Source organism: Vanellus vanellus, assembly GCF_965231255.1.
Source record: "Vanellus vanellus genome assembly, chromosome: 15".
In the NCBI taxonomy this organism is placed as follows: Eukaryota; Metazoa; Chordata; class Aves; order Charadriiformes; family Charadriidae; genus Vanellus; species Vanellus vanellus.
In genome coordinates, this window is record NC_138920.1 from 13,210,221 (window position 1) to 13,279,227 (window position 69,007).

At 53.1% G+C, this 69,007-nt stretch overlaps 6 protein-coding genes across 7 annotated transcripts in view; 2 read left to right on the forward strand and 4 right to left on the reverse strand.

The window, feature by feature from the left end:
* Positions 1-825: 825 nt before the first annotated feature.
* CDK5RAP1 (CDK5RAP1 mitochondrial tRNA methylthiotransferase) lies at positions 826-8,807 on the forward strand (the record flags this gene model as incomplete). 2 transcript variants are annotated; one of them, XR_014269735.1, is made up of 14 exons in its annotated part: positions 826-1,033; positions 1,663-1,766; positions 2,244-2,278; positions 2,998-3,098; positions 3,283-3,493; positions 4,323-4,443; positions 4,736-4,966; positions 5,224-5,321; positions 5,435-5,490; positions 5,607-5,737; positions 6,598-6,747; positions 7,183-7,323; positions 7,472-7,620; positions 7,822-8,807. XR_014269735.1 is itself a non-coding variant. In XM_082491166.1 (13 exons), 13 exons carry the CDS (start codon positions 826-828, stop codon positions 7,550-7,552), a joined length of 1,668 nt encoding a protein of 555 aa, XP_082347292.1. In that variant the 3' UTR covers positions 7,553-8,807. The 2 variants fall into 2 exon arrangements, 1 of the variants encoding a protein (XP_082347292.1); XM_082491166.1 differs by having other exon boundaries at positions 7,472-8,807.
* A 16,853-nt stretch (positions 8,808-25,660) lies between these two features.
* LOC309677972 (BPI fold-containing family B member 4-like) lies at positions 25,661-37,816 on the reverse strand (the record flags this gene model as incomplete). Its single annotated transcript, XM_082490883.1, has 15 exons — positions 25,661-25,858; positions 30,125-30,201; positions 30,618-30,681; positions 31,345-31,387; positions 31,533-31,600; positions 31,783-31,953; positions 32,456-32,509; positions 32,723-32,935; positions 33,280-33,371; positions 33,929-33,989; positions 34,565-34,625; positions 35,229-35,372; positions 35,524-35,628; positions 36,156-36,708; positions 37,711-37,816. The coding sequence occupies 15 exons, from the start codon at positions 37,814-37,816 to the stop codon at positions 25,661-25,663; spliced, it is 2,010 nt and encodes a 669-aa protein (XP_082347009.1).
* Positions 37,817-40,263: 2,447 nt separating this feature from the next.
* On the reverse strand, positions 40,264-45,252 carry LOC309677973 (BPI fold-containing family B member 3-like; the record flags this gene model as incomplete). The annotated part of the gene is made up of 13 exons (XM_082490884.1): positions 40,264-40,335; positions 40,586-40,662; positions 40,788-40,851; positions 41,303-41,345; positions 41,698-41,765; positions 42,158-42,328; positions 42,426-42,545; positions 42,652-42,834; positions 43,465-43,544; positions 43,917-43,977; positions 44,464-44,527; positions 44,914-45,036; positions 45,149-45,252. 13 exons carry the CDS (start codon positions 45,250-45,252, stop codon positions 40,264-40,266), a joined length of 1,230 nt encoding a protein of 409 aa, XP_082347010.1.
* Positions 45,253-50,100: 4,848 nt separating this feature from the next.
* LOC309677974 (BPI fold-containing family B member 6-like) lies at positions 50,101-58,493 on the reverse strand (the record flags this gene model as incomplete). Its single annotated transcript, XM_082490885.1, has 16 exons — positions 50,101-50,286; positions 51,393-51,443; positions 51,578-51,654; positions 52,389-52,452; positions 53,127-53,172; positions 53,603-53,670; positions 53,882-54,052; positions 54,374-54,427; positions 54,598-54,774; positions 55,076-55,167; positions 55,525-55,585; positions 56,148-56,211; positions 56,695-56,841; positions 56,958-57,062; positions 57,700-57,799; positions 58,385-58,493. 16 exons carry the CDS (start codon positions 58,491-58,493, stop codon positions 50,101-50,103), a joined length of 1,572 nt encoding a protein of 523 aa, XP_082347011.1.
* Positions 58,494-62,665: 4,172 nt separating this feature from the next.
* Positions 62,666-68,014, forward strand: LOC309677976 (protein TENP-like; the record flags this gene model as incomplete). The annotated part of the gene is made up of 15 exons (XM_082490887.1): positions 62,666-62,774; positions 63,039-63,138; positions 63,479-63,586; positions 63,727-63,864; positions 64,312-64,357; positions 64,648-64,708; positions 64,966-65,057; positions 65,179-65,355; positions 65,723-65,764; positions 65,886-66,050; positions 66,326-66,393; positions 67,031-67,076; positions 67,432-67,495; positions 67,594-67,670; positions 67,946-68,014. The coding sequence occupies 15 exons, from the start codon at positions 62,666-62,668 to the stop codon at positions 68,012-68,014; spliced, it is 1,362 nt and encodes a 453-aa protein (XP_082347013.1).
* Positions 68,015-68,707: 693 nt separating this feature from the next.
* LOC309677977 (BPI fold-containing family B member 4-like) overlaps positions 68,708-69,007 on the reverse strand; it is a gene marked incomplete at its 3' end in the record, with an annotated part of 15,038 nt that continues 14,738 nt past the window's right edge. Inside the window, exon 15 of the mRNA XM_082490888.1 lies at positions 68,708-68,830. Within this exon, the coding sequence (XP_082347014.1) occupies positions 68,708-68,830 (123 nt within the window). The remainder of the gene's footprint in view (positions 68,831-69,007) is intronic.

Consider the following 69,007-nt stretch of genomic DNA (forward strand, 5'->3'; position numbering starts at 1 on the left):
GGGGATGCTGCCCCTCTGCTGCACTCAGGGGAGACCCCCCCTGCAGTGCTGCCTCCAGCTCGGGGGCCCTCGGCACATGGGGGACATAGACCTGGTGGAGCGGGGCCAGAGGAGGCCATGGAGATGCTGCGAGGGCTGGAGCCCCTCTGCTGTGAGGACAGGCTGAGAGAGTTGGGGGTGTTCAGCCTGGAGAAGAGAAGGCTCTGGGGAGACCTTAGAGCCCCTTCCAGTGCCTAAAGGGGCTACAGGAGAGCTGGGGAGGGACTCTGGATCAGGGAGGGGAGCGATATGATGAGGGGGAACGGTTTTAAACTAAAAGAGGGGAGATTACAACTAGATATAAGGAAGAAATTCTTTCCTGTGAGGGTGGTGAGCCCCTGGCCCAGGTTGCCCAGAGAAGCTGTGGCTGCCCCATCCCTGGAGGTCTTCAAGGCCAGGTTGGACCGGGCTCTGAGCAACCTGCTCTAGTTGAAGATGTCCCTGCTCGTTGCAGGGGGGGTTGGGCCAGACGGCCTTTAAAGGTCCGTTCCCGCCCAAACCATTCCATGATTCTATGCTCATATTCCCACCGCTATGTCTCTTTCCCCCGACGGGGCCGTGTGCGGCCGCCTGCGGGTCCCCGACTCCGCCCGGCAGCGGGGCCGGAACGGCGGCGGCGCGGAACGCAGCGCCGAGGGCCGGGAGGCGGCGGGGCCTCTTCGGTGGCGCACGGCGGGGCCTCCCCGTCCCCGCTCGGGCCCTTTCCCGCACAGCGCCCCGCGGCCGTCGCCGTGGCAACGCGGCCTGCTCCCGGCGCCTGGCGCGGCCTCCCTGCGGGACGCCGCCATGCTGCCCTGGGGGCGAACGCTGCGGGCGGCGGGTCTCCTCCGCCCGGCCCCCGGGATCGCCCGCCGAGCGCGCTGCGGACCGGGCGAACGGCCGGTGGGGCGCCGGGCCGCGCTGCCCGCCGGGCCGGACCTGCGGCACTTCCTGAGAGGGGCCGCCGCCGGGGAGCCGCGGTCCGAGCCGGGCTCTGCCCCCGGGACCGGGAGAGGTCTGTGGTGCCGCCGTCCCCCCGCCGTGGGCCGGGGCCGGGCTGTGGCCTTCCAGCCGGGCCAAGGGCAGCCGTGAGGGCTGGCGTGGTCGGTGGTGCCCCGCAGCCGGGGCGGAGGGTCGCTGCAGCGTGCTCGGGGGGAAACGAGTTGTTTGGGTGCTTTTGGGGCCCTGAAGGGGATTTTGATATTAGAAGTTCAGCCCGTTGGCCCCGTGCCCACTAGTGTGTCTGCCCCTGCCATGAAGGGAGGGGAGCGGGTTGCGCTGGGGTCTCTCCGCTGTCGGCCGGGGCCATGGCAGAGCTTTCAGGCTGCGATGCCCTGGGAAGGGGGGCTCTCCTTGCACTAAATGATATGTTTCAGCAATAACACAGCTTCGGCTTCTCTGCAAGCCATGGTCCGGACCTGCCGTGTCAGTGACACGCTCTGATGCACTCGGGTTTTCCCAGAGTCCATCTTAACTTTTGTCTTATCCTTTCTGTATGGGCTGCAAGTGAAGGTCGCTTTTGTGCCGCTTGCCTGAGTCTCCCCAGTGGTGGGACTAAAGGTTCCTTCCTATGGAAAAGGTCATAGAAACAGGTTGTAGATGAAAGCTGAGGCAGGCTTCTGCGTCACACCGCCTTTGTTGCAGTGTACCTGGAGACGTATGGCTGTCAGATGAACGTCAATGACACGGAGATCGCCTGGGCCATCCTGCAGAAGAATGGCTACACGAGGACAAAGGAGCTGGATGAGGTAAGGCACCTTGGCAGCTCTTCTGTGGCACAGGTCTGCCAGGGCATCGCACCACTGCTGTACCTGCGACTCCTAGGTTTTGCCTGCAATGCAATCCTCCAGGATGTTGTGATATTTGCAGTCTAAGCTCTGTGGATTAAAGGAGGCTACTTAACAAGCATTGGTAGAAAGCTGTGGGTTGTTGGTTTTTTTCTTTAAACTGCTGGGTTTCCTCTCAGTTGGAGAGCAATTGGACACAGTGGGATGCTCCTGACTCATCTTTGTCTGAGTTTACTTCTGCCATTTAGTGGAAGACTCTGCTTGTCTTCTGTTAGTTTCCTGCACCTTAGTTTGTTGAAACCCGCTGTGTCCTTCGGCAGATCTTTTTCACTGAGTTAAGTGAGTTTTATAGCCTGCCTCTTTGGGTTACCTGTGGAGGGCATGAGTACTTATTGTTTGGCTTTTACATTTCTTCTTTTTTTGTTGTTTTCAATTTAGGCAGACGTGATTTTCCTTGTCACCTGTTCTGTGAGGTAAGAAAACTTTTGTCACTGCTGGTTTTGGACAGTTTATAAGGAATTACCATTTGAAAACCAAGGCAATAAATGTGTTGTGTGTGGAAAAGAACATGCAGATGTTAAACTACCTGTTTAGTTGAGGGTAGAGCGAGTTGATGCTGCAATGTGCTATGAATTGCTTTTCTATACAGTGAGAAGAAGCTCTTTGGTAGTTTAAACTCTGTGTATATGTCATGGGCTGTTAGAAACCTGCAAAGATTTGTGCTTTAATGATTTTTAATTTTTTTTAATTCCATCTTCTCTTGAACTGACTGGCTCTCTAGTACAGAGTCTGTACTTTAAAAATTTGAGAAATACATTTAGAGGCAATTTGGGTTATAAACATACAGGGAATTTTGCTTGTTTTTTCTCAATGCAGAAAATACCGGATGCTCTTTGTCACTTTCAAGGTAGCTCATATTGGCTGGATAAGGTAGACTGTTCCTCCACAAATGGTTAGTCCCTGAGTTGTTTCTGCAGTGCAGATGCTCCCAAGCGAGCGAAATGGTAGTAGATAAGATAGAGTCAAGACATAATCTACACACCACAAATGGCACTTTCATGTGCCATCAGATCCATCAGGTGGATGATTCCCTGTCTTTAGTTGAATTCTCTCAAAGCACTTGGGCTGCTGCACATTGGGAAACTGTTAAAGCGCAACAATCGGAATAACCGCTGTTCTCCTGACTTCCCAGGGAGAAGGCAGAACAGGCTATCTGGAATCGCCTGCGACACCTCAAGGCGCTGAAAGCCCGGCGGCAGCAGGCTCGCGTACCTCTCCGCATTGGGATTCTAGGTACCTGGCAGGATGTGCAGCAGTGGGTGGGAGACATTTTGCCACATCCCATCGTGCTGCGTTTCCTCTTCCCCTCTGGCAGCATCAAGCCTTTTCTGCAGAGTGAAAGCAGCTAGTGAAGGGGTGTGGAGGTGCAACGGAGGGTGGGCGCTTCCTCACAAACACCCTTCTCGTTTGGCGGCAGGATGCATGGCTGAGAGGCTTAAGGAGGAGATTCTGCACAGGGAGAAGCTAGTCGATATTGTGGCAGGCCCTGATGCCTATCGTGACCTTCCCCGGCTGCTGGCCGTGGCAGAGTCTGGCCAGCAAGCTGCTAATGTCCTGCTATCGCTAGATGAGACTTACGCAGATATTCTGCCTGTCCAGACTAGTGCAGGTGGCACGACAGCATTTGTGTAAGTACGTTTTTTTTCCTGTGCATGTTTCTGTGATTCTGGTTTGGAAATATTGCTGTGCAGAACAGACGTGTCAGTGACAGCAGCTACCCAAGAGATGTAATGCCTGGTTGCTCTCGCTCCCGGCAGCCCAGAGGCATGAGTCTACCAGACTGTGTGTTTGCTGCTTCTTCGCTGTCTGACTGAGCCCTGGAGAGACTGCCCCGTGCTCTGGCTGTCTGCAGGCTTCTCTTATTCTCCTTTGAGAACGTTGATTGTCTAAGCCTGATGCTGCGCCGAGTGATTTCTGTCCCACTGACGTCCTTGCCTTTCTAAAGTATATGCCTCTCTCATCTCCTGCCTTCTGCTATGTCCTGCCCCAGGTTCTCCTATTTAATTCTTCTAATCCTCTATGCATTGTAACTTCTGTTGGTTTAGTTTTGATAAGATTCCCAAACGTGAAATCAGACTGCTCAGTGTGGCCATAGAGTACGGAAGGACAGTATCACCTTCTGTAGGAAGAGGATGCAGAAGGATCTTTCATCACTGCCAGATTGCAGTGCAAGTCTGTGCCTCATTAGTTGCTTTCCAAGTTTCTTGGAAATGTGCGTGAAAAATTAGGAGGTGTTAGCTAGGAGCAAGCAGAAGCCAGCTTTGGCTGGAATGGTGCGTACGGGGAAGCTGCAGAGCTGTGTTCAGAGCTGTGTTCAGAGCTGGTGCTGTGCGGGCTGCAGGCCAAGGGAGTTGGCTGAAGGCAGCAGTGTTGGGCCAGGTCAAAGCAGGGCAGGGTGCAACATGCATGATGCTTCCAATGCAATCATAGTGTGACCTGTACATTACCTCTTGGCAGATCTATCATGCGGGGCTGTGACAACATGTGTAGCTATTGCATTGTGCCCTTCACCCGTGGCCGTGAAAGGAGCCGCCCCATCGCGTCCATCCTGCAGGAAGTGAGGATGCTCTCAGATCAGGTGAGGCAGAGCCTCCTTCCCGCCTGCCCCAAACCGTGGGCGGAAGAATGGTTCTCAGTGAAAGTGTTTTCAGCGATGCCTTCGACCAATGACACCACCTTTGTCTGTGGAGATAAGGTTATCAGAGGGTCCCACCAGTGGCTTTTTGATTCCCCTTGTAGTACTGTGAGACAGACAAAGAAGGGAGGGCTTCCCCTGGAGACCCCTTGAAGTATGAGTAAAACCATGGCTGCCCTTGCAGCTTTGCTATCCTGGCCAGGTTATATTTTTTCTTCTTTGTTTATCTTTGTAGGGAGTGAAAGAGGTGACCCTGTTGGGTCAGAACGTCAACAGCTTTCGAGACGTGTCTGAGGTGCAGTTTCAGTCAGCTGCTGCCCCAGTCCTCAGTCGTGGCTTTAGCACAGTCTACAAAGCTAAACCAGGAGGCTTGCGCTTTGCACATCTTCTAGACCAGGTTTCTAGAATTGATCCAGAAATGAGGATCCGTTTCACCTCTCCACACCCCAAGGATTTTCCTGATGAGGCAAGTGTAAAATGAATACCTGAACCTCTGTTTGTAGGCAGGCAGGCAGCTCTGAACTGATAGATGTGGGCTGTGCTTCCTTCCCAAAGGGAACACAGAATCACAGAGTGGGAACTGCAGCTCCTGGGAGGGGGAATGTTTGTGCTAAAGGTAGCAGGTTTGCAATTTGCTGGCTTTTACCTGGGGAAGACTCTTCCCCTTGGAATCCTGGTAGAGTTGAACTGTCTATGACCTTGTCTCTTGATTGCCCATGACAGGTCCTGCAGCTTATCCAGGAGCGGCACAACATCTGCAAACAGCTTCACCTCCCAGCCCAGAGTGGAAGCACACGAGTCCTGGAGGCCATGCGACGAGGGTGAGTGATGGCCATGTGGAGTCCTGTGCCCTACCTTCTGATTTAGGATGCTCTCTTCTCCTCACCAATGTTGTGGTTTTCTGATTCGCAAATCCACGTGTTGTTCATTGCAGATACACAAGAGAAGCATATCTAGAACTTGTACATCATGTGCGTGAATCCATTCCAGGTAGGGACTCCCTTTAACTTGGTCTGAGCTCAGCGCAGCTGTATCTTACTGTCCTTTCTTGAGTGAAGTGTTCGTCTCTTCCTTGAGGGAAGTGTAAAGCTGCGTCTCTGTTACAGGAGTGAGCTTAAGCAGCGACTTCATTGCTGGCTTCTGTGGAGAGACAGAAGAAGATCACCAGCAGACTTTGTCCTTGTTGCGGGAAGTCCGCTACAACGTAGGATTCCTGTTTGCCTACAGCATGAGACAGGTGAGTGCAGGACCTGATGGAGAAGACTCTTATCTCTAGGTATCTCGACGGGTATCTCACCTAATTCCTGAGTGCTGTTTCTCACAATAAGACACTGAAAAAAAAAAAAAAAGCTGTTGAAAATAATACCTAAAGACTTGGTAGAGTTTTCTCCTTGCGTGCAGCACTTGTAGGGTATGTGGTTCTGCAAGGGCCACGTTTGTGCCTGAAAGGCTTCCAGCTCCCTTGTGTCAGGGTTGATTAGTGATTTGGTGACCTGGTTCTGCAGGTGCTCCAGAGTGGTTGCAATGAAGCAGCCATGTCTGCAGAGACCTGGCTGGAGGTACGTTTTTCTTTGCTGATGAGAAATTGTACGGATGTAGCTGGGCTACTCTGTCAATCGAGTCTGGAGAGAAGTGGTGAATTTTTCCATGAGAAGCATGGATAGTTGGCAAGGTTCCATTAGATTGCTCTCCAAAGTGTAAGATGCTGACGGGGAAGAAGATGGGAGATTGGGAAACAAAAATGCAAAGGAGTATGGATCACCTTTCGGCACACGGGTCTTAAAGTAGTAGAATCCATTGCCTGTCCTTGTGGACAGACAGGCAACCGACACATCTCATATAGGAGATCAGAACTTCTTCAAACAGCCACCGATACACAGCACCCTACATCAAACCTTCTACCAAAAAGGTGATGGAAAAAGAATGTGAGGAGCTCAGGGATGTTGTTGGTGCTGAAAACATTCCTTGAGATTGTAAATACAAGCTGTAACGTGTGGAAAGCTGCTGCTTGAAGAGCAGCCAAGCTCTTTGGGGTCACACAAGGTTCTGATCTCATACTATCTGGTTATTGAGGAGCCACACTTGCTTTGTTCACAGAAAACCCGGGCATATCACCGGCTGCAAGACGATGTGCCTGCAGACATAAAACAGAGGCGGCTGGAGGAGCTCATTGCTGTCTTTCGAGAGGAGGCTGCAAGGGCAAATGAGGCGATGGTGGGCCAGTCTCAGCTGGTGCTGGTGGAGGGGGTGAGTGTTTCTGGAAGAGAGTTGCCCTCCCCTCTTGCTGGTCAAGAGGCTCTTGGGCTGTACACTGCAATCGTCACTTCTGCCTTCCCTTCTCATTTCCCCCACACAATCCTAGGACTCCAAGACCATATCTTCACACTTAAGCAGACAGCCTAATTTTTCCGGAGCACTGAGCTGAGCACAGGGGGATGGCATAGGTTAGAGATGTGTCTCTGGCCCAGCACTGAATTAGTGCGGGCTTTGAAACATTGGCTTTGGTGTGTGGGTGTGAACGCAGCAGCTCTGGCCATAGGACTTCGTTACATGGCATGCTTAACAATGTGGAACATGGATTTTAATACTGGCAATGGTGCTCAATTAAGTCCTGAGGCAGTAAAACCCAGCGGTGAATCAGAGCTATTGCCATGCAGGTAATGTTCCCTGTCCTCCTTTCAGCCCAGCAAGCGCTCTGCCTCAGAGTTGTGTGGGAGGAATGACGGCAACATCAAGGTGATCTTCCCCGATGCTGAGATAGAGGATGCTGCAGGCTGCGAGGCTCCGGTCAGAGCCCAGCCAGGGGACTATGTGTTGGTGAAGGTGACCTGCCTACAATACTTGTTTTATTGGGCTCTTTTTCTTGCACAGTGCTGTTCTCTAGAGCAGCTGCTGCTAGGAGAGCCTAAAATTAGAATGAGTCCTCCTCAGCCTTTCTGTTTCCTGAGGACTGTTGTGCTGTTTCTTTCAGGTAACCTCTGCCAGCTCTCAGACCTTGAAGGGAGTTCTGCTCTGTCGTACCACCCTCTCCCACTCTGCAGCTTGTCACTGAGGTATCCCTGCTGCCAATGGACAAAAGCGGCACATTTTCTCCAGGAAGAAACAAGGAAGCTTGGTCAGGTGGAGATGGGGTAGAATCAGGGAGATATATGTATATTTTTATATATATATATAAATAATAATAATATATATATATTTCTGTTTTGGCAACAAGCTACCACCCATAGATCTGTGCAAGTCTGTTGGCAAAAGGGATGGAAGCTGTGTATGGACTTACCAAACCCGAGTACCGTGTGATCTTGTATTTTCCCTTGCTCTCAGGCTCGGCCCACCCTTGCAGTGCTGATGGTGTGTCCTCTGACTTCGATCCCGTCCTCTACTGCAGCCCGGCCTGAGAAATGTGTGCCTGCAGGGCAGGTCATTCCTGCTAGCTCAGTTGGATTTAGGAGCTGCAAAAACTGGTAGTGCCTAGAAAATACAGCTCCAGTAACTGCTGGAGAACGGAGGGAGTGCCAAAGGGCATTTTTTGAGTTCTTTACTCAAAGAACAGGAGAAGCTTGTGATGAATTCTTTCCAAGTGTTGGTAACTTCCCTATTTGCAAAGTCCTTGGAAAAGACAAGGAAGAACCTGCACTGTGCCTGTATGATGGAATATGGCACCAAACTGGAATATAAAATGACGTTAACGTGCATGAGTGATGCTTAATCTGTTGTATCTGAGGCCGAGAGAATGCAACCTCACTTCTGCACTGAGGATACTCAGATCTAGGTTAGAGGGGAAGGATTTCCCTGTCTCCAGGCCTAAGGGGATGCATGGTAAGGACTGGCTGCCAGCTGAGGGTTATCTCTAGCTTGTTAAAACCTTAGGTGCAGCTTTGTAATCCAAACATCTGTGGATGTCCTTTGCTTTGCTTACTGGAAGAGAGAAATGACCGTACCAATTTAAATGGCCAAGAACTTCTTTAAGTGCATCTTACGGTTCCTTGTTTTTATCAGCCTGTGGCTAACCCTGGCCACGCTGTGTTATATTCTGGGCTGATCTGCTAAATTCAAACAAATACCTGTAACCTGCACGTGTAAGTAAACTCTCTCTTATGAGATGTGAGAAAGAATTATCCCTTTTAATATAGATAATCATGTTATTAAAAGAAATCATTGTAAAAGGCTCTCTCCGGTGACAAATTTTGAAGGAACAGCTGATCAACTCTTAATAGAGCAATGACTACATGAATTTGCAGAATTTTTAAATAAGCATGAAAGGGTTGGCTAGAAAGGCTTCCCTCCTGCTCAGCTCTTTCTGGGATATAATTGTTTCTCTTTGAAAACAGCAATGGTTCACTGAATACTTATCAGACCTTAGTTTAAGAAACAAATACATTCTGCTTATTATCTCAGAGCTGATTCCCTTCTCATAGAAGTGAATCTGCACAATCAGCAGTAGTCACTCTGGGTGCTAACAAATACACAGTGCCGTTCTGCAGCCCTGCCCCCAAATGGGAAAGTGTCTTAGGCCCAAATTCACAAACCATATCTTAGACCTCTGCTGCCTGGTGAGTGTAAGCCTTTGGCTTTTAAGGAAGAGGCAGTGAGAAGCTGTTTGGTTTGAAAAACCAAAGGAAGAGGCAGGATGTATAAGCAGCATCCCTCAAAAGTGACAGGCACTGAAGCCAACATTGTGCTTGCTAATTAAAACAACTGGGTAAGTGGCCCAGTTTTAACCGCCCTGCAGCGTCTCTTTCAGCATATTTTTCCCATGCATCTTGAAACCGTGGCCCAAGCCAGCACCCCCTTAAAAGGGCTGGTACCCACCTTTCACTGCTCGCTTTTACCTTCTCCCCAAAAGCACTTATTCCACATGAGAAATGCAGACCGTAGTGGGCCCTCCCTGCTCCATCCAGCTTTGAGGCCAGCTGTGGTCGTTTTACAATCATTATTTTAAGAGCAAGAGACTAATGAGGAGGAGAGTTGGGTTTTACATTTTGATGAGAAGGTGATAATGCTTGCTACACAGACTCCCCAAGGAGCCATAGCGCTTACCATTTGCCTCGCCTCCTTAGTTTTTATAGGCCTCAGGAACGAGGGCTGAGGTTTTAAGGCAGCGAAGCATCCATTAGGAAGTGCTTACAGTGACCTTGGAGGCTGAGTTCATCATTTGGCAGTGCCTGAAAGCAGGAACGTTTTTTTCTCAGGGGCTAGAGGTGGGATGCGGTTTCTGTATCACTTGGCAGAAGTTTTTCTCCCTGAATTTGTCTGTTGGGAAAGCTGAACTGTCTCGCGTTCATTCTGCTTTGTGCACATTCTTGTACACTTTTTCTCCCAGTCTGAGCAGGGACGAGAGTCCTGAACTCCATGGGATTTTTAAATCTCCCACACTGATTTATACCTGCACCTTCTACAATTGGAAGCTGAAAAGTGTTGCAGTATTTCGGTGTACCTCAGTGATGGAAGGGATTTGGTTTGCTGGGATTGCTGCTGTAAGACAGCTCTGGGTCCAAACCAAAATACTGGTTAATGTAAACATGCGCTGTATCTCTGCTCTGTAGAGAAACACGGATCCAGGAATCAGTAGCCAGACTTGGTAGAAACATCACTGTCTGGGATTTGTTACCAGCAAAGAGGTCTGCTAGGCTTTTATTGTCCAGAGCATAGTGTTTAAAAGCCTTAATTTCAACCAATTTTGTATGTGTCTTCATAAGAAACATTTTATAACGCAGCTCAGTCCTCACCTCTGTGTCCCAAACTCTCAGAACAAGTTCTGGTACGATCCTGAGGAGCCCCAGGAGAAAGCAGCCCTGTTATAATTTGAAAGCTGGATCCTACTCGTTCTTTTGGAAAACAGCTGCAGTCAGTCACTGCCAGGCTCTGCTTGCTTCTGGGCACAGGAGATGTTCCTCAGAGACAAAACACTAGTGGTGGGATGCTGGGTGGTATTTTGTTTTAGGGATGGCTCAAGAGTCTTCCTCAGGTCAGACCCACAGCTCGAAATCCCCCCTCACTGTGCAGCGCAAGTGTTGTTCTGTGCGCTCAGCCTTCCTGTTTCCACTCGCTTCGGATGGAAACTGCTGGCAATAACAACACCAGACCAGAAGTCGCCAGCCTAAGGAAGCAGAAAAAGAAAACAAAAAGAAAAAAAAAAAGCATGTCAGAGTGATGGAAGTAATTATTCACGTGGTTTGGGGGTTATCTGCTTGCTCTTTCTGTTCTCTTCGTTTGTACGGTTCCAGGTTTATATTCCCAGTATTGGGCAGAGTGGATTTTCCAAGTCAAGGACACCAACGACCTCTTAACCCTGCCCTCAACCATTCCCACAAAATGTTGTGTTCCAGGACACACCCTGGAAAAGGTACGGGAAAAGTCACAGCAGTGATCTGTGTTCAGCTCCTTTGCTCAGACAGATTCTTTAGGTAAGAGCCAGGGGATTAACAGGATGTATGTGAAATGCAGAGCATCAGCATAAAATGCCTTCAGCGAGGAGCCTGAGAGCCACTCTTGGTACATGCAAAACTGGACCAGGCTCATTAGGAGAGTGTGGCCAAGGTGGTGAACCCTCACTTGCCATCTGCAGGGCCGGGTGGCGAGGGTGCTGCAGGAGAAGGTGACACTCCGTCAGCAAACAAACCTGCTAGAAAAACAGATTAAACTCCACTCGCTCAGAACACAGGCAGGAGCCTCCAGCCTGTGTGAGCCTGGGGGGACTTCAGTCAGATGCATAAACATGACACGAAACAGCCTTCGGGATGCTCCTGCAGACGGGCATGTGCTGTGGCACCTCCTGGGAGCTCTCTGGAGCCGGGTCACCGCTGTAGCTGCGCCAGTGAAGCCCCTGGACCTGGGCACCCCAGCACATCATTGCAGCTCCAACCTGCTCCACTGTAACTCGTATGGAGTGATAAAAACTGGGATTTAGTGCTGCCAAGAACAGGTCTGTGCTGCCCTCCGTGCCCAGGCCAGCTGGCTGCAGCGACAGCAACATCAGGTACAGAATGGCGCTGCCGGGCTCTGCAGCCCCTGCGTGTAACTATAGCCACTTGATTTGTTTTAATGTACTTTCTGGTTAAAGTGGAATCTCATTCTGAGTGCAACCTCTGCTGCCAGAGCAAAGCAGCTCCGGGGAGCCGTTCTCCTCCTGGACTCCCCGACCCCCTTGAGTCCCCCTCCCAGCAGGATGGGGCCGAGCGTGTAGGTAAGTGTCAGATAGACCTTAATGTCACACAGCAGCTCACAGCAACATTAATGGCAGCGCCAGCACTCTGCCCGGTCACACAGCCTCTTGTAGCGGTGAGGAGGCACGTTACTCCATCCAGCCTGTCCCACTGCTGCGAAGCATCAGGATTTGTGCGGGGTCCTGTCTCCCGCGCTGGGTGGGCTGAGCTGTGCAGGAGAACATGCTGGGCTGCGGTGACATTGGCATCCTGAGGGCTCAGCCAGTCCTTTCGGCTTTGAGCAGAGCCCTGCCCAGCCTCGCCTCTCCAACAGCTCCCTCCTTCCCAGGCAATTGTCCCGTGGTCCCTCTGGAGAACACAACCCTTTTTTTGCCTCTGCCCAGCCAGTCCTGCCCCAGTTACACCCATGGGCAAACACCTAACGAGGCATTTGGCAGATCAGTTTTCCGAGCACAGACCTAAAGTGCTGGGATGACATTTACTTTCCAGCACTGGCCGTGCCCCGAGGCATCTCCTGCCACCGGGATTTCATAACACACAACCCGCATGCTTTTTTTGCCTGCTTGCAGGGTGTGTTGAGTGAGGCTGGACATCACCACAAGCACAGAAGTAGCTTCATCTGGTAGAAAGGCCGCTGTTAGAGAGAACAAGAACCTGTTTGTTCTCTTGGACCCCCATCACACAGCCCTAAGGAGAGAACCTGTTTGTCCTCAGGTCTTGGCTGTGCTTACGGAGAGGAGGGACAGACTGCAGCAGGCGCTCTGAGCCAGTGTTGATCAGTCATCACTGCCATTTATTGGCCTAAGGACAATCTCAAAATAGGTGCCCATCGTCGCCTACGCTCCCCCTCCCCAGCCTTGCTCTCTTCTCCACGACTCGCCAAGCAGCTAAGGCAGAGCAGTTGGGCCAGAGCTGGCTGTGGTGTGTCACGTCCTTCCCTGGAAACCCCAGTGGTCTGCAATCTGTTTTCCCTCTGAATATCAATGAAGCTGGAGGGAAAGACTGACGTTTTCCCTGATGGCAGCTTATAAGCACAGTTTGCTTGAGGTCAGCCGAAGACCTCCGCTCGGCTGAGGCAGTGGCAGGTGACGAGATGCATTGCCTCTGAGCGACGTGCCAAGCAGCCCGCCGGGCTGTGCCGGGGCTGAAACGCTTTCCTTCCCTTTTCTCGTGGGTTTTCACTTTAGCAGACAGGCTTCACGCACTTGCCAGCCATTTTCCCCCCAGGCCTCCTCCTCCTCCCTCCACAGCCCTCCTGTGGGCTGGAGGGCCACAGAGGATTCCTTCGGTGGCTTTTCATCACCACTGCTGAAGCTAGCTCTTTGTGTAAAGCTTAGGGATTTAATACAACATAAAGAAATTTTTAAAATGTCTTCCATTTCTAAAACCAGTTATATCTTTTGTTGGCTCCTTTCTGGAACTAGCTGCGGTCGGGTTCCAGCAGGAAGGTTACAACGGCTCCTAGAGGCTCCTCCGCTGCTGCTGGTGAATTCTGCCATGCTGGAAACACAACGGGCTCTCCACCGCAGCAGCGGGCAGCTGCCGGGCCCTGCCCGCCTCCCTCGTGTCCCCCCGCTGATGTCCCCCCAGGCCAGCCCCAAGCTGCTCTGCAGCCCACCCAGTACCCGCCGGCAGCGCCGGGGTCGGCGTTTCCGTCTGTCCGCAGCCCCTCCCCAGAGCAACGCGCCTTCCTGGAGCGATTCTGGGCTGTGAACTGAATGTCAATGACAGAGGTGCTGATGGTTGAATGGCAGCTCCATTTTTTCAGGGTTTTGTGGATTCAGAGTGTATCTCACAAGTCTGTCACAGTAACTGCTGTTCTCTGGGGCTTGGGAGTCCTGTGGCTTCCCCTCCTCCCTTGTGAGCAATTTCTTTCCTTTACTGACAGCTAAATATTGACTTCTCATTCTCCTGAAGATGAGATGTCCTGTCTCATCGGGTTTAAATTAGTTTTATCTTTAGACTTCCCTATTAATAAGCTCTCATCGTGGTGTCATTACTTGATGTCTATTTTCTGATGTTTTTCACTAATGGCTCTATATCTTCCAAGATATTTTTTCAAGTATTTTTTTTTTTTTCCTCCGCTGGCTGAGTTATTTAATAGTCAGGCAGGGATGAGGGGTGTGACGATGGTCAGACGCTGGTCAGAGGCGCACACGGAGTGGCCGAGCCCCGGCTGGGTGCACAGGGGAGGGCGATGGACTGGGGATGGGGACGGCCATGCTCTCCCTCGCTCTGTCGCTCTGCATCCCTCTAATCCCACCTGAGCTCTGCCACGCCGGGTGCTCTCGAGAGCATGAGTCAATAGCGTAATTAAAACACCTCCCGTGAAGTAAAGGTGGTGCAATCCATTTGGACAGCTGTATTGGACACTCTTGGGAAAAACAGAGAATGACTTTTTGTGCCCCCACCCACAGGAGGGTCCCCGTGTTCCCGCTCCGGTGCCAGGGCAACAGCTCCAGCCCTTGGGCAATAGCCCCAGGGCTAGAGGTGCTTCACAGCTCTTATTTCCCGTAGGAATCCTCCTTCCTCCTTAGAAATCTGGTCTGGGTCATGCCCTGGGGACGCGCTGCACGTTCAGGCCATCCTCGGGCAGGGATCCCGCTCCTGGGGCACAGCACTGCTCAGCTTCATCACCGATGGAGCCCTTCCATTGGGGTCTGCCGCACCCCCCAAAATCCTGGATGGCCAGAAACCTTCTGGAGGGACCTCCTGGCCAGGGGACCCTCCGCCTGGTCTGAGGCCCTGGGCTGCTCCTGGCAGGGGGAGCAGGCAGAGCCCCCCCTCACCAGGTAGAGAGCCCAAAACATCCTCAGGTCCTCAGACCTGACCCCCCGCGGTTGCTGCAGCCAGTGAGGCCGGTGCGGTGCCGGGAAGATCCCGCCCTCGCCGGGGGTGTCCAGGCGGTGCGGGAGGCAGGAATGTGGCAGAAGAACCGCATCCCTCAGAGTTGAATATGAGCGCTGCTGCTGCTCTGGGTGGGTTTGGGACATCGGTGACCTTTTGGAAAGCTGGTTTGGAATAAGCAATAGGTCTCCATGCGTGAGTGATCTGAGATCTTTTTGTGCAGTTGAGGGTTTAGGAACTGGAGCTTCGAGTCAGGCACAAGCACGGCTCGGGGATGTGGGGGGAGCTGGAGCAGCAGCAAACCACGGCGACACGGGCCGAGCTGAGCCGCTCCTGACGGGAAATACTGCCTTGTGATCCACGGTTCAGCGTTCGGCCTGGAGATTGTCAGCAATGCTGACGTTGCACCTGGAGAACTCACGAGACCAGAAGGCTTCGGAGCAGCGTTTTGCCTAAAATGTCAGAATTTCAAGGAGCGAAGCAGCCCCGCTTGGGAGAGGGCCGCTCTCCGCTGCAGGCAGCAGGACGGACTCGAGCAGCGCAGCCGCCGGAGTGGGAACACAGCACTGCACGTGGTGATTTGGCTGAGCCCACGTCAGCTGCTGACCTGCGGCGAGGAAATCACAGCGGGGCCGAAGCTGACGCCCCCTTCCCCGGCGGCAGGAGCCGTGTGGAGAATACACGCGGGTGGTACGTTGTGATGTGCCGGCCGCAGCGGGGACGGCGCAGCACTGCGTGGGGCTGGCAGGTTCTCATCCCTGTAAGATGAACTTCATCTAGGAAATTAGAAGCGAAAGGGAATTATTTCACGTTATTCCAAGGAAGCCCATGACCGGGGTCTGAGTCACCTTCCCCAGCGGTGGGGCTGCCGCAGCCGCTGCTGCTGCTGGAAGCACTGGGACAGAGTGCCCTTGCCTGGAGGGATTTTCTCACTGTATCTTCAGCGGTGTCAAAAGCAAAGCCCATCAGTGTAGAAAACACCCAAATCTCCTGAAGATGGGGAAAAAATGCGTTCCCTGGGCTTCATTTCCAGGAGCCGCTTGCACCGTTCGAGGCAGGGTAAGGGTGGGAAGCGGGGCTGGGTCGGCCCCGTGGGGAGAGGATCAATGCAAGAACGAACCTCCTTTCCCTACGTGCGCTTCTCACATTAACGAGGAGGAGAAAAGCGCCCGATTCCTTGAAAGGAAACCCTGGTATGACAACAACCTGATGTACAGCGGCATTTCTAATAGAGCTATCAGGGTGCTTCAGGGACATGGCGTGTCTGCTATCTGCAAAGTCAGGTCACAGAGGAGAATTCGCTTGCCCAGCCCCTGCTGTTGGCTTGCATGCAAAAATTACACAGCAAACTACGACCAACTGCAGAACGGGTAATTTGCAGCAGTGCCTACAGCGCTGGGTTTGGGCTGATTAATATTCAGCGCACTGCTGTGAAAATGAAAAGCCAGACAGAATTGTCCTCCTCCCCTTTCTGCACCCGTGAAGATGCCAAGGGTAACGGCTGAAGCACAGAAACAAAAACAAGATTCTCTTTCGGTCAAGCTGATACAGGGCTTTTGAGCCTAAACAAGATGCTCCATTCTCTTTGCGTTAATTAGCCTCATCTTTTAACCTGTTTCTTCTCTTTTTTTTTTGTTTAATGTTGTCATTCTGTTATTTAATTACAGGAAGTTTAAAGAAGAATAGTAGGATGCTTTCTTTGAAGCTACCAGAACAAAACAGTAGGCAATTCAAAAAAACAGTTTCTCTTTAAAAAAGGGAAATGTTCTGATATTAAAAAAAAAAAAAAAAAAAAGATTCTTCTCAGGATTTCTTGATCAAAATTCCATTTTGAAAAACCTGTTTACTGTTGGTGGGAAAACTTTCCCCATCCCATGCTCAGAAGAAAGCACAGCACAGGTCCACCGGGAGCAAGGGTACCCGCCAGCACAGACCCTCGGGGCACCAGGAAGATGCCCCGGGGCTTGGGGGACAAACCAGACCCCCACAGCTCTCCAGCATCCTCAGTGCTCATCCTCCCCAGCCGCTTCCCCTCACCAAGCGCCTTTCCCTGCCCCGGCCCCGGTGATGGATTTCTCTCCATCTTCCCATGGCTCTTTCCTCCCCTTGTCCCACGGAAAAAGCCTGGGAGATGCTGAGACCTGCCCGTCCTGCTGTCCCACCCGTGTTCAGCCGAGGTAGGGCTGGGTGCTCCTGTACAACAAAGCAGCTTACGAAAGAGGAAAGCAGAGCCTCAGGAAAAGCCGAGCCTGCTGTTTGCCTTCGGGGCTTTGGGTTTGCCTTTACACGGGCCAAAGTAAACCCTCACCCGGTGGTCCCAGTCCTCCTGTTTTCCCGTTGCGCTAACAGAAGCCGGATGAGAGCGGGATGGCGTGGTGTCAGAGCAAACCCCGCGAAGGCAAACACAGCTCGAGGTGCTGCCGAGCAGCAGGAGCTGGCACCGCTCAGAGCTGCGCTCGGACCCGGGGCCGGGCTCCAGCCGAGGGGCTCTGCCGGGTGGCCACCCCACGTCCCTCCTGCCAGCAGCCACCACAAAGGATGGGCCACACGTCCAGTGGGGTGAGAGGAGCCTCTGGGTGCCCCCGACCCCCGCCGTGATGCCCCTGGACACGGGCTGGGGAAATCCTGCACAAAACCACATCCGCGCCCGTGGAGACAGGGCTCGCAGGGGTCTGAGCTGTCCCAGAGTCGCCCACCCTCGCACACCGGAGCCAGGCGGTGCCAGAGGCAGGGACGTCCCCCGTGGCACCATTTTACACTAAAGCTGGTGCATCAAACCAGTGCACAATTCCTGCCTCTTCCTTTATATCAATCCCATTCATCTTCTGCGGCTGCTCTGCAAGGCGCCCGCCCTCCGCAGGGCTCGTGGTGGCCGATGGCCGCCCGCCCCTTACTCTGCAGGAGCGGAGGTGGGAACCGCCCCGATGGCACCACGCCACCTGGAAGGATTTGCTTTTTGGCATTTTGGTTCTAGGATTTCTGAGGAAATCTTTACACCTGTCTTTGCAATTATTCACAGCCAGTGAGCCTGGCTTAGGAATTGGCACTTTTCTCTCGTCCTCCTCCTTCTGTTTCCTTAGGAATTGGAAACCGAACGTGCCCAGCGAGGCGTGACGTATTAGAGAGCGTCGGCCAAGGCGATGCCATCCATCCCTGTCCTTCCCCTCGCAGCTCTGCCGCTGCCACCGAAGGACACCCGTCCTTCTGCTCCTCACCTCTGTGCTGCTGAGCACACGCAGCTCATCATTGCCGTAACGTTCAGTTTCCCGGAGCCTCCAGCGCATCGATGTTCATCGCAGGCGGCGTGAGGGGCAGGAGGGAGGCTCTGGCTGCAGCCCAGCAGTGCATAATGACCACAGGCCAATGGCATCGTTAGCTCTGTGTTTAATTGGCAGGGTGGGGGTGGCATCCTGCCCCCCCATCGAGGTCGGGGTGCTCGGGGCATCGCTCGCTCGCAGGCTGCTGCGGCCAGGTAAAAGGAGCGGGGAGCAGCAGGAGAGGCTGGGCTGGAGTCCCTGGGCATCGGGGCACCTCGGTCACCCCACCGACTTGTGAAAAGATCAGCGGGAAACTCTGAGGTGTTTGGGTGAAATGTTTAGACTCCGGAACGCTCAGCCACGGCAAGCAGGAGCTGCAGGCTAGGCTACAGGAAAACGGTCTTTCCCTAATGAAAATTTTGTTCTTTCATGAAGAAAAAAAGAAAACTGAAAGTTTTTGCCCACAAATCAAATAATTCTACAGTGAACTTGAGCTGAAATACTGCGTTTGGATCAGCTGCACAGGAGCAGCCATCGTTCTCACCGTCTCATAATTCCTCCAGTTGATCCTTTCTTCCCCGGAGTCGCTCCTGCTTGGCAGAGACGTGGTTTCCAGTTCAATACCAAAAAAAAACACTTTCTGTCAAAACCAGTTCAGGTGTGAGGTTTCAGAGCAGCACTAGTGCCGGCTGCGGGGCCGGGGATGTGCCGGCCGGCGGCTCTTTGGCAGCCCTGGATCGGATGGGATCAAGTCGGTTTTTTGGGGACAAGGGGACCGCACAGGGGCCAGGTGTCGGGGGGGGGGACGACAGGGACGGGGATGAGCCACAGCTGAGGAACAGCGGTGTGGGCTGGGATCTGCCCTGGAAATGCTCACCTCGAGCTGGCACCACAGCTCCCAGCTGTGCCTGCTGCTCTTTCTGGGTACCAGCTGCCAGCACCCACCGTCTCCCACTTCCCAACATCTTCGGCCATTCTGCTTCTTTTCACCTCTTTTTTATTTTGAACGCACTTTGTTAGGAATAGGCGATACCCGCAGCTGGGGCAGGCAGTGGCGCGGTGGCACATGTGCTACAGAACACGGCCAGCGCCAGACACGTTCCTGGCTGGAATGACAAACTGCAAAAAGTCAAGCGTAAATGCCAGGGGAGAAGCAGGTCCTGTCCTCTGGCCGAGGCGGTGGGATGTGAGCAGGACCCCTGGCCCTGGGACTGGGGGTACTGGGGAAGACGTCGCCTGCAAACCCACGGCTCACGGGGCCGGGTGTCCCCTGGGACCGGGTGTCCCCTGTGCCCACGCTCACAGGACGGGGCTCTGGGGCAGGAGCAGGAGCAGAGGGACCCGCGATGGGCAGCGGCAGAGGCGGGTGTTGGTGCACCCCCGCAGGGACACCCGGCAGAGCCGGCATGGGCACTGGGAAGTGGCTGATGGCACATGGTGCCGTGCCGGCAGCTCTGGAGGCTGCGGGGCTCGAGGATCTGGCCCTGACCCCAGCAGGTCTTGCTGCACAGCCCACCCCAGGACACATTTTGACGCAGGCAGCGTCTCCTCCTGCGCCTGAGAGCTCGCCGGCCATCGCCGCCCGCTCAGCCCCGGGGTCCCGGCCCCAGCCCGGGGGGGCTGCCCCGGCAGGGTGCCAGGGACGTGTTTGTTCGTGTCAAACAGATCCCAGCTCGCTGGCAACAAGCAGGGAGCAGAAACAGAGAATAAAAGAACCAGCAGCCCAGGGACAAGGGCAGAATAAATCTGCATAAATACAAATGAGGGGAATATCTATTTCTCACGTTGACCACGTTTCTGTAGCTAAACTGCGCGAGAGGCACAGGGTCCGTCGGGGCTGGGCTTGGACTTGGCTCCGGGGCCGCAGCTCATGGTGGTTCCCCACCTTTCCAGCAGACTTACCTGCTAAATATTCTTTGCATGTGAGTTACCCCTGTAGCTGATAGGAGAGATAAATAACAAAACCCTTGCAAATGCAAAAATCCTTCTGCAGTTTGGAAAGAAACCAAATCACGTGCTGAATGCAGATGAAGAAAAATCCTTTTTATTGTAAAGGAGCGACAGAAGTGATGTGAATCCACCTCACCCACAATGCAACACATCCAAATCCACTTGCAGATTACAAGACAAGATAGCATTTACTCTGATCAGTTCAAAGCATAAGTGTTTGGGAACAAATCAGCTAAGTACACGTTTGGATTAGACTGCGAGCCTTTTTTGCCGCCTTTGTAACTGTACGAAATCACTGGAAGCAGCAAAATTTCCTTTTGAAATGGCCAAATAAGCAGCAGAAGGAGAGCAAAGACAAAGCGTTTGCATTTTGTCAGCATTTGTCCCATTTTTTGTCCTCCCTTCAGAGGGATTTGGTGCAGTTAGTGCAAACACACAAAATTCCCGTGGGGCGGTTGCACGGGGGAATCTCTGCCACCAGCCGGGCTGTCTCCCTCCAGCACCAGGAGAGTCTCCTCTGGGCCGAGCAATTACCACAGCCCCGGTCCAGGCGAAACTTGGGCGCGTGTGAGGAAGGGCTGGAGAGAGAGGGCAGTACCTTTGCCAGTGATTGCCATAACGAGTGGCTGATGGCCATGACAGCTGGGAGGGCACACGGGCGTGAGCCAGGGCTCCTGCCTCTGGCTCCGCTGCCGGTAGTGCCGTTGGCACGGCTAAACATCAGCATGGCTAACCGTTGGCACAGCCAACCGTCACCACAGCCAACCGTCACCACAGCTAACCGTCACCACAGCTAACCATCACCACGGCTAACCATCGGCACGGCTAACCACTGACATGGCTAACTGTCACCACAGCTATCGGCACTGCTACCCATCGGCACGGCTAACCCTGGGCTGGACAGAGACACCAAAGTCTGGTAAGGCTGAAATGTAACGCGGAAGAAATACTATATTTTCCTAGTTGGGTTTCTCCATTTTCGTGTCTATTCTATGGGTATTGAGTCATCTTCCTCCCTTCCCTCCTCCTCCTCTTCCTCGGGGCGGAGCGGTGGGAATCGCCCACAGGGGCACCTGAGGGGACACTGGAGTTGAGGTTTTGGGCAGCACAGGAGCTCGGAGCAGCACCCCATGCTCCCCATCACCTCCTGCTGCCAGGCGGCAGTGTTGGCCCTGGTGGGTCCATCTTGCCCAGCCCAGGCACCAACACCGGCACCGGCACCGGCATGTCCGGCGGCAGAGCTCTAAGCCAGGTCCCCAGCCAGCAAATGGTCCTTACCCCACGGTGCTGCCGGTCCCGCGGCTACGGAATGCTGCCAGGATTGACGCCTGTGGCTGGGGGAGAGGGACAGAGGTCAGTGCGCTCCGGCCCCCGACCCCCCTGGCCCCCCCGAGCCCTGGCAGCGCCCACCCACAGGACCGGGCTCGGCGGTACCCGACGTGCCGGCGGCCTGAGAGCCCCCGGCTTTATGGGCAGAGATGATTTAGTGCCCTGAGGAATATGCCTCCAGGGAAGCTGGGACGGCTTCCAACTCTTCCTTCCCTCCTCTATATATTAACTTTGCATGCATATGAAGCTGAAAGCTCTTCCAATCACCTCTGCAAATATTAATTAATCCTCACAGCATCCTGAGGACCATTATTCACTCCTACTAAGTAAATATTATTAAATCCTTTTATGAGAGGTGAAGTGACTTTTCCAGGGCTGTGCAGGGCATAAGTAGGAGCACACAGACTTTCTCTCGTGACCGTACGCCTGGAGCCACCACGCGCGGCAAAGCAGCTGCCGCTCACGGGTAAACCTGCCCGTGCCCGAGCCAGGGCATGTCTCCGAGGACCAGGGACCTCCATCACCCCACAGCACCGCTGCGTCGTGTGGGGTGGAAGTCCTTCATGGGCCCATCCCGAGATGCATCAGCATCCCATGGCTTCTGCTGCACCCTGTGGCCACGGGGACCCACTCCCCGCTCTGGGCCAATACTCCTGTGTCCCCCCTGGGTGTCCCCACTGCTGCGGCTGCTGCCCCTTTCTGGATCACGGGCACGAGTGGGGATCCCCATCGCGGCATCAGAGCTGGACTTACTCTGAAGGAGCCAGTCGATGAAGGCGCTTGGGAATGGGGAATTCTGCAAAAAAAAATAAAGGAGGTATTAAAGCGCATGACTGTGGGTGGGAGGGCAGGCAGCACGGGGTGGGGGCAGGGATGGGACACGGCCATACCTGCAAATCCAGTTCCAAGAAGTGCCCAGATGTCACCGGCAAACTGGAGAGGGCAGAGTGGATTTTCCCCAGGAGCCCAAAGGAGACGACACCTGGGGAGAGGGAGAGGCTGTCAGGGCTGAGCAGAGCCCACTGCCTTGTCCAGGAGCCTGCCGGAGCGCTCTGCCCGCCTGGAGCATCTGGGAGAGACTGGGAGGGCAAAGTCCCTGCCCGGTGACATCCCCAGCACCAGAGGAGGGAAAACCCTCGTCCTTCCTGTGGGTCTCAAACCTCCCGGGTTCGAAGGTTCCCATGAAAGCGACTGCCCTGGAGCTACCTGGGGCACGTCTCATCACGCAGGAGACGTTTTGGGTAAATGAGGACAACGCTGCACGGAATGAAGCAGCAATTGCATCTGTGCGGGACTCGGAGTGGACAGAGCTGGGGAGGGAAAACCCACCGGCTGAGCGGGGCTGCAGACTGGGAGGTGTCCGGGCAGAGCTGTCTCTCTTGGCAGCAGCTCGGGTCTGGCCCCAGTTAGAAAAACAACCGTGAGAACAGCAGGATCGTGATGGTTTTGTGCTGTCTGGCAGCGGGGAGGTGAGCCGGGACTGTGCCACCCACGGCAGCTTTGCTGGCGGAGCTGAGCAGCTCCTGCTCCGAGCAGCTCCATCTCCCACGGCTCCGGCTCTCCCGGGGACACGCGCTGCCTGTGGAGATGGCTAAACACGCAAAACTCCAGTGTCACTCTAAAAATTAGTTTAGAAAAGTTAACAACTTACGGTTGAGGAATTGTAGCTTAATATTGATGATGCTGACCCAAATATTCACTAACGGGCAAAGCTGCAACAGTAACAAGTGGCACAACCTCAGTGAGAATACGGTGGGTGTAGCGACGTGTTTCCCTAACATCGTTTTGAGTTTCACAGACTTTAAATCAAGATGGAACAATCAGCTCCTAGAGCACAGTTTCCTCCACGGAAAAAGAGCAGTGTGAATTGTTCAGCTCCCTTCTCAAAATGGCACAGATTCTGTTGAACAGGATAAAAGATTTTCGAACAGGCACCTTATTTCTAAGTGAGGCTGTCACTTCTGCTTACCGCACCGCCTGGGCACCAGAAGGTGCTTCAGAAAGCGATTGGTTACAAATTATCCCGTAACATTGCATGATGGAATTTGAATTACTTCTAACAAATAAATCCTGACTGTAAGGAAGATCAAGGAAATCTGCGGAATTCACTTATGGGCTGTGGGCGTGCGTCTGTGCATGCACATATATATACGTATGTGTGCGGAAATCTGCTAGATAATTATGGCAAGAGCACTAATTTCAGTTAAAGTGCAGCATCTCACAGCAAAGGACTTTCAGGCACTCACCAGCGCAGGTACTAAAGACCGAAGAGAAGAGTTCAGCAAACTGCTCACCAGATTGGTGAGGACGCTGGAAAGGATAAAAGAAAGCCAAAAATTACCAGGGAACTTGTCAAACCCTGGGGCTCAGCATCCAGACAGATCTGAACTCCTCCGCTGGTCTGCAGCGCCGTGAGCACCGAAGAGGAGCACCAATTGTCTTCTTTTATCGCTGGTGTTAAAAGATGCTGTAAGCCCACAGCTCCCCCAGGCTTTAGCAGGAAATACAGATGCTCAGGACTTTGCTTCTCAAAAAATCTGATCGTTAACCTGTAAACCTGTGCCCAGGTTTGAGACTGAAATTTTGCCCCACTGCAAACTTACAAAGAGCTGACCCACGGCTGGTCCTGACTAGTTATTTTAACTATTTCTCTGTGCACATACCAATATCCCATCCCCTCATACGTTTCTCAACAAAAAATTGGCTTTTCTATGAGAAAATCCTGTGGGCTCCTCGTGGCTGGATAATGGAGCTGCCACTCGCTCTGCATGCTGCCCCAGAGATTTTTGCTGAATTAACCTTCTCTGGGAAGCACTGGGTGGTCTCAAGTCTGGAAACTAGAGCTTGGCTGGGCGGCTCGGGGGCAGGGGAGGGAGAAATCTGCCTCCAGTGAGAAACACGGCCCTACGCTGGAGACCGCGGTGAAGCCCCAGGTCAGCCCAGGGGGTCGGGCTCAGCTCCTGCGTGTGATGGACCTGTCCTTGCAAACCACCTCGGTGCGTGACGCGAGCCCGGGAAGGGGGAACGCTCCCACACTCACCCCGTCCGCAGGTTGACACTGAAGCCGCTGAGCAGGTTGCTGCAATCCTTAATCACTAACTTGAGGTCACCAGGGGTGTCTTGGGTCAGTGTGATGTGTGACGTGATGTTCGTTTCTACTGAGGATCCACTCAGAAAGTGAAAAATCCTGAAAAATAAGGAAGCGGCTTGGAGGATTATGAAGGAGGCCGAAGCAGCACACAAGAGTGGTATCTATGGCTGAGCTGCAAGCTTGGGCTCGGCTGGGACAATCTTTTAGTCTCAGGACTTCCATCAGGCTCGTGGTCCTGTTACCAGATCATTGAAGTCCCAGCGTGCAACAGGCACCGAGGGGTTTCCAGGACAGTTCTGACTTCAGGCGGAGGAAGGACAGGTCAAGATAAAGGAGCATGGAGCCTTCTTGGCACTTTGCTCTCAACAACTTGTCCACAGGAGGATCTCTGCTTCTGCCGGCTGCCACAGACTGAGACCGTGCCTTTGGAGTCAGGACAGCTGGAAATATCCTCAGGGAGAGGCAGCAGCACAGCTACGAGTTTTCCTCACCAGCCCCTTGCTCAGTGTTTAGGGACATTTCTCCAGCACCCAGGAACATCCCATCCTCCCCAGCACCCTCAGACCCCCACGGCCACACTGGTGTCTCACCCACCCTCACTGCTCACCCTGGCAAGCGCAACACCAGCTTCGAGTACAGGTTCAGCACGAGTTCACTCCCGTGAAGAACCTTCCATGACACTCGGACGTTCTCGAGGTTCAGCACCTTCAACCTGGGGGTCGACACAGAAGCAATCCTGCCTTGAGCTGACAGGATCAGCAGGAGCAGACACTGCAGTCCCATCTCTGCCTGTGCATCATTTGACCCGTTACCTATATAGATATTCTCAGTTAAAAGTGAAGGTGGGGAAGGGACAACCCTGGGCCCAAGAAGACCCAACTGCAAAGTGGAGTCAGGTTGCGCAGAGCTGTGTCCCCCTGAGTCTCCAAGGGTAGAGCTTCCTTCACCTCTCAGGGTGTCACATCACTCCCATGGAGAAGACTTTTCCCATCTCTGGCTGGAATTTCCCTTATCACAGCTCCTCATGTGAGCTGCGAGCCCGGGACTGGTGGTTTGTATAACAGGGAGGATCTGGTCCCCTTGAGCATCCCTTTAGGGGAATCCTTCCTCTGGATGTTGTTTGTTACCCTGCAGTGAGCACCACTGCTGTGCTTCTGCTCTGACTTACCAGGCGAAGCGTGTTGACTTGCGAGGGCCTCCTTCACCCAGCAGTCCTTCACCCAGAAGACCATCAAGACCAAGCAGACTTCCATTGCCTAGGAGACCTCCTTTTTCAAGCAGCCCTGTGCCAAGCAGACCTTTGTCTCCAAGAAGACTTTTATTCCCAAGGAGGCCATTGCTGAGGAGGCTGTTGCCAAGGAGACCATTGCCAAGGCCTTCTCCGCCAAGGATGTCTGTGCTGAGCAGACCACTGCTGCCAGGTTGTCCTCCTGCAACAGTCAGACCTCTGTTACTGTTCTGGCTTTCATTGCCTAGAAGCCCTCCTCTCCCAAGCGCACCTATGCCAAGTAGACCTTCCTCACCTAGGAGGCCAAGGACCCCAGATCTGCTGGGTTCATTTCCTGCATCAAGGGAACCTCCACTTTCTTCTCCACTTGGACTTCCTCTGCCAAGGAGGCCGGTACCAAGTAGCCCACCTTCACCGAGCAGGCCTGTGCCAAGCAATCCACTTTTTCTGCTGACGAGACCTTCACTGCCAAGGAGTCCAGTACCAAGCAGACCTGCACCAAGGAAGTCCCAGTTACTAATCAGGTTTCCACTGTTAGAAAGATTTAACAAGAAAGGTTGGTTCAGGTACATTAGGTTGACCTGCTTGTGAGGTCTCACAGGGACCCCTGAGCATCCTTGAGTTGGTTTCCTCACAGAGCCGAGCCTGCCAGGAGGCAGGCCCCTGATGAGCAGACGGACAATCCATGAGCCCAGCGTGGCACAGGACACACCAGGACCGAGGTGGGCGTATGGCCGCCTGTGCCATGACACTCCCCAGGGAAACATGGAAAACTTCTGAGCTCACCATCTTTGGGTTGCGCTGGGCTCAGCCCAAGGACACTGCCCAGGTTGAGGAGGCCCTGGGAGGGGGGCAGGAGGCCCCCAAGGAGGACGAGACACCAGAAAGGCAGCATCGCTGGTCCCAGCACCTGTGGAGAGATCCATATCAGCCCAAGCACCAGCCCCACTGTGCAGGAATTGGCAGCCTGGGCACCGGTCCAGCTCTCCATCCTTCATGTGCGCTGCCTGGCACGGTGGAACAGGTGGCCCCTGAACATGCAGGCTCCGTCCCCCAGCCCACGGGACCAGCCTGGACCCACAGCACCCTCTTCCCACCCAGAAAGGTCAAACTTCTGGTTATCAGGGAGCAACTGGAGCGCAGTGACATGCTGCTCTAGAGTCATTGATGTTTCTGTGCCTGGCTGGGCCACCCCACCGTGGAGCTGGCTGCCTGACATTCCAGGGAAGTTTGGAGGGGAAAATGCCATTTTAAAGAGCAAGAGGGATGGAGATGAGACAGGAGAACCTTGTACCAAGCGAGACAGATGGCTTCCGACCGCTCTGAAATAGCCCTGAAAGAAGAACATTTTAAGGAGCACAGCCGGATAAAAAATGGCACGTGTCAAAGTCGTGTCCTTCTCCTCGTTATGAAGAACACTTTGCGTTATTAAATCCCAAAGCGCAGCCAAAACCAGACTCACTTTTCCGTGGACAGGTTGTTTGTTTTTCTCATCTTGCTCCATTCAGCCTGTGAAAAGAGTCCACTTTCCCTGTATTTGATCTGCCTCTAGCCAAAAGAAAGCACCTTCAAGGACCTCATGTTCCTGCGTGAGCTGGACTTTTTGGGGTTGCAACCAACACTGTGGAGTGTTTGTTTATACACAGAAAAGTGTTTGCAAAGAAATGACAAGGGGCACTGGCTGAAGCACTGACGTCGGTCCCAGTTTAAGGGAGCAACCGCCTGCACAGCCCACGTCCCGGACCGGACACCCCGGCTTCTCTCTTCCGAGAAAAACAATGTATGGGCGGCAGATTTGAGGTTCAGCGGTGAGGAACAACATTATTTAGGTCAGACTGAACAACTTCTTTATCTGTTCCAGATACTTTAAAAAAAAAAAATCCCTCTATGACACTTCTTGGCACAATTAAATTAGACTTTAATTCACTAGACCGTCTTTTACATTTTCCCTTTGATCAGCATGTAATGATGTACAGCTCCTGTAGCTGTGATTATTGAACAGGAGAGAAAGATAGAGGCTTGAGCAGCTTCCATTGAAAATCGTGTCAAATAAAATCAGTGGGATTTGTTGGAGGGTCTCTGCAAAACGTGCACAGCATTGTAAAAGGATGCCAAAATGGTTGTCAGGTCTTTTAGAAGAGCTCTTAGAGAGAATACTTGAGAAAGTAGACAACCATCTCTACGGTTATTAACGATATCTATCTGGTTGCTACCTCCTTGGTCACATGCATTTAAGTGAGCTGAACATCTTGTACATGCAAAATGCATGTATGGCTTTGCAGATAAACGCTTATTTTATACCAGTTGAGATGAGATCTGATGAGCTGAAAACTGTTCTGAATTCTCATCACCAAGATCATGAAAAAAATCCCCGTCATTTCTGCTAGCTTAGTCATTATAACAAACTTAACAACAACAAAAATAAACGTGGAATTTGACAAGCAAGAGCCCTACTAGCTTTAAAAATTAATTTTCATAAATTATTAAGTGTCGCTACAGAAATCAAAGGAAAACATCATTAAAATTCTCGCTTTTAAAGCCGAGTTGCACTTTGCTGTAGGTCGCCTAATGGGAACAGGAGCTCTGTGGCCACGGTACCTTAATGCCACTTACCTGAAGCCCTTTGATGTGGCGGTGCGGCTGCCCGCGGCCTCTCAGCGGCGGTTGGCAGGAGCAGCTCTTATATACCCGAACTGCAGGAACAAGGAAAGTCCAGGGAAGGATGAAGCGGGGATACTTCCTCTTCGCTGGCTGTCAAGTGTGAACCCTGCACCAGCCTGACCCCGAATGCTCTCGCAGCCTTGCTGGACTGTGGCCAGCAGCACCCAGCAAGCCCAGCGGCTCGCCCCCTTCCCCCCGGGTACCCTGCCAACCCGCTCCTCGGGGCTTGTCCCCTTCTGCCCCCTCTGACTTTGAAGACAGCGCACGCTTGGGGCAGCCGCACCGGGTCCGAGAGCCCAACAAGACAGCGACCGGCAGCCCCTGGGTGCGGGGGCAGGGGCTCACATCCCCGGGCAGGGGATGCTCTGGATCAGGTCCCATCCAGCCCAGCGCCACACAGCTCCTTGCACGTGGCCCAGCGTGGCTGGCCATGGCTGTGGCAGGGACATTGGCCGTGGCACAGGTAGCTGTTGCTGCTCACAGCTACTTGGCATCTCTCTCGCTTTGCTCTCCCAAAGCAGCCCGGAGCGAAGCAGGAGGGTGCCAGCACCCAACAGCCCAAATTGCCATGGGACGCGCAGACCCCAAAGCATCCCCTGAGCATCACAGTTCCTATGACACAACCTCAGAGCAGTCAGGGCGAAGGGGGTGCCGCAGGGGGTGGGGGATGCTCCCGAGCCTCTGGCTGAGCAGAAGGTCTCCAGGATGGTTCAGAGCAGCTCTGCTCCAGTGGATGCTCCATCGTATTCATCCGAGCACAAGGGTCTGAGGACAGTGAGAGGTGGGAAATTACCTCCCAACAAGTTCATTATGTACAGAAACAGCACAAGGCTGATTAAGAAAACCGAAGTTATCACAAACTAAAGAGTGTGTGGATTTACAGCACACCGGCTGCACCGTGAACGCTGCCTGTCACCCAGAGGTTCTCAGGAGGTGGCTTGTGCCTCCAAGAAAGATCTTGGCAGTTTAAAGGAGGCTTAAGAGACAACAAATAAAAGAAAAAGGGGGAATAAACACAGAGGGGAAGGGAAAGGGAGCATGAAAGATGACAGAAAAACCTGAGTCTGGGTTTCCAGGTGTTTTTTAGGGTGGATTGGAACTGGACAGAAGCAGGACGCTGCCTCAAAGGCAGTGATATTACAGCCATTCCAGCTATTTCCTTTCACCTCAGGAGCAATTGGTGGCTTTAGAGCCTTAAATTAGCAAAGGCTTCATCGCTTCAACAGGCAGCTGAACCGCGGGAAAGAGTCTGTGCATAAATAAACTGTGCAGTTCATGCAGAGTTCATAGGCATCGATGGGTAAATTACTCCAGTGTCCCCGAGCGCTCCTGGGATAAAGCCCCAATAAAGCCCGGGGCAGGTGATGGCATGAGGGGTCCTCAAGCCAAACTAACAAGAGACCCCACAGCTTTGAGTCCAGTCCCTGAAAAGAAGCCAACGTGTCTGGGTCTAACGCGGCATTTGCCTCCAGAGAGCTCTCTGCCCACCCTGAGCTGGGTGTCGGGTGGGCACCGCCGGGACTGGGCAACGGGGCAGGGGGCTGCAGCCCTCCCACCCACCGCAGCTGGGGTCCCCAGCACAGCGGGGTCTGTCCTGAGCCCCTGGGGTTCACCAGAGCCAGCCACCCTCACACGCTGGAAAACCCTCTGTGGCAGCAGAGACAGCTGGACTTTATTAAACCCGAGCACAAGAACGCACAATACACCCGCATCCGTCTGAGGATACACAAAACAGTCCAAAACAGAATGTTTGGAGGCAAAGACCACCTGTGTTCCTTCTGTTCCAAACAGTGTAGGCGGGATGCAACATTTGCAAGGAAAAGACCAAGCTGCATTTGGCTGTTAGGTACAAAGAGAAATGCAGTGGAGCATCCTTTGGGCAGGCTGGGCTCCCATCCCTCCGGGGGCAGATGGGGACAACTCCCTTCCCAGCTCAGTGTCCCGGGCTCACGCCGACAGCACAATGAGGTCCTGGTGAAGCAAAGAGGTTACTTTCCCCCTCTGAACATCCTCCGCACAAGCGACAGGCACGACCTTCACTCCGGAGCGGAGCTGAGGTGCCAGTGGGGGAAACTCGGGGCACAGTCCGGGCACTTACTTCGATGACATCGACATCCGCATTGGTGAAGTCGATGTTCAGCAGCCTGGGGAGGGGAACCCCTGCTCCCAGCACGCCTGTGGGTCACAAGCCAACCCAGCTCAGCATTGCTGAGCTTCTGCCCTGGTCTCAGTCCCCATCTCCATCCTCCCCATGTACAAACCCCTCCCTCCGCGAGTGCAAAGCTCTCTGAAAAGGCTTTGTGTGGTGGGACTTAGCGCTTCGGTGAAACGTATCGACATTTGCTGCTGCCAGCAAAGCAGCAGGCGGGGGCTGCCCCGCGGAGGGGGCTGCGGGACCCCTGCTTTGTGATGTGCGGGTTCGCCCGCCGGAAGAACGCTGCCGTCTGAAACGAGCCTCCCCCCCATCAGTGCAGGTCGGTCCCACCGGCTCCTATTCTATATGGTGAGGTGAGTTACAGCTGCATAAACTCATCACATCGCGTACAGGCTAGCACGTGCGAGTACGTGGGCAAGGCATGCGAGATCCTTACCGTTCACTGCAGGCAGGAAGGCAACATCGAAAATCTGGCCAACGAGCATCTCCAGGACCGAGACCTACAACACGGAGAGGGATAGCTTAGTGCCACTGCTGGTCCCGGTCCCATGGTCAGCCTGGCCTCACCCTGTCCTGGGGCACGTGGGGATGCTCCACTCACACCAGCTAAACCCAGCATGAACCCTTGGGGCTCCAGCTCCACACCCATCAAATGCAAACTCATGATTTCACAGAAATTGGACTTTAAGCATTCTATGGTCAATTTTTAGTCCCAAAATAATGCTGTGCCACAGGCCCCTTCCCTCTGGCATTAAAGCTGCCTGCAGTAACCACCTCTGGAAACCAAACGTGTTCCATCTGCAGGTATCCTGCGAGAGGAGAGCCCAGGCTTCCTCCTGACTTTTGACATCATCCCCTTCGAGGCACTGGGATAAGCTTCTCCCAGCGCATCCCGAGGGGACGGTATGGGCATGGGCAGGATGTCCTGTGGTTCATCGAGGACCCCAAACCTCTCCCTTTCAGTGAGGATTTTTTCTGAAAATTTCTTATGGATCATCCATGAAAAATAAAACCCGTCTCCAGAGGTGAAAAAAAGGTGCTGTTAAAAATATGACACAACCGTTACACTGTAATTGGCCCTTATTTCTCCTGAGCCAATATCTATCAGCACTTTGCTTTCTGCAATAGATTTCATGTGTTTCTAGGGCTGCTCATGTTCTTACATCAAAACCACCGACAGAAGAAGACACCAAGGAGAGATGAGCCCTGCAGGGGGAAGAAGAGGTGAGTAAAATCCAAGCAGTTCCTCCGATGACCCAGTCCTGTCAATGCCTGCATTGTCATGCAGCCCAGGAGGTGCCACATCCATGGCCATCCCTGGCCACCCCCCAGATGGAGACCAGTGTCCTACTTCTCCAGGCTGACGCCAATCTTGAGCTTGTTGTCCTTGACTGAAAACTGGGCCAAGAGGGAGGTGTCCTGCAGACAGAGAGGTCAGGGCAGGGGTGGCTCCTACAGCCCTTGCCCAGCCTGCAGCCCAGCCGTGCCACATTGGGTGCAGGTCCCATGGAACCTCTTGCCCGCTGTGCGGGGAGGGGGAAACTGCAGGAGGAACTTCTGCAGGGTTGAAGGGTTCTGAAGGGTTGTTCCTTCATACGTACGATATTCAGAAGGCAGAGAGACTTCAGGACATCATCTGGGTGGATCACCATCACCTCTGCTGTAGCTGTGAGCCGGATCACACCTTTATTTTTCTTTAAGGTCACCACTGGTGCTTCAGGGACTGCAATTTTCAGCAGCAATTCATGTGATTCAGGGTATGCCTTGAAAACCTGTCAACATCCAAAACCAGAAAGTCTCTGCTGGCAGGAGCACAAATGGTGCTGTAACCAGGAACCACAGAGCAGGCTGCCCGCTCCGGCAGCATTTGCACAGTGCTGCTCTTGGGGCAGATCCGATCCTGAACTGCTCCAGCCCAACAAGTCTGTATCTCAACTGGCTGAAATGAAGTCAAGCAAGCTGTGAGCTCAGCCCTGTGGATGCCCTGAGCCCCACTGAGAACATCTCATGTCGGCTGGAGGACCACAGACAGCCCCTCATCCAGGCAGATGGAGCAAGGGTCATCTGTCACCCAAGAATGATGTAGAGGACAGGGTGACAAAGTGAGCTCTGGACTGCTGTGGTTTCCAGTTTTGGACCTAAGTCAGAGCTTGTTCAAGTCCATGGGACATCTGGGATGGTGCCTGAGGAGGAAGGGACAAGGAGACCTCCCCTGCCCTGGATGCTGCCTCTCTGACCAGCTTACCTGCAGTGCAAGGGGGAACCAGGACTCACCGCGGGAACAAGGGCTCCAAGGGTCGATGTCGTTAGTGGCGGGAGCTCAGGAAACTGTGACAGAGAAGAGAGAAATGCTGCACATGTGGGGGGGATTACACCTGAGGCTTTCACAATATGGTCTCTCACTGGCATTTTTTACCTAAGATAGCAGAGACTCTGACACATGGTACAGAGGAGCTGGCGCATTGGACAGTGGGACCAGTTTGCATGGCTGACAGCCCCGAGTCCTTCCAAACCTAGGACTAGGCAGTGGTCCCCGCTCACCATGCCGGTGGAGATGTCCAGGTCCAGGGCACCCTCCTTCTGCAGGACAGACAGCACCGAGCTGAGGAAGTTCACAGAGAGACCCAGCTGGGAGGAGCTCGTATCCTCCATCGGTGGCAGCGGCGGCATGGGGACCCGTGGTTGTGTGGGGACAGTTTCTGGCTTTCCCAGAGGATAGTCCACCAGGCCTCCTGCCACTCGCCCGACAACAGTCTGGAGTTACAGGGGAGGGAAGCACAAACCAAAATGTTTGCAATATTTGCCTTTACGGTTAACTTCATGTTCCTTCAGTGTGAAATTGCTGCATGCACGACCACACCAAGTCAGGCCCCGTGACACTTCCTTCTCCAGAAGTTCATGAAATGCAAACCCCACTGCGTTCTCCCATGACGGCGGCAGCAGCAAGAGCAGGGCACCAAGCCGGGACCTCCCCAAGCTTTTCACAGCGACCTCAGAGCCTGCTGCTCAGGTGCATGTGGCCCAAGGAGACCTTCCCAAACCCAAGTGAAATATCCCAACCCTTGTATGTAGATGGAAGGAGAAGATGTAGAACTTACATTCAAGTCTACCTCAAGGAACTGGCTGGTTATCAGGGGAAGGCTGGACACCGTGTACTGGATACTGCCCAGCAAACCCAGGGGCACCAGTGCTGGAGGGAGAGAGAGCAACTCAGCAATTCCCCACTGGGCTTGGGTGCAAATGCCCCCTCCCCTGCCCGCAGACCTTCTTCCAGAAGAGCCCTGGCTCGCAGGTGGACCCAGGGCAGCCACTTGGCCCCGGCTCTGGGTGCTCTGTGCTGAGTGGTAATGCTGCAGGAGATGTCATTTCCCTAACGAGCAGTGCGTGTCACTGCTGCTAATGGAGGGGAGAGCTCCCAGCCCCTGTCGATGGACGGCCTTATGCACCCAGGGGTCCTTCCGTCCGTGCTTAGAGACGGGGAGAGGGGAGATTTGGGGAGGGGAGAACGTCCCTCCGGGCATGCTGGGGCCCTGCTCCCTGGCTGCTCCCTGGGCTCTGGGCAGGGAGCTGCCGGGGGTCCCTGCCCCCGGCGCGGGGCAGACCTGGGGTCCGCAAGGTGAAGTGGGGGGTTTGCTCTTCCCACCTCGGGTGCAGCAGAGGAGGAAGTGTCACAGTCCTCATGCAGCCAGAGCAGTGGTGATGCGAGGGGCATGGCAGGGCAAGGCGTGGGACCCACCCAGTACTTACAGTTCACAAGACCCAGCTGGTCGTTGACAAGTCCCAGGGCGACATCGACCACCGGGCAGAGCTGCAAGAGTCAGGGAGGGACAGTGAGTATCCCACGTCCAGAGCCAGACAAGGACACACGGCCCAGCTCGGCTCTGCCATGCTTTCCCTGGGGACTGGAGCACCGGGTGCATGGCATGGCAGTCCCCACTGGTGACTCCATGGTGCTGCTGAGGCTGCACCAGCTCTGGATCTGGCCCTGGGCGTTTTGCCCTTCGGTGGATAAGCAGGGTTAGGACTGGGTCTCAGGAGCCCACGTAGGATGGCCGGGGAGACCCTGGAGCTTTCAGGAGGGAGGAGAGATTCAGTTAGCCCATAGCACGGTCCAGGGCATCATTAGAAGCTTCCAGGCACTTGGGCAGACCTGCACCAGGCTCGCTGACCTTATGTTTGGAAGAAAGGAGCAGCTTCTCCCAGGCAGATGGAGAAGTGGCACTTGTCCCCCACTAATCCCAAACCACTGGGCGGGCAGGTGGATGCAGCAGCCCCGGGACAGTGGCCGTGCTCCCGCTCTGGGACAGGAGTGATGCCGTGGGGAGCTGCACCACAGCTTTTTGGACTCACTCCTTTCCGGGGTGGAGGTTTCTTCCAACTTACCAGATTAGGAAGAAGTCTGTTGAGGACACTTGCCAGTAAATTATCCACAATTGGGAGCAAGCTGTAGAAAAATAAAGGAGCACCATGAAAAAAAAAAACTGTTGCAAAGTAAATGGGTCTTGTTAAACAATTCCCTGTGAATAGCGCGGAGCGCAGACCTCCCGGAGCAAGGCAATTGCAGCAGCAAAGTGCGTCGTGTATGCTTGGATTTTGCATGAGATAAGTGTAATTTGCATCCCAAAATAGCCAGTGGGAAATTTAGTGCTGCCTTTTATCTACTAGTGTATAGTCATCTTAAATGAGCAGAAACAACCTCAGCCCAAGTAGTTCCTATGACTTACATACCAAGCACTTACGTCTCAGAAGACCCTGTGCAATGTCCCAGCCCTCTGGGACAACATGTCCATTTACTGCAGCTGCGCGAGGGGCACACAGGGACCACCACCACCACCAGCAGCCCTTTGCTCAACCCTGTGACATGGCCAGTGAGTGGCTGTCACTGGCAGGGCTGGCGGCTGCCGGTGTCACAGCCACCAGTGGGACTGAGATGTGCAATGGGAAGTGCCCACGCGCATTTGCCAATCTGTAGATGTGGGCTGGGGGGTGGCAAAACCCAATGGTGAGGTGGCTCATGCTGGCAGACGAGGACACCTCTGTCACTCACCCTCTCAGGAGTCTGACTTTAATGCCACCAAGCAGGGTATCGCATCTTTCTGTCACCAGTTTGGGGTAGCCTTTGCCGTCCATGGTTAGCCTGACCCTTGCTGTGATGTTCACTTCCACCGCGATGTCGAGCAAACCCAGGAGGCTGTTCAAGGGGAAGGGAGTGACCTTCAGAGGAGCAGCCTATTCCCAGCGAACAGGATAAGTGTCCCCCCTCAGAGACACCCCTTCTGGTGGTGCTTCCACCAGGTCTGGGGGGCACAGCTGGCACTGCCATCAGCACCAGCCCAACCTACCACTTGGCATCGAGGGCCACCCGAGTGTAGAGGTTGACATGCACGCCGATGCCAGGCAGGAGCCGCAGGGACACCTTGGGGAGCGTCAGCTCCACGATCCTCAGCCTGCAGGGACGGCGAGGGGGGACACCACAGGTGATGGCTCTGAGCCCAGCACCCCACCACCCGGGCTGTGCCGCTCACACAAAGCCACTGCTCGAGGGGTGGGTGAGTCAGAGGCCATCTAGACAGGAAATAGCAAAAGACATGAAGTTTTCTCGGTTATTCTGCAGTTTGTGCACAGCTTGTGCTTGTGCTTGGTTGGCTTCAAATAAGAATTAAGACAGCTGCAAACAAATGAGCACTGGTTTCTAAATGGTGTCACCGACTGCCCAGGGCCAACGCATGGTTTGGTGCACCCTCTACGGGCAAGTGCCTTTCAACTACTGTTTGCTTTAACTTTCCTCGTGTAGCTCAAGACGCTCTTTTTCAACCAGCAATGTAAGCCTGGTGGGACTTGCAGGTAGTGTTTATCTCAGAGTATTAGCTCCAAACCAGATCTGAGCATCTACTGAAGCATCACCACTGCTCCCGCTAAACAACTCTGAGGTTTTCCCCCTCCGTGCAAGGAGCCCAACCAGTGCTGTCCTTACCCGGTGAGCCCCTGGACGGTGCTGAGCAAGCCGCCTTCCCCAAGGATGCCGAGCAGGCCACCACCTCCCAGCAGTCCTCCGTTGCCCAGAAGCCCTCCTCTGCCAAGAATGCCACCAGGGCCACCGAGGATCCCTGCCGTGCCGAGGAGACCTCCGTCACTGAGCAGACCTCCTTGTCCTAGTGCTCCTCCAGCAACTCCTGCAGGGATGCCATCCCCGGGGACATCATCACCAGCTGCCGGCCAGCCTCTGGGAGGGTTTCTGGGACCCCTACCATAAGCGTCTCCACCACCCCCTCCACCCAGCAAGCCACTGCCGGCATTGCCCCCTCCACCAAGCAGACCACCAGTCAGGGTCCCCAGCAGCCCTCCGCCACCACCACCCAGCAAACCACCAGTAATACCACCAAGCAGTCCACCACCGCCACCACCACCAAGGAGACCTCCTCCGAGGCCACCCAACAGGTCTCCACTTCCATCTGTGCCGGGACGTCCGCTTCCGAGCGTCACCTCTCCGAGGACACCTTGGAGGGCATTGCCTTGCCTGAGCGAACCTGTAAGAGCTGGAAGCATCACCCACCGTCAGCCTGTGAGACAGAGCTGCCTCCTCGGCCACCGCCGCAGCCTTCGAGCAGGGACTGGCAGGCCACTGCCAGCCCCCTGCCCAAACCATTACTCATTGTGCTCCTCAAGCACAGGTTGTCAAGGCGTTTGTGCTCTCCATTACCACCACCACCTATCCCTAACTATCTGCTGTCAGTTTTTCTCGTATACAATGCAACAGAAAAAGGGGGTTGGGATCCAGGACAGGAGGCACCATGTCAAGACCCGTGGTAAAGCAGCTCAGGGGAATTGGCCTGCAGTGGCACCAGGTAAGACAGCAAATGGTGTGGCACAGTTGCAGGGGTTGGGCACTGATAAATCCTAAACGTGAGATAATTGAGGTGCCGCGTGGCTTGAACCTGCTGAGAGGTGGCTCACCCCTCCGGAGCACTGCAGGCTCCCAGGAGGAGCAATCCCCAACGTGAGCAATGTCTTTCTCCTTTTAGGAGCCTGACCAATTTTAATTACATTGAAAAATGACTCCAGGTTCAGTTTGGATGGAGAGAACAGTCTTTTTTCAGTGGTGCCCAGTGATGGGACAAGAGGGAATGGGCACAAACTTGAACATAGGAAGTTCCATCTAAACATGAGGAGGAACTTCTTTCCCTTGAGGTTGGCAGAGCACTGGCACAGCTGCCCAGAGAGGTGGGGGAGTCTCCCACTCTGGAGCCATTCCAAACCTGCCTGGACACTGTCCTGTGCCACTGCTGTAGGTGCCCCTGCTCTGGCGGCGGGGTTGGACTAGATGATCTTCAGAGGTCCCTTTCAACCCTGACCATTCTGTGATTCTGTGATTTGCAGGCAAACCTCACACTCTACCCTTTCCATGGGCAATTCCCCTCCCTTCCCCAACTGATGGGGCTGTGCTGTGGTACCACGGTGTCAACCTCCCCAGGACCACGGGTCAGTTCCTTTTTCCCAGGCACCCCCTACAAGGAGGCAGAGTGACTCACCGTCACTTAAAACCCCTTTGTTGAGCCTGAGGACAGCATCTTTTGGCTGGCTTAGTGACGGGGTCAGCAGCGCATACAAGAGGGCGATGCCCAGAGCCAGTGGCATGGTGTCTTCTGCTCAGCTGGGAGTGCTGTGGGCGCTGGCAGGATCTGGGGGAGGACAACGGGAAAAGAGTGGAAATAGGCTTGGCGACCCCCTGGAGATGAAGGGGAGTTGGATATTTCGAGCTGGATGAAAATTTTTCAGTGAAAAAAAACATGAGCATTAGGAGGACCAAAACAGTTCACCAGTTAGAGCCACATTCAGCAAACACACCTGGGCACACACACCAAGGGGGGGAAGAGGAGGGTGTCCATATGAACATCCGCAGGGACTTTTTCCAGCCAGCTTCTGCACAACCCCAGCACCTGTTTGCTTATTCCTATTTACGGGCACCCCGAGCAACCTGCTCCTCTCCATCCCCGGTCACCGTGACATTAATTTTAAACTTACAGTACGAGATCGTTACTCATAACCTATAGACTAACACTGAGCTCCCCTCACTAATAACCACCCTGGAAATGGGTATGCAAATTAATGATGCGATTATACAAGCAACTCACATTTGGAATAGAGCCTTTCTTTTTAAAATGGCATGGTTTAACCTTGTATCAATAAAAACAACAACCACCACCTTAAGAGGATATTGCAACACAAAAAATCCCTAACTTTTGTGTCAAATGAATGTTTTATTCTTCAGAGAAAGGTTTTCATTTTACTATAGCAATCTTCTATTTGGATTTTTTGCAGGCTAGTCACTAAATAGAAACTGGAATTACTTACTTGTATTTCTACTATTACTGGTATTTTTTGCCGTGTTTTTTTCTTGCTCACCAGAGTATATTGCAAGTCTCGTAGCTGAAATGGTGGCTCTGTCCCCCCAAGCTTACAACACCCCGTATCCCTATTTTGACTTGTATTTACCTGCTTTATCCCGAATTTCAAAGCCCGGCTTTGGTCTTCAGTGCTCAGCTCTCGCTCAAGGGGAGACCTTACAGCGGTCCACAGGCACCTCTGCTTTAACGTGCAGGAACGGTGAGTCCTTATATAGCGGAGCTGATGCGGAAAAAGTGGAAAGATGCCTAAATTGTCAAAGCTGAGCTAGTGGATTGAGTGTATAAAGCAGCATTTGTGGTTTTAATATATTCCAATATAAACAAAAGATTTGTAAAACAGGGAAAAAAGTTGAGCAACATGTTATTGGATGCCCAGTTATCGGGCAGCACTGTTACCCAAGAGCCCGGAGCTAAAGCAAAGGAGAAGGAGCCCGAGACTCTGCGGGCTGCAGCACGTGAGGCTGCCACTCGCCCTGAAATAGCCACGCTGGAAAATCAGTTTATTCCGGAAAAATCCCTGCTAACACTTACACTCAGGCTGTCACACACAAACTACTGTATCGGGGTAATTTTTTGAGTTTCCAGCGAGCGTGTGGGGAGGCTCCAGACAAGTGCCAGGAGATCTTTTTATCTCCTTTAGTGCTCAACCTGAGAAGCAGTTCCTGAAGGTCATCCCACCCATCCCCGCAGCCGCCAGCCGCTTCCCGGCAGGCGGTATTTCCTCAGCCTCCAAAAAGCCCCTGTGCCGTGGGACAACTCGATCCACGTCAGCTCCAGACCATAAGGACACTTTTGTCCTGGTGTCCTCAACACTTAATACCTTTGTGAGGCAGGATGTGTTGCTCACAACCCGGTGCATCTTACACAATAAGGGGATAATACGCTCCTGGATGAAGCAGCGGGGAGGTGTAAGCTCAGTTTAGCCGTGGGTGGCTCCGCGCAGGGCCTTGCGCAACAAGCACAGCCAGATTCCAGGTGGGACACGCTGCAAACCACCCCCGGCAAGGAGCTGCTCCCCCTGCAGCGGCTGCAGCGAGGGCTCCAAATGAGTGGGAAATGTCAACTTTGCTAAATCTGCGCCGCCGTCGCATTGCGAACACCCCTTCTGCCCCTCGGCGCTCCGGCACAAGGGGCACCCAGCCGGGCAGGGCACCCACGCGCACCAAACGCCAGCTCCCGTGGGAGCTGCCGTTTCACACCTCGTGCCACAGGTTGAGCTTCAAAAACGCTTTCTGTAAGGTATCGGCTCGTTCGCTATAGGTACAGCCGCCTCTTCGAGCTGCGCTGCCTGTCCGTGGGCCGTATGGCATAGGGGCACGGCGGAGACACACGGGTGGCGGCAGCCAGAAACTCATCAAATAAATATTCAGAGAGAGAAATACTGAGGCAGTGAGAGATTTTATTGAAAGAGCAATACGAGAGCGAACTTTATACTTTATAAAGAGCTCTGCTTCATGACTATGGATGTTAAAAGTGGCCACAGAAACCCCCGCTAACATCCACCAGCCGAGCAGCTTTCCCTACCCCGGCGCCAGGCCGCGCCAGGAGCAGCCGACCAGAGACGGTCCCCTGTCCCCCTCCGGCCACAGTGACAGCACGGGGCAGTGCTCAAGAGAAAATGAAGAGGGAGACAGCAGAGACGAGCGGGGTTTGGGGGCTCGCGGCACATCGCCTGCCTCAGACGGTGAGCAGGGTCGAGGGTCCTCCCGAGCAGAATCTTTTCAGAGCGGTGTCAGGAGAGTTGTCTGCCTGGAAGAAGCAGCCCAAAAACTATTCAATTTTCTCATTCAGACTTTCACCAGCTTTTCCCTACATCCCAGGTGAGGTTTTCCTGCGGGCCCACACCGACAGAGGGATCTCCTGCAAACCTGGGGCAGCCCTCAGGAAATGGGGCCGGCCGGGGCAGCGCGGGGGTTTGGGTCCCACAGGTCCCTGCCCCAGGGTGGGCGCATCCCCCGCTCCCCGGGAAGGCAGCGCTGGGGCAAAACGGAATCCTTACGTCGGTGATGTCAACTTTGGCATTCCTGAAGCTGGTGTTGAGAACGTTGGGCAGAGGGATCGACACGCTCAAGATGTCTGCAAAAGCAAGTGAAAACATCTCATCACGGGGTGGGAAACCTGGGCACGGGCAGCGAGGGAAGGGGGAGAACCCCAAATCCAGATGAGTTTGAGGGAAGAGGGGAGCCAGACCCCGGCCATACCGTTAATGGCAGGTACGTACGCAGCCTCAAGGACTTGATTGATCCACCCTGTAACCGTGGAGGCCTGCAGGGGAAGAAGATGCATGTCAGTGTCTGATGAAGAGAACAACAGTTATTGGGACGAAGACAGCGATGTCAGGCTTAGCAATTCGGTTCTGTCACTGCAGGATGCTCGGAGCTATGAAACGCGAAGGCGGGGGAGCCTCCTGCAGTGAAACTCTTCCAGGATTGAGGGTGGGAGGACACACAGGGACATGCTCTTTGGGTAATTTCTTCTTGATTATTCCTCCCCCCTTCCCAGCACCCCCGCTGTGCTGACAAGTGAACATATACATTCAAGTGTCACTGCTATAGGGCATAGGAGATCGACAGGGCAGAGAGCAATTGGCATCTGCCAAGAGAAGAAGAAATGCGGAGACTTAAGAATTGGCATTTTGATTCTCCTTCCCTGCACAGAGTTTCTGGCCATCACATCGCTCACTGCAGCGCCTCGATCCAAAGCAGCGTGCACTTACACTGAGAGGGTCGAGTCTCAGGGGTGCCCGTGTCAGCTTGGTGCTATAAAAGATAAAAACAAGGCAGAGTCGGGGTACATCGCGTACAGCCCTCCTCCAGCTTTCCAAACGCTGCTCAGACCCTTCCTTGATCCAGAATTTATCTCACCCACATAAAGATACAAGGATTTTGAAAACAGGGTGACTTTTTCACAACTCTCTCATCACTTCAGACGTGTACTTGGTCTGAGTGAGGTTGGGGCTGGGAGGAGGCAGGAAAGCTCCGGCAGCCCTTTACATCTCTACCATGTCACACTCCCCACTTGCTGCCACCAGCCCCATCTCTTCAGGCTCCTGGGACCGTCCCCAAGCAGAACCTCCTCCCTACCCGCAACGACTGCAAAGCTCAGCTCTACCTGTCAAGAGCCAGGGAGGTTTGTAGTTTGCCGTCGGAGACCGATGGGATGATGTTCAGAACAACGTCCTGAAATTGGAACAATGGAAAAAATGAGGTTATTTCCCTGTGTAGCTCCCAAGACTGAAAAGAAAACACAGAGTATTTGTAACTAACCCATTCTGAGAAAAAAACACCTGTCTGTGCCTAGAAATCGCATTTTTTTGACGGATGGCATCATGTATCTCTCTCCCCAGGGTTCACCCTTCCTGCCTTTGTTTTCTATTATTCCTTAAACAATTCACTTGCCCTTGGTTCTGAGCATTTTTAAAGGATGGGGTACTGCTGTTCTGAAGATGTAGTAAATTCAAAAGTACAAGTACTAGGTGGCTAAGGGCAGGAGAAGCCGAGGGGATGCTGGAGAACAGCCAGACTCATCCTTGCTCTGTTTCGCAGGTCTCGTCCCCCGGGAGCACACTCACCGTATCGAGGGAGAAGAGGGGCCTCTGGGAGGACTGCTGGAGGGGACTGAAGATATCAATGGCGGCTTTGAGGGTGGCGGTGGCTCTTCTGCCCCTCACGGCCACCACTGGCTTGTTGGCCACCCGCACGCGCAGCTCCAGCGGCAGAGAGCCGGGGAGGATCCTGGCAAGCTGAACGGGGCAGGGACAGGTCAGGGCAAGGGGGTCCTTGCGTGGCTGGGGTGGGTGGGGGGGTTGGAGATCAATGCACACGAAGGAGGTGGCTGACCTGAGGGATGAACGGGAGAAGGGCAGACGTGGACAGCGAGATGCTATTGGGCACCTGTGGGAACAGCACCAGCAGCGTCGGTGGCCAGGAGGGTTTGTGCAAAGCCCACTCTGGGCTCAGCTGGACCCCACAAACAAATGCAAGCACAGGGTGGCGAGCACGCTTGGGTCATCCAAGAGAGACCCAGGACCCCAACCCGGCCTTGGAGAGGGGTATCGCGACTCACCATTGAGTTGGTGATGTTGAGGTTGAAGGCTCCCTGCCCCTGGGCCAGCTCCAGCAGGTCACTGAGGGCGCTCTGGGAGAGACTGAGCCGTGGCAGGCGGCCGGTGGCCAGTGTCAGGCTGCTGTCGAATGGCAGTCCCTGCGTTGAGGCCACCGCCCTGCCCTCCATGTTCTCACTGAGGAGCTGCAGGGGACAGAGTGAGGAGGGACATTGGTGGGGCTTGGAGGACTGCGGTGGCACCGGCCACCCTGCCCACCCACGGACCTCATGGAGAGGCTCATGCGGGGTTAATCAACACTTTAATAAACACATGGGTGCTTCAGACTGTTCTAGAACAGGCAATGGTTGCTTATGCTACTGTTTTCCCTTTAAAACACTGTCACGTCTCCCGATCAATAAGACACGTTGCCAATATTTTTGGCCTGGTGATGGTCCCTATTAATTACTTACCAAACTTTTACAAACCACTTATAAATGGAACCTGCTTGTGAAGGGTGACCACTGATCCTGTATGAAATTAAGCTTTTATGGTTAACAACAACGAGAGTGCTACATCTATACTTAATTCAGCAGTATCAAGCCAACCTTGCTCGTGCTACCCTCAAGATTAGCAAGAAAAAAACAAGGTAGTGACCCAGTGGTGGCGTTAGCATAGACATGGCGCGACCACACTCATCAGTACCTTCCAGCCAATGCTGTCCTGAAGACCGCTGGAATAAGAGGAGCCTTCAACAAATAGCCACCACATTTGGATGAATTACCCAAACTCACTAAGTCAAAGGTTTTGGGGTCAGAGAAAGCAATGGCACTTACGTTTAGATCCAGCTGGACAGCATCACCGCTGAGGATGGACAATGGGGGCAGATCTCCCAAAGCCCCAAGTGGGAGCGCAGCTGCGGGACACAGGGAGGAAAGCTTTTAAGCTGCAATTAGAGGGGAATGCTCCCAAATCCCATGGCCCCAAGAGATATGGGAGCCAACGGCAGCTCCTCCTCACAGCATTCCCAGCTGGACAAGCCACTGGGAAGCACCATTTTGCAGCAAAAATGTTTCTAAAAGCAACAATTCCTGAAGTGGCTTTCTGCAGGAAAAAACGTGTGCTGCTGCTCTGGAGCAAGGGAAATTGAATGTTGTGCTTGAGCTGAGAGTTGTGTTTTTAGGAAGCTGTTAAAATATTTGTATTTACCCAATGTAAGAAAAACCAACTAACCCCAAGTGCAGGGGGTGACACAGGAGCAGAGGGAAAGGAGGGTACCAGCACTTACGGGTCCTGGAGCCGAGCAGAGAGCTCATCACGTTGAGCCTGGCGTTGATGATGTTGCACCCCTGGGGAGGCAGAGGACAGTTAGAGCCCTGGGACCCGCACCCCAGCGGCTGTATATTGCGTTAACACGAGTAGCAAAAACCGGCTCTGCTGGGGTTGCAGGAGCCGCTGCCAGGCAGGCTTTGGTGGGATGCCCCGTTTGGTGGGATGTCCCGTTACTGCAGCGCTCAGTACCAGGTGGGTGAACGCCCCTCTAAGCCAGGGTGGGTTTCTCCTCCTGGGCAAGACTTGCTCACTACTGCGACTGCTGAACCAGCACATGGCTCAGAAACCCATTTGCCGGTGGAGCCTGGCACGGGTGAAGGTGCTGGTGCCCGCTGGTGGGGAGGACGGGTTGGCCGCCCCAGCAGAGCCCGCAGCTGTGCAAACAGCCATGTCCCCAGGGGAAGCCTGGCCCGCTGCCTGCCCTGCCTGCCCTGCCTACCCTGCCTGCTCACCCACCCAGCACCGTGCTGACGGCTCGCGGGAAGGTGGCTTTGCAAACTTACCACCTCACTCAGGGAATCACTAAGGAGGCGTCTTAAAGGCTGCTCCAGAAGCGGCACATTGGGTCTGGGTAACAGGCAAATAGGAAATACAAAGTGATGTAGATTAATGGCTGGAAAATAAAAGTACTTTGCATAATAGAAATATGAGGCCTCGCTTGCACTGTCCAGGGCCATATTCACTGCCAAAATATTACCAAAACCAAGTCCTCTGAATCCAGCCCGGTGCTAGGTTCCCAGCACAACCCAGAAAAATTCTTTCTTGAGCCCAAATTTTAAAAGAAAGGTAAGCAGTTCCCCTCTGAGACCAGCGGCCTCAGGCACAAAAGTGCTGCCTTTGGTGGCCAACAGCACCGAGGTTCCCCAGTGCCCCAGGGGCCACGTGCTGGCCATGAGCACTCCACTCAGGTAGATGCAGACCTCACAGGGATGCTGCCTGGCAGGGATGCCTACCTCAACTGGATGTTTATGTCAAAAATCTCGCAGTCCTTATTGTTCTGGGGAGCCGCCCACTTGTCCTGGACCAGCATGGACACATCTGCTTCCACCTGCTCGCAGAGCGCTCTGCCTGGCACACTGCATGGGGAGGAACATAGCACGCGGCTCAGGAAACTTGCTGGCCATCTGCTTTCCAAAATGATGGTGACCCCCCCTGGCCTGAGCCATGCCCCTGACCGACATGCCATACCTGTTGCCCTCAACCAGCAGCTGGGTGTTGAAGCCCACTTGGTGTCCAAAGCCTGGCAGGGAGCGCAAACTTATTTTGGGGAGGGTGTTGTTCACAATTTTCATCCTGGATGGTTGAAATGAGGAAAAAGTCGAAAGTAGTACATTTGTACAGCGGATGTCCCGTCCCCTCACCCTCCTGGGTGATTGCAAAGCCATGGTCTTGGGGTCCTCTCCACCCTGGGTCAGCAGAGATCCCTACCACCCAGGAGCACCTTGCAGCACATACAATGTATGCTTGCACGGCAGGCACATACAGAAACTCCCAACAGCTACACCCTCATTTATGAACCTGCCCCAGGAGGGGAAAGGGAGTCCCATATGTTCAGACAGCAGGCTCCAGACCAGACCCTCCCTTCTCCAGCATGGCACAGATACACCAAGGGCTGCTCAGGGACACCCATCTCCCACTCTCACTCACCCCGTGGGATCTCCACCATTTCCACCAAGATTGCCAATGAGACCATCTTTGCTAAGGAGACCACCTTTGCCAATGAGAATATCAAGGACAGCATCGAGGAGACCATCAACAAGGCCGTCTTTGCCAAGGAGCATGTCAAGGACACCATCTCTGCCTACGAGAGTGTGAACAAGACCATCTCCATCTCCACCAAGGAGATTGCCAATGGGACTATTTTTGCCAAGGGCAACACTAGGCAGATTGCCACCAACAAGACCACGTTGATGCCTCTGGAGGTCAGGTGCGGGTGGTGAACCTGTAATATATGAAAAAATGGATGAGAAGTCACTCTGAGCTATGTGTACTCAGTACACAAGCATGCTGTGTCAGCCTGGCTGTTCCTTCCCCTCCACTGTCCCTCTGGTTCCCTCTTTATACAATAGAGGTGGTGGCAAGAGGCACTGTAAAGTATCTGAAGTACTATCTCCAAAGAGCTTTATAAATGCAAATTATCAGCATTGCCACTACTGCTGAATGGATCTGGACCAGCTTCTGATTTTCTGAGCATGGTCAAGAGATAGAAAGGGCAGAACTAGTCTCAAAGAAAAAGGTAAATCCTGTCTCTTCCATATGCTTACCATCTACTTGGCCAATCAAGGGCATGATTCCAAATCCTTGTGAAGGGGCCAGCAGGCTGCAGAGGAGGAAAACAGCCCAAAACACAGACATCTTCGGTCCTGATAACTGTGGAAAGTGATTGCCATGAGTGCAATGCTGGGACCGTGAGCACAAGTAGCGGAGAGAGGAAAGAGGAGGATGGAGGAAAGAAAAAGGAGGAATGCCTGTCAGAGAAGAAAAATTCAGAGGAAGCTGCTGGCACCTCTCCCGCCTCCTCACCATGCTGGTGGGCACAGTAAAACTCCCGATGGCACTTTCCTGCAGGAGGAAGCAAAACTTCAACAACAGTTGCTCCAAAGACCAACCATCACAGCAGCCAAATGAAAAGCAGGTGGTTGTTCCTGCTTTAATCCCTCAGCACTGGTGGGCAGTGTTGGTGACTGATCTGGACAATCTGGGGAGCATCGCTTCTGGGTGGGAATTTTTCCGAAAAACAAGATTCTGTATCCCACTTGGTGGAAAAATAGGACATTTCTGACAACATGATCCTCTCTAGTCACAGAAAGAAAAGCAATGGCATCTACGCAGGACAAATGCACCAAAGTTATCTAGTAAGGGGAACATCTCCTGGTTTGAATGTCATGATCTCTGCACAAAAATCAAACATCTGAGGCTTCCCTCAGCGTAAAAGCAGCTTTTGCTAGAATTGTGAGAAGGTGGAAACAATTTTTAAAGTTTCAGTGTCATTGAAATATTTCTGTGGGACCTACAACTTGAAGTAGCTTTATTTTTTTTAAATAACCATAATGAACTTCATTGCCCCAGATCTATTTAAATGTAAATAGCACATCAAAAAGGGATCAAAACAAGCGTGAGAGGTCTAATTCACCTTAGGTAAAAGTCTGTCTCAGCTAACAGAGTTACACCAAAAATAATTTAAGTGATAATTGTTTATGAAAACCATGAAATACCCTTTCTTCTTCAAGGACTACAAATACAATGAACGTACATATCTGTTCTTGAGAAACTCATAGTGAAAGCCACTGCACATTTTACTTGTCAAAGCATAATTCAGGCAGGCAGCAGGCAAGAATAACAAGTTTTGTTAAAAAGCCAATACTCCCAAACGAGCATTAAGGATTCTTCTTTGGGAAGTATTCAGGTCTGCAGAGGCAGAAGCTAAGAGCATGTTTTTTGAGGAATAAGGTTGCTCTTACCTGACCAAGCTCTTGACTGCGAGGCTCTCTCCAGCCAACGTCCCTGTCTTCTGAAGATGACCTGCATCGAGCATCCTCATATATAGAGCTTTACAGCAGGAACAAGGCGAACGATGTCATCAGGGACATCCAGAATTATCGGGGGGCGGGGAGCAAAACAAACAATATACGGTTTCTGGTGACTTCCACTGCAAATATTTCCTTAGAGATGTTAAGAGTTAGGTAAATCATTGAGCAACAACCTGTAGGTGCAGAGGCAGACCTGGCCAGCTCTGGGTGTCAGTCCACACACCGTTGCCTCGTTTGGGACATCAACTTTTGGGGCTTGCTCTCGTGTCAAGATGCAGACACGGCTGAGTCATACCCTGATAAAATACTTCAGGGTTGTTTTTTTTTCAAAGAAAATTGAGGTTGTGACTGAAAAATGTGTCAAAATACCGGCCACCCCCTGCTGTTAAGTACTTGTACGATTCTCAGTGCTGCTGTACTGAGCATTTACCCTCACAGTGAGCCCATGCAGTGGGGATGTTCCACACGTTATGGGTGATAAATGAAGCACCGGGCAGCACCTTTCTCAATGTAAAGACAGACCCTGGAGACAGTAACAGACCCGGGTATTCACCGTCCAGGCCAGTGGGACATGACCAATGTTCCCATCCCAATGTGCCTACAGACTGTGACCTTATCCAACATTTATCACAGCCACCAGCACCTGTCCAGTGACCTGAATGGCTCATAATCCATTTGATAACTAAGGAAAAGGAGGTATTGAATTGGGAAGGAATAGTGACACCATGATAAAGCGTATCGATCAGGTGTCACAGCTTTACAGATACCCTGAGCTGACAGACTCTTCGGAGAGGTACCATCTGATTTGGAAATGCTGCACTGGCCTAACTGGCATGGCTTTATTTCTAGGTCCATCACCCCTGCCTCAGAGCACTCCAGGAGCACAGGAGGTGGGATGTGCTGTCTCAAGGAGATACCATTGAGAGGGTGATGCCATTGACCACGAAGCCAGGGAGCTCCCAGGCTAGAGCTTGTTGGCTCTGGATCATTTTGAAGTCCTGGAGGGACTGTTGATCCCAATGTGGGCATATCAAGAGGGGCTGCCACACCACCCCATGCAACAGATGTGCTGCAGGAGAGGAACGGCCATGCAGCTGCCCAGGATCAGCTCTGTCCAAGCCCTCACCCTCTTGGATTTCTGGCCAGGTTTTTTCCATGCTGCAAAACTGTGCCTGACCTGGTACATCATGGTTCATCTCGCAGAATCACAGAATCAGAGAATGGTCAGGGTTGGAAGGGACCTCTGGAGATCATCTAGTCCAACGCCCCCGCCAGAGCAGGGTCGCCTACATCAAGTTGCACAGGAAGATAATTTACTGCTACAGGCAGGAGAAAAGGAGAAAGTTTCTGCTGAGCCAACAAGTCATGGGCACTCACAGCCGTGCTGGATTTCTCTCTTTCACCCCCATCACTGGCACCACACAGGCTCGAGCCACTGCCTCGAGCTGCACCAGAGCAGGAGCTCTTTGGGCAGGGAAAAGAAAACCCTCTTCTGTGGGCCACAGATGAAACGTGGTCCCTGTGTGTGGATCATGTCCCAGTGTGCACAGCAAAGGCTGTCCATGGTGGAGGGGGGATGCATCGGCCAAAGAGACAGCGGTGAACTATTCACTCCCTTGATGTGCTCACCAACGACAGGGGTGGATGGGTGGCTCCTCAGCTTTGAAGAATAATAGTCCAGAAAAATGCTCGCTCAGAGCTAATACTTTCTGCAAACTTGGAAATAAGTATTTCCAGCAGATTAGCCAGCTTTTGTCACACATTAATTCCAGCTTTAAAAAATATCTTAGCTAAAGGCCAAGGAAGGGATGACAAAGGTGCCAAAGTACTTAAGGAGTTGTCACTCTCCTTGCAACTTGATCAGCCAGGCACCTCTGGAGCACAAAGCCTTCCTGTCATGGCTAGATCATGACATTTGATAAGATGGAAGAGAGTGTTAACAAGATGGTATTATGTTATCATCCCTCACAAATCACTTTATACTTTGGGCAGTCACTGTATGAAACCTGAATTACCATAAAGACAGACCTGATAATGGTCAGCACACAGTAAAGGGGTACTTTGGCACTGCAGAGAATAGCTTCTGAGCAGTGACCTTTCAGACATGACAGTAACTTGGCCCCTCACCAGCTGTCGCTGAATGCAGAGGTCTCCAACAACTAAATATTTTGGATAAACCAAAGCAGATTCCCATAAAGAGAATGACATGGGGAGGTCCAGGTCTTGCTAAAGCGACTTTCAAAGCCCCAAGAACACAAAGCAAAATCACTGTGTGAGAAGAGAAATGCAGAGTAAACCAGAACGAGCTTGGTCGAAGGGAGAAGAATGGGACCGAGGTGAACAGATGCTCCTTCGATGCTCAGCTCACCTGGAAACTGAGACGTCAGGGCAGGCAGTAAGAGGGACATACCACCGCAAAGCGTTAGAGATCTTGACATTAGCAAGAGGACAGGAGGCTCTGGCCAAGGGCAGGCAAAGTGAAACACTTCAGCCCACTTTGAAAAATGAGATGGTTCTGCTCTGCTCTGCCCTTGATGGCATCGTCCAGACATGGCCCTTCTGCCCGTCTCTGCAGGGACCCCTGAGCCAGGGCAGTCTCGGCTTGCTCTGTCATTCCTCTGGGACCATTAACTGCGAGAGACTGGTACGTCCCCCGCTGCTGGGGACATCAGAGCTGCTGGAGTCCATGTCCAGCTCCAGGGGACAGCGCTGGTGCCTGCACACGTCCGAAGGCTGCACCTCCACCAAGTGCCCCAGGACACCAGATACAGTTACATGATAGTGCAGCTGGACAGCCTGATTTAATGTTCCATGAAAAACTAACTAGGCGCCCCCTGAGATTTCCAGCCTTGATTTCCCCTAGGAGGGCTGTATACAGAAATTTTGATTCATTTTTTGTTCTTCTTAAGGGAATTCAGACTCAAACTGCTGTATTGTTTATTAGCTAATGCAAGAACAATAAGGGAAACGTCTTTAAAAATGTGCTTGGCATTGACGGTGCTTGCAGTGAAATGAAGAGAGAAGGCACCATAAACACCAGTCCTCACGGGGAACTGGTTTTATGGCTGCTTTCCTCATTGCTTAGGACTCCTGACGAGGACAATTCCTTACACGCGCTGCGGAACAAATGCCTGCTGGGTCTGGCAGCGCACACAAGAAAACAAATGGAGTTCTCCGAGCCTGCCTCACAGCGAGATCTTCCTGGGGGCAATTTCTTAAAAACACAATGATCTTTTCAAAGATATCCTTAATTCTGCACCAGCTACCTGTCACCAGGAAAAAAACGTTCAAATCACATCAGCTCGATGAAATCAGGATCGAAGCTGTTTATTGACTTACTAATGACGGGTAATTATCCAGCAATCAGTGAACTATACGCTTGGGATCAATATCTGCAACGCAGCCGATAAACCATGGTGCTCGGCGCTTCTGATATATTAAAAAACACACGGAGGAGTCTAAATGCCCGTCTCTCACTCATTCTGACCGGTCCTAATTCCCCACACAGGACTGCAGACACGCTCCCCTCCTCTCCCAGCACATGTGCCCCAGGAACGGGCGGGGGGGTTCCATTCTGGCACCCCGACGGCAGCCCACCCCGCTGCCTGCAGCACGCTCATACACGTGCTATTTCTGTTGCAAACGTGATTTATTTAGGGACCAGCCCTTTCAAGAAATACAGCCTCTGCCCAGACATGCCCAGCTGCGGCTCCACTAGACGCACGGCAGGCCAGAGTCTCGTCATGGGGTGACGGGGTCGTTTTATTTCAGCTTGTGGAGTCAAATTATTGAAAAGTCAAGGAAAGAGGAAGAAATGCCCCCGGGAACCCCAGCACCCTTGTTGCTCCCTCTCCCTCCCGTTCCTGATGGGTCCTCACAGCAGCGGTGGGTCACGGCCGTACCTCCCCGCACCTCGGGTTGTCCGCGACGGGCACGTCCAGCACGAGAGCATTCTGCAGATTCGAAAATAAAAAGCAGACGGGCAGGGTTGAGCAGTTGCCGCCGTGCTCAGGTGCGACGGGCTAACAGCACCAGCTCCGGGGTGATGCGGCAGAAGCTCCGTGCAGGTAAGCCTCTCGGTGCCTACCTCGAAGGTGCTGATGTTCGCCCGCTGGTAGGTGATGGCCAGCAGGTCGGGCAGGGGGACCCCTCCACGCAGCGCCCCTGGGAGGAGGGGGAGCGGCCGTCAGAGGCGCTTTGGCTGTGGCAGGCGCTGTCGGCATCGCCGGCGCTCCCCTGCCTGCCCGCCAACGCGCTGCCTGCCCGCGCCCACCGAAGGGCTGCAAGGGCCTTGGGGAATACTCGGCAGGAAAATTGGCAGGGCTGGAATTCCTGTGGTTTGTATCTTAGTGTGAATAAAATCTCTGCTTTTGGCACACTTTCCATACAAGTTAAGCAGATTAATTGACGTTCCGGGGTGGGTTTTTTTACTGACGCTTTGGCTGTTTCCAGGCACGGTAAAGAGGGACATGTTGATCTTATGAAAACTGTTCCCAGTTGTTCGTGGCAAGACGTTTTGAACTTGAGAATGGGAATAACATTCAGAGAGGCTTCAGAGGAGAAGCCTGCATCCTCTGCAGTGGATCTGTTCTGTGCGGGCAGATCTCTCCTGCCTGTGACGGACTGGGCATGCCACAGCCCCAACAGGGAGGCATTGCCCTCCTCCAGACCCCACCGCAAAACCCGCTGGTGCAAAATGGCCGACAAGCGATTTTCCTGGCAGAGTCGCTCACAGCCTTGAGGGCAGGGAAAGCATACAAGGTCAACCAGGCAACACCAATTCCGAAAAAAAAAAAAAAAAAAAAAAAAGAAAAGATAACAGTCTATAGGAAAAGAAATGAGAACTATTTTCCCCGTGCAGATAGAGAATCCTCAGATGAAGCCGTAGCCGTGCTTACTGTTGATCGATGGCACATAAGCCACGTCAATAATATCTGCCAAAACTCCTTTCAGCGGAAGCTCCTGAAACGCAAAGAAGTGGTGTAAACCGCCCATCGCTCCGTGTGCCAGCCACTGCGGCTGCCGAACTCACCCCCTCAATTCATCCAGTGCCCTCTCCAATCATGGGACAATTGGAAGAATGGGAACATTTGACAAAATCTAATTTTCCATGAAAACTGCCCCAGATGAGACTGTTCCCTGCCCCAGCAGCACTCTGCTCTGCCCTGCAGGACGCCAAGCGTCCTCCTCGCAGCCCAAAGCCCTCCTGCAAGACACGTGTTATCAGCACTCGCCCTCCCAAGCATCTCTGTCTCAGCATCAGGATCAGAGGGAGATGAGGAAAATGAACATCCAGCGTACACGACCTCTCCCGGGAATGAACAGGGTGGGTTACGAGCAGGGACCCCTTCCAGAGCATTCATGTCTGTGGGCAAATGGTTTTGGCAGTTGATTTGTCATTTGTTATTCCTCAAAATGTTATTCCTTGAAATAACATTTTGATCTTCAGCATTCACTTTGGTTTTCTTTTGGGCGGTTTTGTTCTGTTTTTTTTTAACAAATCTGTTATTGATAATGAAAACAGTGGAACGGGGCTCCGGGGAGCGAATTCCTGGTACAACATTACATAAACCACCAGTGCTGAGATTCACAGAGGCAACCCCAGCCCCACGCCTGGCACCGACCACACAACTCACGTCAAACATCCCGAGGGAGGAGGAAGCCAAGGCCACCCGAGGGAGACTGCAGGCAGAGGAAAGGCACGGAGTCATTCGCCTCCCAGCGAGCTGCCCTGTCACCTTCAGCAAACTGCTCACCCAGATTTTGGCCTCCAGCAACCCTCCCCCTTGCACCAGAGGTGCCGTGGCTCCACCAGCCCCCCCCCAAGAAGGTGCTGCTTCCCATCGACAGCATTTTCTCCATCCTGAACAAGGTTCAGTTCTTCAAACTTAAAGAGCAAAAAACCCAAACGGGTTTTAGGTCAGCTGGATTATGTTGTGTTGACCCTCATCTATTTTTAAATAGCTGTTAGTACAAACTATAAAAACGTCATGCAGAGAAGGCAAAGGTTCCTTCTGAAAATGCACGGGAGAGATGCAGCCCGTGGCCCCTCCAGCAGCCCAGGGACTGTCACTGTACTGGTGGTGGCACTGGGGACCAGCAGCCGTGTTACCTTTGCAGAGCGAGGGAGAGCCGCAGCTTTTCTTCTGCAATGGCAAACTCTGCCTCCAGGTTGCTGTGCTGCAAGGGGAAAGGGAAAGGGAGTCCCCACCAGGACCCCTGTCCCCCCAACTCCTCCAGCCCCACAAGACCCCCCAGCCAGGCATCCTCCCCGACAGACGTCCCTCCCAGCTGTCCTGCGTCTCTCACTCTGCTGTTGGTGTGGGTTTGCTGGCTCGGGGCAGGAACAGCCACGTTCAGCCCTCACCAACTGCAAAAGTCTCCAACTCACAACATCCAGGATGAAGAGGGATTCAGGAGCAGAGTCTGAAGGGGAAATCCAAAACTCAGCGGTGCTGAAGAGCTGCACAAAGCTTTTGTCCGGAGTTATGGTCACCACTGGTGCTTTTGCTTCTCGCATTTCAATCACCACTGGCCGTGATGGAGGCAGCACCCTGGAAATCTGTGGAGAGTCAAAGCAAAGGGATGACATTCCCTTTCCTTCCCAGTTCACTGCTCTGGGGATTATCCTGGTGAGTGCAGAGCAACGATGACATTCACCAAAGTCAGTGGGAGCCAGTCAAGCTGCTCCATATTGCTCAACAGTATGTCCCTTAAATAATCTTATTAGTAAAAGATTTACTAATAAAATAAAGAAAGCACCAGTTTGACCTTGGGGAAAAGGTACCAAGCATGACTTTGTGAATGGAGAGCAGCTTTATCTGCTGCCATAAGTAGCCTGAGATGACCCACAGACCAATAGGATCAAGTAAAGTCCACCCACCTCAGGGATGAGGACTCCAAGCATCGTGGTCACCAGTGGGGGAAGCCCGAGAACCTGTTGAGAAAGTGTCACAGGGCAGGAACTTTATGAACTCACTTTGGTGGGGAGGGGGAGTTTAACATGGGGAAGGGAAGAGGCATAGACAGCACGTTGATCTGCCTTGAACATGAGTGTAGATATCTTTAGCAGTGTCTTGACGAAAATCTCAAGCCCAAACCACCCACCATGTTATTGCTGATGTTCAGGTTGAAGGACGCCTGCAGAACAGAGAGCTCAGCACTCAAGAAGTTTGCAGACAGGATGAGTTGGGTAGCAGCATCCCTCTTTGGTGGCAGAGAAGAGAGAGATGGCTGGTCCGTGGGAAGGTCAACCTCCTTTCCCTCCTCTTGGTGGAGAATGGTCTAAAAGGACCAGTAAGAAGAACCATGTCAGAGAGCACAGGTCCATTTCCAGGATTTGCATTTGGACCAGGTACAAGGTGCTGGATGCTTTGCTCTGTAGTCTCAGCAACGAAATGGAGCAATTAAACTCCAAAGAAAACAATGAGCCGAGGAGGTAGCTGGGTGATATAATGCCACCAGCACATGTCTGCACCGCTCCCAAAGCCTCTGCTGCCCAAGGCTGAGAAGGACAATGGCGCCAAGCAAATGGATGTCAGAAACATCGCCGCTCCAAGACCCGGCGCCAGGCAGCAGCACTCACCTTCAAATCCAGCTCTATGAAAGTTTCATTCGTCATTGGAGGGTTCAGCAAAACATACTTGAGGGTCCCAGCAGTCCCAAGAGGGATCTCGGCTGTGTGGAAGCAAAGAGAGATGCTGAACCAGAAGGTGCACTCTCTGCGCCATGGGGAGAGCACTCCACCAGCACCAAACCACCAGTTCGCCAGTGCCGTGTGCTATTTACAGCTTGAGTGGGCTCTTGCCTCCCTGCCAGCCTCTATGGTGCCAGGTTCTCCCGAACCTACACCAAGGAGGGGGGTGGATATTCATGCGGCCCCTGTCAGGGTTTGTCCCCACCTGGTCCTAGTCACAGCTCAGCAGATTGTCTATTCTCGGTGATAGATCTGTGCTTTACCCTTGCCAGGGGAAGGGAAGGAGATGGATGGATGGATGGATGGATGGATGGATGGATGGATGGATGCCAACTTACAAGTCATGGTAGTGAATTTTGCGTTCACAAGGTTGAGCACTGCATCCATGGCTGGACATAGCTGCAGGGTGAGAAGAAAAAAACCTTGCACGGAGGCTTCTGGTGGGAGCAGAGCTTCATGGCTGCCAGACCAGCGCAGCTCCCACCCGGAAGCACCAGGACCCTCCACTATTAATTACCCAGATGAGGGCTTGCCTCAGTTTCCTCTGTCCCTGATTGAATTGGGTTACTCTGGAGTAAAGGCGCCTTAAGCTGAGCAAAGAACAGGGCCAGACCCCCCCGACAGATATCTCACTAAACCAGACTGACTTCATGACATGTGTTAAGAGGCTGCAAGTCTGCCCTTTGACAAGCCTTTAGGAACAAGCGTGCTCAGCATCGAGATCAGCTCTGTGCAAGCGTCGCATCCCTAACCGCCGGGCTGGGACCAGGAGGCTTTCAGCAGTGACAGTGCCTTTGCTGCAGGTGTTGACTGCATAAAACCAGCAAATTGCTTGAAATTCTCCCTTTTACCAACCTGCAAGCTCCTTTGTGTGGCAAAACCTTGAAACCTTTTACGATGTAGTGAGGAAGAGGAGGAGATGATCTCCGGGAAACCAGGACGGGAGGAGGATCGGACTTACCAGACCTGGCAGCACTTTCTGAAGGGTGCTGTTCAGAAACTTGCTCATGACTTTGGGCAGCGTGCTGGGCAGAGACAACACGTCAGCCGACACAGCCGTTATGCACATAGCGATAATTACTTACTAAAGATCAAAAGGCAGGAAAGTCAAGCGCTAAAGAAACCTCTCTGGTATGGATTAAGCCAAAAGATGCCTAATATCTAATAAAATACTTTTTCTTTCTTTACAAACCTTCTCTCAAGGATGCCATCTTCTGGCTTTAAACAAAGCTAAAGGTTTCCATGCCTAAAATATGCCTCTGATATTCCAGGAGTACAGCACTTAAATGAGGACTGATGCCAAAGGTGAACGTCGCATGGAGTAACACAGACAGAGCTGGCCTGAATTTGGCCATTAAACATTTTGCTTTTCTTATTGGAAAAAATGAAGAGGGAAAAGTATTTGTGTTCTGTAGAAACCGGAGACTGAAAGATTTAACAATGCTGTTACCTACCACTTAGGAATTGTTAACACTGGCGACTCATCGATGCTGTCCTTTGGGACTCACCTGCTGGGGAGGTTGGTTTTAACGCTAACGAGAGCGATGCGGCAGTTCCTGGAGCTGAACCTGGGGGTGCCCGCGGCGTCCTGCCCCAGCCGGCTGCTGGCCGTCAGGTTTGCAGCCAGAGCGATTTCCATGTTTCCTCCTATAAAGCTGTTCAGAGCAAAGCTCTGTCACCGCGGGACAAACCCCTGGGAGCGAGTGTGCCCACCCCAGCCCACCCCAGCCCCACCAGCGGCTGTCCCCGGCAGGCACCAGCTCCTGCTCACCTTTTCCCAGCAATGGTCATTCGGATTAAGGCGGCCATGAAGAGCCCCGAGCCAGGCGAGAGCACCAGCAATATCACCGGGGGACGGAGATCTTTCACTTTTAACCTGCACCAAAAAAAAAACAACCAGAAGGAAAGAGCTGGAAAAGAGGACCCTGCAGAGCACCCAGGCTGGGCTTCTTACATCAGTCACCTATCACTGATATTGCCATCACCACCTTTATTCTTCCATTTCCTGCTTTAACTTTCCATCTAAACCCACTTTTAAATTTAGAAACATGTCTCTTTCTAACAAAAAGATTGCATAGTTTAATTTTGAAAGAAATAAAAATAAAAAATGTTGGTGTTCAAAACATCTCCAGGTGTTCATTCACCCAGGACAAATTTAGAGGATGAAGGGCCAGCTCTGATCCCCCAGAAATTCTGGGGATGCCTCAGGCTATCATTGACAGAAGCCGGGCGCCCCCGGCTTTGAGAGCAAACCCCACCCGGCGCCGCAGAGCCACTGCAGCAGTCTCCAGCCAGCACTGAGGCAGGAGCCGACGCGCTTTGTTGCCTTTAAGTTATAGTTTCTCCATGTATTTGTAGACACAACCATGCAGAAAATCACTGGCTTTAATATCACACTTGTTAGTGGGGAGTGATTCGTTTCTGCCTCCAGGCTGACACTTCCCAACCTTCTGCTTTTATTTTCTCATTCCCAGGTTCAGGCTCGTGGTGTGATGCTGCTGATCATCACTCACCCTGAGATGCCTTTGATGGGTTTGGCGTTTGGCTTTTTTTTTACGGCTTCCTCTGCCATTTTCTGCAGAACATGACTCTCATTCAGAGCAGTGGAGACCACTGGAAGATTTGCACAAGACGAGGAGTTTAGCACAAAAACCCCAGGGAGGAGCCGGTGCCGGAGGGTGAGGGGACTCAGCACCCCCCATCATACCCTATAAAACATCATTATTAACATATTCCCATTCCAACGCACACAGGCACCATCAGGACGCACATGATTACCAGCAATCTCTGCCGACCCCAGGCAACGGCTGGAGCTCGGCGGGCGCTTGCTGCCCACACGTTGCAATTTTAGACACGAGACACGGGATGCATTTTCAGGTTCCCACCTTAATGCACCGCAGAGCGGTGAGACCACCCGTGCACCCACGTCAGGGCATCACAGCTGCGGGATGCAGCTTGCAGCATCCCACACAGGACACGCAGACCGCGAGGAAGCGGCTCCTGCTGCGGATTAAGGGCAGCGCCTGGAGCCCGCCTGGCTGGTGGCGCTCAGGGCTGGGATGTGCTCGGGGATGGCGGCTGTGCAGCAGGGAAAGCGGCTTGCCCGCCACGACATGGCCACTGCACTGCTGCCCGCTTGTCTGCACGGACGGACAGATTCGTGTCCATTCAAGGACGGTAACCTGGCTGAGCACTTACCGTGGTCAATCGTTCCAAGATCGATCCTGATGACAGCTCCCGGGCCATCAGCTCCTCCCGACCACGCCAGCCAACCGCCAAGGAATAAAACGCACCAAATCCCTGACATCTTCCAATCCGATACGGCTGCTCACAATGCTCCAGAGGTGGCAGAGGCTTACAGGAGTGTGTGGGCTTCAATGGGCGGAGAGAGACAATGAGCTGGAGATGGTTCCTGAGCCGTACCTCAGGGGCTAAATGCTGCACTCGCGCTAGAGGAAAGCGAGCTGGGCTCCGTGCAAGTCCGCCAGAGCTACACCAGCTAAAACACAACCTGAACACAGGAATCATTCCCCAAAACTGAAAAGTCTGAGCAGCCCCATCAGGACATGCCAGCTTCCTGCACCACCACCCTCCCCGTGGCTGGTACCCAAGCAGGGCGCTAAGTCTTCCTCTTCCACAAGAACCAGAGCTGCTCATGATGCCTAAAACTTGCCATAGAGAAAGAGCTGGAGCTGCCTGAGGGAGCACATGGCCCACTGGGTCTCGGGGCCACCCCGAGCCCTGGCCCCAGGAGCAGCAGGGGAGCTGCTGGCTGCGGCAGTGGCATGAGGCGTGACAAGCCTCTCCACGGGCTATGGACATGGCTCCACTGGTCTGCTCCGGCTTGACCTCCCACTTCTCGCTTGCACCGGAGGGAAATGACATGAGTTGCTGCACCTCGCTGTGACAGGGACTCCTGCAGGGAAGGGCCCTGCTGTCACCTCACCCGGTTCTTCTCCAGCAGAGAGTCCCCAGAGGTTATCCACGCTTTGCACTGATCTCCTGGAGAGAGGCAAGAAACAGCCTATATATAAATCCTGATTGAGAAAGAGGAAAAGATGAAAGGATGAAAGGGCCGGGTAATTACTGTGGTGTAACCTAATCCCCGAGTGTTTCTGACATCTGCCAATACAAATAATTTCACTAATAAATTTGAAAGTCCGGGTAAGCCCTCGAGCCTCAGGCACCAGGCATGTGCTCCCAGCAGCCTGAAGCCAACACTCTTGCTCAACGCCCAGGATAAGCCAACGGAGACTTGCACGTCAAGTCTGAAAGAGAAAAACCTGATCTATTTAATTACATGGGACAGACAGAAGTGGGGGCGAGGAGAAATCTAAGATGTGTAGTGGTAAATTTTGCTTTTGGAGATACCCACGTAACTGCAGCTCTTGGAATGAGTGGCTCTTGCTCCCCAAAGGTTCATGGAGCTTGTGCAGACGCCAGGGGTGGACGTGGGATCAGCTGCTGGAGGACCCACTGGAAATTGTAATAATCTCACTAATGTTCTTACTGGTTTCAGCAGGGTTGGAGTCAGGCTGAGAACTGTCACCTGTCCAGAGAATGGGCTTCTCAGCCCCAGCTCCGTCCTGCTGCAGGAGAGCCATGTGTCCCACCAGACTGCAGACAGGCCACACAAAGCTGTCCTCCAGGCTGGCCACACTGCTGCCACCCAAGTACTAGCCCTGCCTGAGCTGGGGCTAGTGGCCACCAAGGCATCCTAAACCGTTCCCTCCTGGATATCCCACCCAGGACCCGGCTCTGGGAGTTCACCCCAGTGGGATCCTGCAGCACAGAGTAATTTATTTCTTCTCTTCATTTCTGTATAAAACATGTCGTGAGGTTTAATCTGCCATCAACTCCCTCCCAGTGATACACTCAGTGGCTCTCTGCTAAACCCAGACAGGGAGATTTACACCTTATCTAACGGGAGCGTAAGATTTATAGATAACTCTCGTTAAAGAATGCACTATGCCAGAAAGACGCTTTTGTACTAGTAACTTGACCAGCCATTATGCTATAAGTTGACATCTAATTAAGCCTCCACAGGGATCATCAGGTCCAGAACAGCTCTTCAGGAAAGAGAAAATCACAGAATGACAGAATGGTCAGGGTTGGAAGGGACCTCTGGAGATCATCTAGTCCAACCCCCTGCCCGAGCACCTCTAAGCACCACGGTGCCACCTCGTCCCAGCAGCTTGTCCCCAGACCCTTTCGCTGCTGTAAAGGATAATAACACTCCACAGATAAATCTCCCGTACTGCTTCGGGAAGAGCTTCCAAGATGACCTATGCTGGAACAAGGCCTAGGAGGGGCCAATTTCCAACTGCTGCTCTAAAACACAGTGAGGACTTATTCCTCAAAGACTTTTCTAGATTGTGTCTGTGTCCATATTGATGTCAGATGCCATGAAACAGCTCCCACAGCCCCAGGGGACTTGTCTGCAGGTCACAACCTTCTCAACGGATTTACTTTTCTGAACACATTTCTTGTCTCTAAATGGGCTGCATACATCAGCGTAGAAGTGTAAATCCTGTTCTCCCTCGGTGGGCTGTTAGACATATATCTTCATATTCTCTCGACACTGCTATCTGGATGCCTTCAATGGAAATACACAACGTGGCTGAAACTCTGCTTTTCTTCTTGGCATTTCTCTGTCACGCTGAGAAGGAAAGCAACGCAGCGCTGGTGAGAGCCAAAGGCTTTGAGCGTGTCAAGATGCACCTGGAACCAGCGCCCAATAACTCACTTTGCCAATGCACAAAGGACAATGGTTGCCTCCCCAGGCAGCAGGTGTTTCAACAAGCACTGAACACCTTATCCCATTGCCAAGGGATTCAGACCGAAATGGGCGATTCAACCCTCTCTGGAAGACTGCTCATGCCTCAAAGTTGAAATCACATATACCGGGGCGGGGGTGGAGGGAAGTCAGAACAGAGAGCATGAAGGAGAGCTGGGTGAGAGCACGGAGGATGCGCTAACATGGCATTTGCAAGTAGTCCACCCTCTGTCCTCCAGGCCAAAAGGAAGCCAGGAGAACACAATGGACCCCGAGGAGAGGAAGGAGAGGGACTGTGACTCCCCTCCATGAACGCTTTCACTGCTTGTAGAGACATTATCAAAGGCAGTGGACATCACCCACCATTTTTTTCTACCAGTTGTAATAAATATTGCCAGTGCCTTTTGACTGGGAAGGGGTTAAAGAGAGGAAGAACTTATTGCACGTGGGCCGTTCTGGAGATCAGAGGTGATAGCTGATCTTCTGTCTGGTCTAAAACTCATTGAACCCAACAGAAACACTCCTGTTGCCTTCAACAGACTTACCCAGGCCTCATGTAAATGAAGGGCATCCCTGCTCTACTGCCAAGGCCTTCTTCACCATGAAACGTGCAGGTCTCATCCCATCCAGTCTGAGCCACCCAGCTGGGAGAGCAACACAAACCACAGCAGCTTCTCGCTGGTGTGGACATGGCAGCAGCTGTCCCTGTGGTGTTCGGAAGAAAGCGTGGCTGCAGAGCAAAGGAACCGATGGTCACTTTCTAGCAATGTTTGATTTCTTGGCACCCTCCACCCAGAGACCTTTCTTTGTGCTCCTCAGTAACCCCACGATGAAGGCAAGCTGCCCCAGCACCTGCTGTTCACCTCACTAGGTCCACGGCCAATGTAATCAAGTGTATGGAGAAACAATAAAAATGCTATATAAAACAAAGTGTCCACCCAATGTCCTGGTTTCCAGCCCTCTCTGCCAATTTCTGCCCCATCAGCCTTGGCTGTGAAGGTATATAAAGCCAGCACAAATCCTTGGTGCGGCCACGGCAAGACACAGACTGAGTCAGAAGAATGGGAAGACTGGCCAGGAAAGGTAAAGATGCATTTGCAAACTGAATAGATTGATATAGGCTTTGCTTGTACTTACTTTGGGATGTCTCTGAAAGGGTCAGTTCTGGTCAGAAGTCCACTTTCTGCAAAGACTGATATAAATATGTGTATTTTCTGCTGGTTAAACCTTCTGAATTACTTGTTTTCTCCATATTGTAAGAGCATTACAAACAATTCCCAAATGTTTTTCAGAGAGGTCGGTAACGCTTTCCCTTTTTTATTTGACTTTAGCCTCCTCCATAACTTCCATTCCTTCCTCAACTAATTCTAGCTCCTCTTTATTTGCTACTTTTACACCAGTTGTAGAGTTGTAGGCCATTATGTGCTTTTCAGCAGGCACGGCATTGCTGCAAGCACCACTCCAGCTCGCGTACTTGCAGGGCGTTTTCAAGGCTGAGCCTTCCGTTAGGGCTTTTAAATCCCCAAGCGCTACATGAGAGCTATGCCTTGTTATTGCATAAATGCTGACAAGCTCGGGACCACGAACCCGACCCGGGAGCAGATCCGTGGCTCCTGAGTGTGGCTCTGTGCCTCGGTGGCCGGGCCAGTGCCACGCTGCTCTGACCGGGCTGCTGCGACTGCCCTCTTCCTCCAGGCGCCAGCATGGCCAACCTCCGCACCCTGAGCATCCTCCTGAGTCTCCTGGTCCCTGCTTACACCACCAGGTCACCCGACTGCGGGGGCATCCTCACCCCATCAGGACTGAACTACTGTAAGTCCAGACCCCGAATCTCCCACGCCATCAGCAGGGAGAGGAGGGAGCAGCATCTTTCAGACTGGTGATAAAATACCGAATACTGTCACCAGAAAGTTATTATGAGCCATTAATCAGCTCACTTTCACCATCCCTTTTCTATACCTAGTAAGAGGGGGGCGTTAGTAATGGATGCAAGCGTGTCACCTGGGCACATTGCATCTCTGTGCATCAGACCACAAGTTCCAGACGGTGTCACAAAATATCTGCCTTATTTTACAGTTGCTGAGGTTTCAAAGCCACATGCGGAGGCAGTCCTCAGGCAGGACCTAATGACCCCGACAGTCCCAGACCTGTTTCTCAGCTCCCCAAAGCCCAGCAGGTGAGTCCGCGGCTCTGCCTTGCCCAGGCTTTGCTGCTGTACCACTGGTTCACACTGGTGTTTAGCTGGAGCGCTTTAAATATCATCACAAAGGCATTTTGCCAGCAAGGGCAAAAATCCTCCTGGAGACTGACAGCTGTTTGCCAGAGCGGTTTAGGAACAAGCTTCTGGATCCTCCTTTGGGATCTAAGGGCAGCAGTCCCAGAGCCACCCTTGGGGCACTGATTTATCCATGCACTGTGGAGATCTCATGGACTTTGGGGGTTTGCCCACCATGAGAGCAGCCAGGGGTTGCCCATCAGTCTGTGCTGGTCTCCTGACACCTTCATTTCTGCTCCAGCGGGAACCAAATCAACTCCGTCAAAGTTGCCGAGCTGTCGCTGACACTCATCCCTGACACCGGGCTGCGGCTGAGCATCGATGTGGACCTCGGCATCACACCCGCCCCGTGAGTGCTGGGGCTGCGGGGCTGGAAGCAGACCAAGCTCCTGGCTGGAGCCACGGGGCCGCATCCAGCACCCGCCGTCTGCGAGCGGGACCGGGAGCAGCCCCTGCGCTCCAGCCTCCGCCTCTCCTTCCCTGGCACAGCTCGACCACCAAGATGATGAGATTGTCCATCCTGTCGGACCTCCACGTGGAAATGAACCCCGAAGGGAACCTGGAGATGGTGACCTCTGGCTGCAAAACCAGCATGGAGGAGATGCAGAGCACTGAGGAGACAGAAAGGTCAGCCCCGCGGTTTTCCTTCTTATGGGATCTGGGTAGCAGGGGAAAAGAAGAAACTGAGGCACAAACATTTCTAGGCAGGAAGGTGGTATGACTAAGATCCGCTTACTGCCCTTAAAGCTTACAAAGGTTAGCGCAAAAGCTTTATCTTCATGGGAGGAACTTTGTTCTGCGTGCAAGGTTGGTTTCCCCGCATTTCAGGAGAGTTTCATTCTCCCATAAAGGAGAGGATCTTTTAAAGTAGTGTAGCAGGAATATTTCTAATCCAAGTCCAACGCCAATTCTTCAATGTTTTAGGATTCTGAATTGTAATTGTAGCTTAATAGAGGATAGAAAATAGTGCTAATACTGTCTTTAGATGCCTTTTGGGTCAGATAAAAGATGTTTACCTGCCCTTGGCTGAGCTGGTTCTCACCTAATTTCTTCCGTTCTGTTGTTTTCATCCAGCAAGTCCTCTAGTTCTGATGTGGACAAGGAGATTAACGTCGACAAGGTAACATAAATTTTGTAAAGGTGTGAGACAGGAGAAGACAAAGGTGTACGGTTCTGTAAGAATTAGAGCACTTTCAGTCAACCTGGTGCTTTGCCAGGTCTCCCCTGCATCCCCGCACCTGGGCTGAGGAGCAGCAGCCCCATGGTCACCGAACGCTGCCAGCCCCTGGATCCTGGCTGCCACGTGGCCAGCTGATGGGAATCCCCGCATCAGAGGTGTTTAGGGGACACCTGAAGCCAGCAGATCCCCATGTTTGTCTACCACCTCTCTTTTTGTTCTTTATTCCATAGATTTGCCTGGAAGTCTCCAAATTGCTGCTTTTGCCAAACGAACGGCTGATGTCTCTGACAGGTGAGCATTTGGCTTTCAGTCTCATTACAGACTAAGGGCATTGGGGCTCATTTTGGGGCAGCTCATGAGGTAGGACAGGCTCCCACCCTGCAGCAGAAACCCAGCAGCAGCAGCTCCACCATCTCCCCAGGGACCCTCTCCCTCCACCCTGATCTCTTTCTCCATCTCTTTACTTGGGAAACCCAGACACTTCCCAACCCCACCCTGCCGTCACCGCTCCCCTCCTCTTTCTGAGCATCCCTCTGCTCGGTTTGCAGCTCAGTTCCCCGTCACGCCGAGCTGCCAGGTCCAGTACCTGCCGCTGGCTGCACCCATGTTCTCCGAGCAGGGAATCACCATATCCTTGCAAGTAAGTCCTCGCTTTCCAGCACTCACAGCCCAGCTCCAGGCTTTGGGAGAGCCTCTTCCTCCCAGTGCTACATGCCCCGAGCCACCTCCAACTCCTTTTCTCTTTGCCCATGTCCCTGCAGACGACTTTCCAGGTGGTGGGGATGGCAATCCCCCTGCCAGTCAGCCCCGTGCCATTCAGCATGCCCGAGCCGGCGAGCTCCAGCCCTTCCCACCTCACCCTGGCTTTCTCTGAGCACTTCTACACCAGCCTCTTCTTCGCCCTGGAAATGGCTGGAGCCTTCAACATGACCATCCCGGTGAGTAGAGCAAGGAAAGAGTATAAAATATGCATTTGGAGGGACATCCCTGTCCCATGAATGGCTTGGAGGAGCCGTGTACTCCTGCAAAGAGATGAGGATGTCTCTGAGTGCCCGTGGGAGTTGCAGCCCTTCACCCCCGGGCTCCCCAAAATATTGCTGATCTAATAATGGATGGAGAATGTGCCATGAAGAGTAACCAGAATGCCACCCATGGCGCGTGCTGGCGTGCAGGAAGGCTCCTGCGCATACCCACACATGGCACAGTGCTCACCGCAAGGTCTGCACAACCATGCTGGACACGAGCCCCAGGGCAGCAGCCCCGGGCAGCCATCAGTCGGATCACAAGCTGTGCTTTGTCTTTCAGAGCCCGCTGACCACCGCCTCCATGGCACAGAAGATTACTCAGGTTCGTTACTGTTGCTCTCGCTCCAGCCCCAGCTCAGGCAGCGACCCCGTCCCCCTGCCCACCACCCCGGGGGCGCGGGGGATGGCTGCCGTGCCCAGAAATAACCCCCCTCCCTCGGCAGATGGGCTCCCTCTTCCAGGAGGACCTACCAGTGGTGATGCAAGCCATGTTCAGGAGCTCTCCTCGGGTGGTGCTGGAGGAAGGCAAGGCAGCCCTGAAGCTCTTCCTCACCGTCCACGTTGGGGCAGGATCACCAGCTTTCCAGAGCTTCCTGAGTGTGAATGTGGTGAGTGTGCGCTGCGAGCGTGCCCGAGATACACGCAGGCAATGCCCTTTGCTCCAAGACCTGACCCGGTTGCAGCTATTGCAGGGGGCTCATTTAGCCTTTACCCGCCACAGCCCTCACGGTCCCGAGCAGCGTTTGCCTCCATCGGGTAGCGCAGGGCATGAGGAGGACGTCGCAGGTGGCGGCACACGGATGGGTTCATCGCATCCCGCTATTGAAAGCTGAAGCGGGACCGTTTGCTCCCTCTGATCCTGCCCTCTCTTTTCCCCTCGCAGGATATGACTGCAGGACTCCTCCTTAGCGTCGTCGACACAAGGATGATGATCTCTGCAGCAGGGATAGAGTAATGAACCCAGCTATGCTCCCAGCCCTCAAAGGGGATGTGTCCCAGTCATAGCAGGGAGAGCAGAGGCAAAGCGACCCAGGGATTTCTTAGCTTTTGTGGTTTGGGCACCGGAGAGGTAGCTCTATCACGAGGGAAACTGTGAGACTCCAGTAACACGGTTAGAAAGAAAAGTGGAAATTGCACCTTTCCACCCCTCGCGGTCAGCACAGGCGTACGCGGGCGACCGGCACACGCCAACACCGACTGCCTCTGCCTGTTCCTGCCACACCACCGACACCGCTGCCGGGAGAGCACACGCTCGACCAACCCCATCAGCAAACACAGCCTGCGGCTGCCCATCGCTCCCCGGCCCCGCAGCATCCCGCGCCCCAGTCCCCGCACCCCAGCACAGCCCGCCCACTTCGGCAGGGCCCCGCGAAAGCTGTTCCGTCCCAGTCCTGGGGGGCCAAAATGTCCTCAAGCCCTTGCTGTTCTGTCTGGGGGGGCGGGGGGGAAGTCAGGCTCACATGTGCCCAGGCACCCAATTCACCGCTGGCTTGGTCCCCGACTCAGCCGTGGTGTTTGGGGGAACAGGAAAGTCACTGCTTCGGACAACTTATTACAAGCACCTCCCGTGCCGCTCTTTGTTTTCCAGGGAGATTGAGCTCAGCCTGGCCACCTCCGACGTGGGTTCCGTGCCGGTAGGTGCCCCCAGCCACGCACCCCCCGAGTGACCGAGCGCAGCCGCGTCCCCTCCTTGCACCACACTGCTGTGACTTGCTGAATGCAGCATCCCCTGCCCCAGCACCGTCCTCTAACAGCCTGCTCGCCCTCAGCTGCACTTAGACTGCCCTGAGCCATCCCAAGCAGCGGTTATCAGCAGGGAAATATTGACTTTGGGTGCTCGCTGCACCCTGCAGAAGGGAGAGGCAGGTCTGTGCGGGATTAGGAGAGGTGCAATGAGCATCAGGACCCCTCTCCGGCTGCTCCCTGCCCCTCTCCTTCTGCTGTAGCGTCACGCCATAAGCGAGCTGACCGCGGCATTCCCTTTGGCAGGCTGCCGTGCTGGAGGAGTTGTTTTTGCCCACGATCCGTGAGGAGGTACCGGCTCAGATGAACGGTGAGGAGCCGGCAGCCGTGCAGCGGTGCTGCCGCATGGGATGAGGACAAAGGCAGCACCCAGCTGGACACTTGCCCTCTTCTTTTTTTTTTTCCTAGTGGTCCTGAGCGAAGGCATATTCCTGCCCCACATCTTCAGCTTTACCTACACCGACGTCAACGTCGTGATTCACAAGGTGAGAAATAAAAGATTTAAATTGCTCCCTGCTATGTTTGATTTAAAGAGAAGCCGGGAGCGATGCTCACCTCCTGGCTCCCGAATAAATCGGAGCCTGCTCCTCTAGCTCTGTTAACCCACACAACCAAGTTTCACCGCTTTAAATAGGCATCGTTCCTCTCTAGCCTCTATGGAGGTATGAGCAATGGCTGTGCTGGAGGGGCCGTTGGCCTGCACAGAGCCCCGTGAGCCACAGGGGGACCTTGCTCAGCCCTCGTTCCTCCCCTTGCTTAGGACTACGTCTTGGTCCCCTGCAACCTCAAGCTAGAGGCGAGGCCTGGAGAGGAGACCACCCTGGGCTGAAGTCTGGTGGCTGAAGTAAAACGGTGGCAAAACTGTTCTGTTGACTCTTAAATCACGTTTTGTGTTTTGTCACTGCTTGAAATGTTGAAAATATTCTTTCTTACCTTCCTAAACCAACACTTTCTCAGATTTAGGATAATAACGGCATTGCACTAGCGGCGCTCTCTTCCAGTCTTACTTGTGGTATTTTTATTGCACAAAGAGGATGGATTGTAACCATGTTCCATACTTTAATTAAACATTTCTCTTTCATACTGCATTTTCTGGTGTGACTATTGACTTTCCCCCCCCCCTCAACAATTTGTACCTAAAGACAGCTGAATTTTGTCTGGCTAAGACCTGGTACCAGTACAGACCTCATATTTAGTTAAGGGAGCATGAAAATTCCACTAATTCAGAAGAATGCAAAGCAGCCCCATTGCTCTCAGCTGCAGAACGACACGGCCCTTACCAACAAGAGATCTTTCATCTGCTTTTCCTCTATTTCTCGTGTTACTATGGGAACATTACAGCTGGTGGTTTTCCCTGGGTCAGAAAGAAGGGAGGATAAAAAAAAAAAAAAGAACCACCCGTCTACACAATAGTTTCTAATTTTAGACTTGAAGGCAGTTATGTTTTCAAAACTATACTTCTGACAAAGCTCACCACAGAGAAGATGCTGAATGAAATGTGACTGCGCAGGTACAGCCGGTGCTACGCGCCCCCGCGGGCGGCTGCCCGCCGGCTCGGCACGCGCCCGCCGCGCTTGTCAATATCGGAATGCTCTTTCCTATACTGACCAAAGGCACCTCCACGCTCGAGAGGTTGTTCAGCAAACTGAAGGGGGAGGGGGGGGGGGAAACCACACAACAGATTTGAGGGCCCAAAATGGAAGGGCGGGCTGGTAAGGGAGCTCCCGAAGCCATCTGAGTTGCTCCATCGCTGGGTGCTGTTGGCAGCTGCCCCCGGACAGGGTGAGCGCGTCGCTGCGCCGATGCCCAGGGAGAGCATCCT